Here is a 72089-nt window from a genome sequence, read left to right as displayed (position 1 = left end):
TTCTGTGAAGACATTTCTGGCAGGTTGAAGGACGACAGAAAGGTTAGCATTACTACATAGTCAGCCATGAAGTGGTTTTGGATGAACAGACAGATACACTGTGCAGTGTCTACGTGACATAAAAGGTAGTGCAACAGACACTCCAGCTCTACAATATTGTCATATGCAATGTCTGAATACTGCTGAAGTACTCATATGCTTAGTTATTCATAGATATTAAACTACGTCCTGACAGAATTCTTTAGATTTCACAGACTGATCGAGGGCGCATAGTGATTGGTTGTGATGTCATTTACTACATAGGTAATGATGTAACACTCTACTATTTCAGGCATCATGGCATTGAGTCTATTTATCAATTTATTTTCCATTCCTTGTAAAGTATCTAAATGTATTTCTTCTAAAGCATTCTCCAGTGTGTGTGAGTGTGTAAGAACTGGCAAGAATCTGGATGGATTGTGACAATATATACTGGTCTGTAACGTATTAACATTATTGTACTATTAATATTTTCCCTTTTCAAAAAGCTTAGCTACCCTTCCAAAATCATATTTAATAACAATACAATTGCACTAGTTCTGTACTTGGGGGCAATGGTAGCACATGGGTAGCTATAATGGTATGAAATGGTGTAAAGACATTTATCTGTACAACAGGCCACTAGATGGCGCTTTACCAGCAGTTCCCTTTCAAGTAAGAAATGTAACCATTACCTTATGGGGTATTCACCTCCTAAAGACCCGAAACTGAATAGGATATGCCAAATCTGCTTAGCGAGCCTGTGGCTGACTTTGTACTCTCCCCCCAGAGGGCAATAGCTCTGGCTGGAGTTATTTGTTTCTCCCTTTGGCAAGACGTTTTTATTTTATTTATGAAATTGTTTAAATTACCGTATTTGTTGAGAATGTTTTTTCTCTTGTCTGTCTGTCCATCCATTATCTGTAACTGCTTAATCCTATACAGGGTCACTTTGAGCTGGAGCCTAACCTGGCAGACACAGGATGCAAGGCAGGACTACACCCTGGACGGGATGCCAATCCATCTCAGGCCAATCCACCTAGCCAGCATGTCTTTGGATGGTGGGAGGAAACTGGAGTACAAGGAGAAAACCCATGCGAACACGGGGAGAACATGCAAATTCCACACAGACAGACCTGAGGCTGGAATCGAACGCAGGACCCTGGAGCTGTGAGGCAGCAGCACTAACAACCACGCCAACGTACCGCCCTTTTCTCGTGTGGGTTTTTTTTTTTTGGAGATACTTGCTTCGGTTGTGTGGAACCCCCCTTGGCAAGTTCTCCACATCAATGTTTTAGAGCTGCAGGCAGTTTATCTGGCTTTGCAGATTGTTTTGCAGGAGGTTCAAGGGAGACATGTGCTTGTCCGTCCGGACAACACAACAGTGGTGGCTTACATCAAGCACCAGGGTGGCCTCCAGTTGACCAGTCTCTATCGTGTGGCCTGTAAGCTTTTTCTCTAGGCTCATGAGAACCTCCTCTCACTACGGGTAGTACATCTACCCATGGGGACAAACTGGGCGGCGTACCTCCTTTCAAGAAGAATCCCTAGTGCCTCAGAGTGGAAGCTTCACCCCAAGGTGGTGAGCCTCATTTGGGAGAGATTGGGAGCGCAGAGATAGATTTCTGCCTTGCAGGAATCAACCCAGTGTCCTCTCTGGCTCTCCATAATAGGAGACATGGACCCACTGGCGATAGATGCCTTGGCACAGCTGTGGCCAAGGAAACTGTTATATGCCTTCCCACCGCTCGCCCTGCTCCTGCAGTGTTTGGAGAAAATCAGTCAGGATCGGGCCAGTTTTCAACCCTGATGCAGCTCTTGAGCGGCCAGCCGTGAAGACTTCTCAAGCACTGTGACCTGCTCAGTCAGGAGCGGGGGAACTTATGGCACCCCAATCCATCGAGCCTTCAGCTCTGGGTCTGACCCCTGAACGGCTGCATTTGAGCCATCTGGGGCTTTCTAACAGGGTCATTGACACCCTGCAGAATGCCAGAGCACCGTCCACACGTTCCCAGTATGGGTACAAGTGGGGTGTTTTTCAGAAGTGGCATCTGCCTCATGGGTTGAACCCCACAACGTGTCCATGGCAGTTATACTGCAGTTTTTGCAGAACCTTCTTGATGAGGGGAAACCCCCTCCAAGTTAAAGGTCTATCTGGCAGCCATTTTGGCTTGCCCTGTCAAAACTGACTCGGTCTCCCCAGGAGCTCACTTCCTGGCGGGACAATTTTTGAAAGCAGCTTATTGGCTTCGGCCACCTATGAAGGACAATGTTCTTCATTGGGGGCTAAATGTGGGGCTTAATGCACTCATGAAGCCTCCATTTGAGCCCATGCATTCAGCTCAGTTGACATTTTTATCGCTCAAAGCGGCTTTCTTGCTTGTGATCACCTCCGCAAAGTGGGTGAGTAAATGCAGACATTCTCCATAGCTAAGCCTGTTCTATTTTTACAGAGGCCAAGACAAAGGTTACACTCCATACCAATCCTGCCTTTTTCTTGAAGAAAATCTCGGTATTCCATGTGTGGCAAAGTGCCCCGCCCCTGTGCTATTTATGTGTGTTTTATGTTGTATGTAGTGTGTTAATGTTGGTATATGTATAGTCATTGGTACACAGGATATAAACAGGTAACACCAGTGATTTAAAATATATTTGTATTTAGGCACGAGGATTGCACATTACTCCATGTGCAGATTAAAAAGTATATAGTGTGTGGACACAGGAGTGCACTAATTTAATTCACGTGCAGTTGTACCAAGATTCCAATTGAATGATTGATTAGCAATCGAGTCTCGGTGCAGCTGCATAAAAGCATGCATGTTTCACTCACTCGGGGTTGTGTGTTTGTTGAGTGGAGAACGGGTGTGGAGAGAATTAAACACTACATAACTGTTTTGACTCACCGTGATTGTCTGTCTGTTAGTCCACTGTTTGTTTAGTATTAGTCCATTTTGTTTCATCTCTTTGTTTTGGCTACCAGTGCCGTGTCCTGTGTTTTGTTTGTTTTGTTCACCATTTTTATTTTACAATAAATCGGCACAAGCAAGCGCATCTACCAGATCACTTGCAGTCCTGTGTGTTTTCTTCTGGTCTGAAGTCACCACTGAAGCCAACCTGTCACACATGTCAACCAGTTTGTGGAACTGGAGGCTTTCCACCCACCTCCTTTCCAGGCTGACAGAGTGACAGCTCCATACACTCTGCCCAATGTGGCCCCTGGTGTACTATGCTGACAGGACAAAAAGCTGGAGGCAGTCTAAACTATTATTTGTCTGCTATGGTCAAGCCCTGTTTAAGCAGTGGCTGTCCAAGTGGATATCAGACACAATCAGGACTGCCTATGGGCGAGCCAACTACCATAGAAGCTCACTGCCTATTCCACCAGGGGCATGGCTGCTTCGTGGGCTTTGTTCCAGGGTGCATCTGTCAAGGAGATATGCAATGCATTGGTGTGGATTACTTCCCAATAGGTTCTACAGACGGAATGTCATAGATCTTCAAAGCCCTGGCTTCGGAACTCGTGTTAAGGGTGGCTTCCCAGTCAACCCTTACAGCACAGGCATAGAGGTGAGTTTCTCACTCATTTTGTTTTTGCCCTGGCTACTGTTACTGGGGTTCCATATGGTACCTTAGGCTTGGCTTAGCCTTGTAGCGTTCCAGTCGTTCGGCAATATTACACTTGCGAAGGTAATGGTTACATTCGTACTTGAAAAGTAACGTTAGGTTATTATCATAACCCTGCTTCCCTGAAATAACAATGTGACATGATTGCAGCGGTCTTGAGGAAAGATGTGTGACTGCAGTCCTCTTGCACCCTCGGGGGCAGGCATGACTGCAACACAGGCTCGCCCAGCAGCTTTCTTATTCAGGGTCCGGTACCTGCACGGTAATGGTCACATTTCTATTTCAGGGAACCAGGGTTATGATAATAACCCAATGTTTTAGACAATAGAAACATTCTGCCAAAGCGCTGTCTCCTCTTCAATTTAGTAAATCAGTGGGTGTAACCAAAGATTCAATCCTAGCTTTCACAAAACCACACTTGTGTGGGTTGCCATGATTTGCCCCACACCAATTCGACTCATAATAAATAATATACTATGTCACATTTTAATGTAGTTTAATCAATCCACAGACAAATGTCAATCACACAATACAATTCAATGTTTTATATGGGGCAAATTAGAAATAAATAAAACAGACACATCTATTATATACATTTTAAAGTATTATACAGAATCTCTCATTTTCAATTATAATCTATTCTCTTTAACACATATATTACTTTATTAACAGCCATAATAAAAAGTGCTACAACTGAAAATGAAGCAGAATTTATTAAACATCTTCGAAGTATTGTTTTTATATTAGATTAAAAAAAAAACTATTCAAATCAGATGTCAGCGACTTTTCTATGGAGCTATTCATTCAACACTTCTATAGATAAAAGACAAGTTCTGAACCTAGAGGATACTGCATGATCATTCTTTGAGTAGTGCAGGTTTTGCAACGGTAAGGATAGCCAAAGAATTCTGAGGGTTACTGTGTAGACCAAGCTCCCCATCTGCTTAGCAACACGCCTTCCCCTGGAACAGTGAGATCCACCCGGCTATTATGATGTTTTCACTTGAAAGAATACAGATTCCAAAAGTGACATAGGCTTAAAAATCATTATTCACTCAACAGCACAGAATATGAAACAGTTATTTGATGCTAGATCTCTCAACACTTCTTTTTTGTCATTGAAAAGGCCTTACAGTTTGTTTTTTTTCATTTTATCTTTTAGGATAACTACCAATATAGTCCGGCGCTATAAGTATGAGAATGCTATTTGTGTTCTGCCTTCTAACGAGAATACAAGTGCTAGTGGAATCATGACCTATAACTGGTTCCGTGGTAAAAGTGCCGCCTTGTACTGTTTCATACGTTAAAAAAAAAAAGGCCAATGAACAGGTAAATTAACGTTTCAATGATTCATCAATTTAAAAAAGAATTCTCTGTATATCAGCTAATTATAAAAGCATGACTGATTCTAACTAAAGTGGCACCAAACCTGTGATATCCATGTGTCTAGACAAGCGATAATGGTTCTATTTTCAGTTACAAATAACCCAGAGCGCATAACCCCTGAGTGTGTCTACGGGGGTAACGTCCTGCTTGTGAATGCGACAGGCCCTGGACAGGGGTACTGGATACAGGCACTAGACAGGGGTGCACCTCACTCGATGGCCTCCATCACTTCCATGACCAGCGTGCGAGGTCCTGTCATGATCAAATTGCTGATGGTCTTGTAGTCCAGCTGAAGCACAAGGGTGGAATTCACAGAGAACACAAACTGACGCACCTATCGAAGACACAAAACCACAAATCAAACTCTGGAATTCTTGAAGAAAACAAAGATAAAAGTTGTGGAATGGCCTTCTCAATCACCAGGGGTGCGTTCAGTAAGCAGAAGGCGTGAAGTGGCTTTCATATTGAGGGATGCGCACGGTGCGACCGCTCAAATTGATTTTTCCAAATATGGCCTTGTTTGGTCAACACATGTGTGGTAAGTAACATTTTTGTTGTCATTTTGGCTTTTTAAACTGATGATGATTTTTTCAAGTGACTATTGCATTAGAAAAGACAGAACATAGTGTCAATAACTTTACATTACAAAAATACAAGAGTAGTAATTACATTTATAAAAATGTATTTCAAAAATGTCGATAGTTGCCTGCCATTTTGAAAGTGCTCGCTCCTAACAGACCATTCTAGAGGTGCCAACATCTGCTTATTGAACGCATCCCAAAGCAACAGAAATGCTTTGGACTGATAGGGAAAAAGCTGTAGCGAAGCACTGTCTATCCAATCTGCCTGAACTGAAGGAAATATGCAAGACAGAATGGCCCCAGAGTTCACCAACAAGATGTAACACACTGGTTAAGAATTATCAAACGTGTGAAAGCGGTAGTAAAAGCAAGAGCACACACAAATTCCATAATTGAAATAAGTTTGTTTGTTTTGGATAGATTATTTGTTAAAATACTAGAAATTGTGTATTTTGCTTTTAGTTATATTAATAATTGGTTAAAGTTCACTAAATTATTGTCCTTAATTCATTACCTTCAATTATAGTATAAGAAGTCTAGAGTCCCAGTACTTTTGTCTGCAGCTGTAGCTAGTAAGCAAATAATGATCTAAGCAAGAAGAATCATACCCACTTCAAGGCTATGAAACAGATTAAACATCAAGAAAACGTACTTGATATTCCTATTGTTTCCAATGTTAGGCCACTCAAGAAAAGTTCTTATTTTCCCAAGACGTTTCCACAAGGACACTGTGATGCCCAGGCAGAACCACAAAACCACAGCATTACCAGCACTGGCAACTGAATGGATTTAAAGCAAATGGAATTTGTGTGGGGGCGGCTAGCCTCACCCCTGCAACCGTGGCAAATCGCCAATAAAAATAAAAAAAATCTCTCAATAATACACTGGCTGTTAAATTAAACATTCTCAGGAAACACAATTAAAAGATTAAAAATGTAATTCCACAAAAACAGACCCAGAGGCAGGGCAGCATGTAGTGACGGCACACCTCAATTCAACCACTGCAGTGTTACAGAATTACCACCTTATTCCCTGGAAATGCTTTATATTCAAGGACTGATTTTTAGTTCAACCTCTTCAAAGCCCTTTTCTCCTAATGGGCAGATAGAAGTTTTAAAAATTGACACTCGTTAGAAGTTAGAAGATAAGAAATCAGCCACACACACGGTCCCAACCAGAACACCTGGTTTGCTGCAGTCTCAACTCATAGCCACTCTCCACTACAATGTTATCTACTTCAATACTGGAAGAAAACAATAAGACATGCATTAAATTCGTGATTAAAAAACAATAACATTATTAAATCCCAATCTAGAGGAAGCAGAGGTTGAATCTGAGACCTGCACAAGCACTGCAGAGTTACCTTGATCTGAGACCTGCACAAGCACTGCAGAGTTACCTTGATCTGAGACCTGCACAAGCACTGCAGAGTTACCTTGATCTGAGACCTGCACAAGCACTGCAGAGTTACCTTGATCTGAGACCTGCACAAGCACTGCAGAGTTACCTTGATCTGAGACCTGCACAAGCACTGCAGAGTTACCTTGATCTGAGACCTGCACAAGCACTGCAGAGTTACCTTGATCTGAGACCTGCACAAGCACTGCAGAGTTACCTTGATCTGAGACCTGCACAAGCACTGCAGAGTTACCTTGATCTGAGACCTGCACAAGCACTGCAGAGTTACCTTGATCTGAGACCTGCACAAGCACTGCAGAGTTACCTTGATCTGAGACCTGCACAAGCACTGCAGAGTTACCTTGATCTGAGACCTGCACAAGCACTGCAGAGTTACAGGGATCTCCTCCCTGCACAAGCACTGCAGAGTTACCTGCGTCTCCCACCTGCACAAGCACTGCAGAGTTACCTTGATTCCAGCTGCAGCAGTCGGGCCTGAACACACTCCACGCACCACGATACCCCAGCCCACTGCGTCTCCCACAATCTCAAGAGACAGAGTGCACTGTTAATGCGTCGGGCCTGAACACACACATTTCCTGGTTCTGTATTATTACACGCTGCAAGGGGTGAGAGCCTGCTAATGGGGATATAGTGGAGGCAGTCGCATTTACTTACTGTACTCTTACATAAGGCAGCATGCACATTTATTACAACACCCCATTGCTTCTGTTTTGATTTGTAGTGTATATGAAATTAAATGTCACTGAAAATCTGGGAAAAAGATCAGAATAGGCAAATCAGTGATTGTCTAATTTAATTGCTGACTTAAAAGGCCACACATGCAATTCATTTAAAATAGTAAAAGAAAAGGAAAACATAGCCACACATGATAAAATGCATCTGACTTTAAAGCACAAAGTGGTCTAACATTTTCACACATGAGTGCCTACTCTTTCTATATCATCAATTAACCCAAAATTGAAATTTTCACACCCACAGGCAGGTATATAAAAGGATATAAATTACAAATCTTGAGGTGTTCTAATAAATTTGCACACTACTATAAATCTGAAATACAGCTTTTTAAATTTTGATGAAACTTGTTATGAACTTTATTCAGCATAAGTTATTGAGAATATAACAGTCTGGTGTTGTATGAGGATGTATCTAGCTGTACATGTGTCCATCTGTACGTCATTTACATTTTTGCAAATATCTTAAAACAGTTTTTAAATTGTGCTGAGTATTAACATTATGTAGCATAACTCATTGGGAGTTTCAGATTGGGGTGTATGGAGGCGTCTCTCGGTCTGTACATCCATGTCTTACATTGCATGCATCTGGAGAATCTCTCCACTGGCATTTCTTATTCTATACTACTCTGATATACATCATGGTCAACAACTATCACATTGCTGGTAGCATTTTTTGGGGGGGGGGGGGGGGGGGTACAGTATGTTAAATTAAATACAGTACCTGATTTCAAGTTGTTTTTTCTCTTAAATTAATTTGCATTCAAAAAACACTCTTTATGAGGTTTGCCTCTTTTACATTAAATGTTGATGTGCATATTTCAGTTCATTGACACATGCTTTGAATATTAAAGAATCCAATTTAAATCCAGTTCCAACCCAATTTTATTTTATTTTATTTTGTACTTGTACGTGCAAGATATGTTACACGTACACCATGTTATTTTTTAAACCTTTCTGTGATTTACGATGCCCTACAGGCACAACGTGGAGGGAGGTGTTTTCACAAACCCTCTCTAGTTAAGCAACCCAGCCCTCAGAATATTCCAGCAGGTACTGGTTTTCTGTGGGTTTTTTTTTGTTTTTTTTTAATTGTCTGCAGTGGTCTGTGGAATGTTGAACTGTGTCACCTTGAAACTCATTCAAGCTGGAAATAAACGTGGAATATATATATATATATATATATATATATATATATATATATAGAGAGAGAGAGAGAGAGAGAGAGAGAGAGAGAGAGAGAGAGAGAGAGAGAGAGAGAGAGAGAGAGAGAGCTCACACTGCATAACTTCAATCTTAGTATTTAGATACTGTAGCTAATTTTATGGGCACTTTTTTAGCTGCGTGTTGCGTTTCTTTTATTATTAATGTTTAGGAGTGTTCATTTATTTGGATTTCTCTGCTCAACTCTCTACTCACTGTGATTGTCTTCTTGATGTATGGTGCGCCTGGGCACAGGAGCTCGTCATTAGTTACCACTCTCTTCAATACTGAACAGAAAGAGAAGCTCGTTACATTGCATTGCAGTCCTCGAGAGTGGGGGTGCATTCTGGAGCCTCTTCAGAACATGCTTACTGCTTGGCCCAAGATATAGCGGACAGTAAAACTGCTATTAAAAGATAAAGTAGTGGGGTTCCGAAAAATATAGCGTGACGCGTCTCTACGTGGTTCCACAATTCTGTTTAAATATAGCGTGACATGTCCCTATGTGGTGCTACAACTGTTTAAATAACGCACCTGTAATTAGGCTTCCAAGCTGCGTCAGTTGACAAACGATTTACTTGACCAACTCCAAACTTCACAGGCATCATCCCTGATACTGTATCAATACAACTGACTATTAAAATTGTGTTGACTGGAAATGAAAATGGCCATTTGACGCATTTTGTTAGAAACCTTTCGAAATCTTCTTCTTGGGTACCAGAGAAGCGATTGATCTGACAATTGGAATATATCATCAGCATCCAAACCCGCATCAAGTTTGCGATGCAGAAGTTTCTGCGATAAATTTTAATGTTAAAATGGCTGCCACAAACTTCAACAAAATGCACCCTTACAGCAAACTGCTACTATTTGAAAACCGTTTTACCGACAAACTCCAAACATGGTTGTTATTGTCCCAGTAACAATGGAATACAAATATGTCAAAATGGTTATGTTTTATAAAACAAGATGGCCGCCAGGTGTATGTTTGCGTCTGAAATTTCAAACTGCCTCAGTTGACAAACGGTTTACTTGACTAACTCCAAACTTCACAAGCATCATCCTTGACACTGTAGCAATTCAACTGAATTAAAAAAAAAATGGTGTTGGTCTGAAACCAAAATGGCTGTTTGATGTATTTTTTTTTAACTAAACCGGCTTCTTCCAGTAATTGCTTGAGTGTTTGATACTGGTACTGGGGCTTGGAAGCCGTAAAACTGCCTGGCAGTTCTAGTTTTCTTGTCATTGTTAACATCCTGACAACTTTTAACCGTTATGACTTTAAAGTCTGTTCCAAAGCGCTTTTCAAAGTGTCTGCTCTAGTGCACTGATAGCATAAGGATTATAGACCACATTGTCAAACATATAACACAGCAAAAACATCCATGATGTTGTACAGAACAGAAAAGCCAGAGCATTTGTTCTGATTTTTTATTTTTTTTTCCCATCAGGTACGTTATTTATATAGTTGTAGCAACAAGTGGGTACGTGTACCGTTAATCAAGTCTGCTTTGTCAGGCCCTCAAGCAAAGCAAGTTCGGTCAGTCATACAAAAAGTGCAAGAGAAATTACACTCAACTTGATTAGGTAGCCACTGAACACTTCTAAACATATTATAAATCAATCTAAACAAAAGAAAGCCTCATATTAACACACTAATAGGTTTGTATAGAAAACTGTGTTGTTGACATTCTGCGTGCAAGATCTACACTCAGTGAAATCCGAAGTATAGTTGCTGCTAATGAGTTCCAATGGGGGCGTGACTTACAGATGTAGTTCAGAACGCTCATTTATGTTCCTTCACTGCAGCACCTCCCCACAGGAGCTCAGGAGAGCTGAAGGTCAGTGGGTGTCCTCTGATCCCGACGAGCTACCAGCCCCTGAGAACAGGGCATTCAAGGCTGCTGTAGCACGGCGACTCAGACCCTACCGATGTAGCCTCCATAACCAGCAGGAGCACCAGAGCCAATGCAACACTCCCCGCGGAGGACTGCATGACTCACTTTACTAAGAGAGCAACTTGGGAACCCCCAAAATCCTTTGTCTTAATACTGCACCTAAATGTGAATATAAACCACCTATCTGAACAACAAGGAGAAAAATATTATAGGCAAGCAAGTAGTAGTACCCCCCCCCCCCCCCCCCCCCTCCACCTCCACCACACAGGTGTGTCCACGAAAACAAAAGGCTAAGACCGCAATTCAATCCTGAGGTAACACTCACTTCAGTCCTTGGACTCTCAAGCAGAGGCTGACAGTTGTGTTGAAGTGTTTGGTGGCAGAAAAGTGTATGTAATAAAGCATAGTGACAGCATGGTACGCATTGTAAAGCACAGATAGGTGTAGTAAAGCTTGTTTAAAACAAACAAACAAACAAACAAATGAAAAAGGCAAACTATGGTAAATGCGTAACGAAAAGCACAATTACCATGTAAACTTAATGTGGTAAGCTTTAATAGGGGCATATACTTTCAAACACAGGTTTACTAACTACAGTACATTCCACTAGTGAGGATAAAAAGCCATGCGTTAACAACATGTCCCAAATTCCCAATCATAATGTGTTCCTAGTGCGTAGCACAGTTCTGTATTTGGAACCCTCTAAGCACTGAACACCCTGCGAGGGTTATCGTTCCGGATGATAAATCCTCTCCGGTCACATGTGGTGCAAACATGCAGGAAACACAATTGAAAATGCAAACCAGACTCAACCTGATTTGGGATTGCATTCCACCAGGCCAGGGGGGCTGTTGAAATAGCCGCTTGGCCCCCCACTGGAGAGCGAGGTGGCACTACTCCTGCGCATTGCCGACAGAGGGGCTTTGATCTCCTTGTTGGGCTGGACTGAGAGAAGAGGCAACAGCAAGCAATACCATTACTACTGCAAAACGAGAACTGGTAGAATATGAAGCAATAGCATATGAAACCTACATCATTCTGTGACCATCGTTCTGACCAGAAAGACATCTAGTCGAAACAGTTCCTTGTTTTTCTTTTAATGCAGCAGACACTCAGACCCTGTTCAGAATAATGATCCTCCCTTATGAAAGGTTACCATGGTAGATTTCCTGTGGCTATTGTATTCATTCACTACGTTTTATAATACGCTTTGCCATGAGTCTCCAGGCTTTAGATACCCATGCTTCACTATGCTTCACCTTGAACTTTGCTCTGCTTTTACTAAGCATCTTCTGTGTTTTTTATACTTGTAGTTTATATTTATCAAAAATCAGTACCAACTCTTTCAAATATACAGACACAGCTTTTAAACAATTATCCTAGAATTGTGATACTAAAGTTTCCACAGTGGCCAGGAGCCTCTATAGGTTAAATGCACATTCCACAATCTACTGGAATATATCTGACGGTGTTCACATCCACAAAATAATAAACGGTCCTGCAGTTTATCTTAAAGGTGCTTGATCTCAATAGAGAAAACGAACATCAAATTGTGGAATACACGCTCAATGTCACAAAGCGTAGCATGGGAGTATTTTGAGTAATTCATTTCTGCGCCTTATTTGATTCACATATGCAGGTCAAAATGTATTTCTCTTTTACTGCTGTTTGTAAAACACATGAAATATGTCACATTTGTGTCTTCAACACCATATAAGTCATACAAGTAGGTACATGGGCTTATACTTGAGTACACACGGTTTCCTGAGAAAATTCATTTATTCCATTGGATTCGTAGAGGTGTTTATGAACAAGCTTTACTATACATCACTATGATAAATTGTGAAACTAAAGCTTAGGGAACACAAAGCCACTTTGTGGCTTGGAACTTGGTTTCAGGCCACTGTATGGCATACCAGGGGAAACTTCAAATTTTCCTCACACTTGGTTGCAACCAGTTTTCAAGCCACTGTTTTGTGCTTTGTGTTCCCTCAGCTTAACACTGATAAAAGACCACATGAATCCGATTGAAATGAGAAGACCCCAATATTCAAAGGCATTTCTCTGTCACAGATGAACAGGATATTTCCCTATGGGTGCTAACTGTAATCACAGAATAGCCAATGGCAGCGACACACAGTCTCACCTGAGAGGAAGCTGGTGCTGCCTGTCTCTGGGTTGAGTTTGCGCAGACAAAAGGGGCTGTCTGGACCCTCCTGGACGGGCCGGAGGATCTCACCCAGCAGCTCTGTCAGCCTCCGACGCCTGCGGAAGTTTATTCGGAAATGGTAGAGCAGGCTACTGTCGAAGAAATGGTGCCTGAGAGTGACTGCAGAGCAGAGAGAGGGAGAGAGTCACACACAGGAACCACTTGATGTGTGTGTGTTTATGCTGCACAGGGTTATCAAGGAAAGCACTGCAGAATTCTATGAGCAATGCCGAGACCCAAGAGAGAGGGGGCCGCAGTGGTTTCAGACCAAGCATAAAACAAATGTACTCAAAATAGGCATCCAGTTCCCAGCATACCGTGTTGAATGATTCCGTGTTCCAGCAGGGCCCTGCATAGCTCCACTGCCTCCTTCCTGGAGCTGGTCTCCCCATTCTGACCAAGCCAGTCAATGAGCTCACAGCCAGGGAAGGTGCGCTGGTACTGGATGCTGCTCTCCTCTCGGACCTTCATGATGGAGTCCTCAGCGCTGATCAGGCTGCAGGAGACACATGCAAATCAAGGAAGAGGGCAGCCCGACTCAACCCCTTCAGGAGTCTGAAGACACAATAGTTACCAAGGAGTTCCTACAGAGCACTGCAAACACAGATATCACTGGTTTACTGAAAAGCTGACTGTAGAAGCAACTACACTCGGACACCTTCAGTAGCTTTCTACTGCTTACAGTACACCGAGCCAACAAAAAATTCCAGTAAATCTTATCTAATATGCATATACCTTCACTATAGAGCTCACATTTTCCTGAATGAAAAGATGCACATTAAATGAAATTGCATTTTTTTTGAAGTTTTCAGTTTTAGTTCCTTCATTCAGCCTCTTCGAGTTGAGCACTGAAGTTTAGGCAAGGAATGATTCTCAGACAGCTTCCAATTAATTATTCAGACACTCAGTGTTTGCAGAGCAATTACCTTTAAGAAAATATCAGTATTGGCACACCCCTATACATTACCATTGAAAAATCTAACTCACTTTTACTGTAATGGTCCTCTTTGAAAGGCGCTATATAAAAAAACAAATAAAAATAAAGACAATGTGTGCATTTCTGAAAATGAGAGGTCTAGCAGATGATACCCATTATGCAGGATTTCCTAGAATTACTTTGTTAGCACTGTGTCCTGGGGGAGAAGCTTACATTTTAAAACTATAAACTAAGCATCACATTTTCAGAACCCTTCCGATCTCAATTGGTTATAATTCGATAAGCGTTAGATTTGTAACCTTTCAAGTATTGCGCGGTTACTATGTGATTACCAGGGCCCTCCTCATCATGTCTGCTGTTGAGAGTTGGAATGGAGAACCAGAAAGCTTACCTCTCATACAAACTTTGACCTCTCATGAAGACTTTGACGTTCTTATCAAGCGGAAACGTGCCATCATCTTTCCGGAACCTGTACAGCAGTTTGGCGTCTTTGTATTCCAAGTGCTTGTCACAAACTAAAGCAAGACAAAGATGAATCACTCCGTTACCAAGGAAGGCATGTGGCATCCACAAGGGCTCTGTTTCATTTCCTACACTCTAGAGCTAAACTTCAACATATTGGAATTTTTATTTTCAAACCATTCAAGAAAGCCAGAGAAGCCCTGCCTTAGAGGTACTTTTTTATGACAAAACATTAATGTGTATGAAACTAAATGTGTATAACATCTACATGTACAAGACACTACAGCTGACCTCTGTATTTCACATGCATATCTTTGTCAAGGTGTGACAGAAATACAATGAATCGTGGTTGTAAATATCCCTCTTGACCTGTGAGGACGCTAAGCAGCGAGGACAGAGTTCTTTGGACGGGCTAGCCTGACAGTTCCTTCCCTAGGTTGGGAAGTCGGTCAGTCTGGAAGAAGGCGAGACCCTGTTGCAAGCACGTATTGACCCGGAAGGGAAACAATGTATCAGCCGCAGATTGTAAAGGCAGCTGCATTCGTTTACAAAGGGGTCATGTGTGACAGCATATAAGGGGGACATAGAATCGTAATCTGTTCTTTCTCTTTGGTTACAAAATATAACCTGGAAGGACCCGTGCAGTAACTGTGAGAATATCATGAGTGTTTGTTTGTCTTGTTTAACTGTTAACTTCTAACACGTTCCGGAGCTGTTGCTAGGGGCCAGCATAAAAACCTGGAAAAGCACTACACTGTTGTCACTCATTGAACTGCATCACCCACCATGAGCACTACAGCACACACCCAGGACTGGTGACCGTGTTTGTATATTGTGGGAGAGATACCTGTGTTTATTGTTTGGGACTGCAAACCCGTTATTATTTATCCCGTGCGTTACACATTGCTGAATCATTGTTTTGGTCACCAGACCTGGATTAAAAAATAAAGAAACACTTTTCCAAACCGGATTACAATCTCTGTCTGTTTTATTCCTGCACTGCATCACCTCTGCACCTGTACACTGTAAACCACTTTGCCACACAAGGGTTCAGGAACATTCTAAACATTTAATACTTGGGAGATGTTTCAACTCTACACTCTTGAAGCAACTGTAGCTAATAAAATACTCCTATAGCTGACAGTTTGTGAACTTCCATTTTGTCTCAAATTTCCAGCTTTAAAAGAAATGCATGTTACAGTAAACTTGCATTTTTATTTTAAAACATGATATCTGGTACTACACTTGATGAATGAAATCTCTGTTTGCAAGCCATGCTTTCAGTTGGTGTTGCACAGACTAATTTCATCTGGAGGGTGAAACTGTCCCCACCTCCTGTCATTAACCAATCAGCTGCTTCCCCTATTGACTGAACCAGATATGTTTTTAAAATGAAAATACATGCTTTACAGTGCTTTACCATGTGGTTCTTTCAAAACTGCACATTGGATGCCCATCTAGCCAATGAAAGTGCAAAAGAGGTCAGATTTAGGTGACTATTGTGTTAGCTACAACTACTTTAATATCCCTTCTAGGATGCAGCGCCAGAGCTCTCTCCTAGCAAGTGAAAATGTAAATAAAGCAATTCAGCCGTGCCTCTAGATCGAGCTGTTGGCTCAGGGTTCTTTGTTTACCTGGGCCCCCTTTTGTCGTCATATACTGTGCAGGAGAGATGTTTGCTGTAACTAGATAAAAAGAAGCAGCAACAAAGAACATCACTATCTTAAATCTGAACTAAACAATGCATTATTATTTCAAAAAACACAGAGCAGTCTCCAGGATGCTGAATCCTAACCAACCCCCCCCCCCCCCCCCCCCCCCCCATCCCCCCAAAAAAAACAACACTCTTCAAAGACATCCCGGGAGTAAAGCTTTTTTTTATGTATCAAAAATGTATTTTAGTACATTTTGAGGAGGGAGGGAACTTACAAAACCTGGTCAGCCAACAAGGAAGTGGACAGTTATATAACTGAACAGGACACTGCAGCTTGAAGCAGTTTATATGCCAGTATACACCTGGTTAATTATTAACTGTAAATGTTTTAGCGTGACGTCCATTAGGTAGCATGCACTTCCTTTCTTTGTTGATTCAGAGTCATTAAAGCAATGCCAATTATTGTTCATCAGCTTAATTTATCACAAAAGCTTTTAGGCGATGCTGTTCTGTTTGGGTTGCTATAATGTTGTATATAATGAAGGCTTTCATGTCAGAGAAATGGCCCCCTACCGTGGTGTATGATGTTGTGAGCCATTAACTCCTGCATGAGTCGTATTGCGGTTTCCCTTTCTGGGGCCTCCTTGTGTTCCATTAGCCAATCAGTGAGCTCCTTAGCCACAAAGCAGTTTGGATAAGTGCGGAGATGATAGCGGCGGTCTTTGATAAGCTTACTATCATGCAACCGAAGCCTGTGAAATGAAAATCAATATTTTATTAATGTATGGTACTGCTGTATATAATAAATGAAATCGAGATTTGTTATTAGAATACAGGCAGTTGTGTTCTGCAATAGGGCCATCACCATCCTGCTGTCCCAAAGGCACCATGTCTCTGTGAAGTTAGTTACTGTACTTCAGACCAACATGGGTGTTTTGTGCCATTGAGGGCATAGCAGCTCCAGCAATGGGAAGGCACTGGTTCTTGCTTCTATGAAAAAGCTTTGACTGATCCAGTCTAGGTTACATACACAGTAGTGTGCACATACAGTGCCAAGAAAAAGTTTGTGAACCCCAGTGATAATTATGGAAATTGTATAGTTTTACCATGATAGCCTTCTTGAATCAAAACCTTTTAAGTCTTTTCTTAATAATAATTTGCTTAATTAGACCTTTTTACTTGTTTTCAGCTCTTAGCCAGTTGCAGTTCAAGTTACTTGTCAAATGTTACAGCTAACTTGAAATATGCAACTGTTTAAGCGCTGAAAACAAGTAAAAAGGTTTAATTAAGCAAATGATCAGTGGATTGAAAACCAGCAGACACAGGGGGTCTCCAGTACTGAGTCTGAGAAGCGCTGAATTAGACAAACAATGAGTAATTAAGATTCAGGGTATGTGAAAAAATAAGTGAAACCCTGGATTTATCAGCTCAATTAAGGGGATAATGAGAATCAGGTGTTTAAATAATTAGGTGGATCTTCAGGGGTGAGTTTGTGAGGCCCCAACCTACATAAAGTTCATAAACTTTGTGAGTTCGGTCTTCACCATACAGGTGTGTGGAAACACGTCATGCCACGATCAAAAGAAATCTCTGAGGACCTCAGAAAAACAGTTATTGATGCTCGTCAGTCTAGAAAGGGTTACAAAACCATTTCTAAGGATTTGGGGCTCCACCAATCCACTGTCAGACAGATAGTCTACAAATGGAGAACGTTCAAGACCAAAGTCAATGTATCCAGGAGCGGTTGTCCTACCAAAATCTCTCCAAGAACAAACCAGAAAATCATCAAGGAAATCACAAAGAACCCCAGAGTAACATCCAAGGATCTGCAGACCACTCTCACCTTGGCTAATGTGAGTATTCATGAGTGACTCAACTATCAGAAAAAGACTGATCAAGAATGGTGTTCATCGAAGGATAGCCAGGAGGAAACCACTGCTGTCTAAAAAGAACATTGCTGTCCATCTGAGGTTCACCAAAGAGCACATAGATGATCCACAAGATTTCTGGAACAATGTTCTTTGGACAGATGAGTCAAAGGTTTAACTTTTTGGCTCCAATGAGAAATGTTATGTTTGGCGAAAAACAAACACTGCGTTAACACAGAAGACCCCCATCCCAACTGTCAAGCATGGTGGTAGGAGTGTGATGGTTTGGGGCTGCTTTGCTGCCTCAGGACCTGGATGGCTTGCTGTCACTGACACAAATTCTGCATTGTATCAGAAGATTCTAGAGGAGAATGTCAGGCCATCCGTCCGTGAGCTGAAGCTGAACCGAAAGTGGGTCATGCAGCAAGACAATGATCCTAAACATACAAGCAGATCTACAAAAGAATGGCTGCAGAAGTAATTCTGCGTTTTAGAATGGCCTAGTCAAAGTCCAGAAATGTCTAAACCCCATCGAAATGTTGTGGCAGGACCTGAAACAAGCTGTCCATGCAAGGAAGCCCTTAAATATCACAGAGTTAAAACAGTTCTGTAAGGAGGAATGGACCAAAATTCCTCAAAACCAATGCGAGAGACTGACCAGCAGTTACAGGAAACTCTTAGTTGAAGTCATTGCTGCTCAAGGGGGTGCCACCAGTTACTGAATCTAAAGGTTCACATACTTTTTCACACATGGATATTGAATGTTTAATCATTTGTGGATAAATAAATGTTGAACAAGTATCATGTTTTGTGTCATTTGTTTAATCAGGTTAGCTTTATCTCTTATTAGGACTTAAATTAAGATATAATAACATTTTAGGTTTGTAATGTGTGAAAATCCTAAGGGGTTCACAAACTTTTTCTCGGCACTGTTTATTAAAACACTGCAAGATTTGTTATTTACATACTTACCGGCATGAAAGAGAATTTCAATTTTCAGTCAGTAATCAGTGATATGGAAACAACAGGCATTCATGTGAAAATGTTAGACCACTTTATGCTTTAATTAGGCATCTTAAACAATTTCTAAAAAGTCTCATGCATTTTATAGTTTGTGGCTATGTATTCCTTTTCTCTGACTATTTTAAATGGACTGCAAGTGTGCCTATTAAAGTAATCAGTTAAATTAGACAATCACTAATTGCCTATTTTGACAATTTTCCAAGGTTTTCAGTTCCAGTGGTTTGACTTCATACTCACAACAAATCAAAACTACACAAGCAATGATGTATTTGAATAAATGTGCAGACTACTGTAGCCTCTCTTTAGTCTCACATTGATGATGAAAAAACTAGCTAGAAGCATCTTGTAATAGGGTTTGGTGGAGAAAATAATGCTATGAACCAGGCTGAGCTCAAACTTTATAAGCAGGAAAAGGTTTCAAGGATGCAATAAAAAACACACAGAATATTTAAGGAATTGCAATAAGAATCACTCAGAATGATTGCAAACACCATAATAAGGGAAAGGGACAGTAAAAGAAAATCTAACACAATATAATTGGAAGCCAGTTAATAGAAGATTTCCTAGTTAGCCATCCCAGGGTATTCATTGAAGACTGTAGTCAAAGCCGTAGTCACTAGTTTTAAACAAGGCTCACCTCAGCTGCTCTCCAGCAATCAAAACCTCCGCTTTGTGATGCCTTTCAGTTGCTTTCTTCTTCACACTGCTTCCAAGACTTTCCATCTTCCTGGATCACATAGACCTCTGTAGAAAGAACCCCAGTCTGCTCTCCACGATTCCTCCACCCTGCTTTATTTACTGCCAGGCTGCATGTTTGATTGACGTTCAACGTACAGGTTCCTGTTTACAGTTGTCTTTAGTTACTCCGCTCACTGCCTTTAGAAAACCTGGAAGTACTCGGCTTGTCTGGACTATTCTGTGTCACAGACTTGAAAGGAACTTCTTTGGTTGAAGATCTCCAAACACTTTTAAAGTCAGTTTGTGGCTAGCGACTGCTGTGTGGTGATTTTGAGAGGCAGGTAGAAGTGGAGGGCTCCTGTCATGAGAGGAGTGCTGTCTTGTAACCTGATCCAATGCACTGCATTGTCACTCAAGCACGCTGTAGTTTAAAGGTCCTGTGTTTGCATGATTAGTGTTGCAGAGAGTGAGAGAGAGAGAGCGCGAGAGAGAGAAAGCAAGCAAGCGAGCACAGATTTTACAAACACAGAACCTGGAAGGGGTGAAACTGCTATGCAATGGATGGATTCCATCCATGGAATCTCCATCCCTGACTCTACCCCTAATTCCTGATGTATTTCTTACATTCACTTGGGGCATAGTATTGTGGACAGGTTAATGGCAACACACTGGGTTTATGACTGTACTGAAGTAAAGAAAATAAAGCAGAAACTGAAAAGTGGTATGATGTAAATTGTGAAAGAGTGCATTTTCTCAAAACAATGTAATGCGTGATATAATGAGAACGAATGTTTCAAAGACAAATTCTGAAGAACACTCAGTAGGCATTTGTTCCCAGTTCACAGCTGTAGCAGAGCAAAGTAAAGCGCATTCTCATTAATATTAAATAAGGGACCTGTCTGAACCTATTAGCACCTTATTATAAAACACAACTTGTAAAACAAATTATCGTTATCTTTGATACCCCAAGAAGGTACAAATCGCCAGCAATGTATTTAATGGGAGATGTCTTCTGTTTCCAGTTGAAGTACGATCCATGTGCACTGGAAGACAGATGACGCCCGGCTGCTTCCACTGTTTCCCAAATCAATTCTTACTGGTTTGTTTTAACAGATCCCAAGTCAATGCGAGTATCTTTTTAATATTATATATAGTAGCCTGCAAATGTATTTGTCATTTTTACCCTTTATATACCTACCTGCATGAAACCTCTGGGTGTGAGAATTTCAATTTAGTCAGTAAATCGATGATATAGAAACAATAGGCACTTGTGTGAAAATGTTAGACCACTTTGTGCTTTATTTAGGCATCTAAAACAACTTCTAAAAAGTCTCCTGCGTGTTACCTTTTGTTGCTGTGTTCCTTTTCTCTTACTATTATAAATGAACTGCATGTGTGGCCTATTAAAGTCATCGATCAAATTAGACAATCACTAATTTGCCTATTTGGACAACATTCCATGATTTTCTGTTACAGTGGTTTGATTTCATAAGCACAACAAACAGAAGCAATGAGGTGTACACTAACTATGTCTAAAGGAGAATCGGCAGATTGAAAGCGAGTGAGATTTTGCATACTGCACTCTGAAAATGACAGTGTATTCCGGCTCTCTTTGTTTTTAAACGCACTTTACTATTTAAAAAGTGAATTTAAATACCTTTATTTTTTGCAACTGGTTTTACTTTGAAATATAATACTGGAATTGTGCATGTAATATAATCTTATTTTACATGCCTGTGTGCTGTATGTGCTATAATAGTAATGGATGGGTGTAATAGGCAGGGCAGGCACCTCACTACGCTACACCGGCCCCTACTGGACAGGTCAGCTCAACCGGCCACCTTGCCTTTGTCCTCCAGGGTCCTCAGGCATCCACTCTCGAGTTCCTGGGTGTAAAGTGACGACTTGGGGATCGGAGGACACCCATTCACATGCAGTTCAACCGTTTTTAAAAGAGCTTTGAAACAGATTTTAAAATCAGAATTGTAAAATGTTGCCAGGATGTTAACAATGAAAAGACAAATGAGAAGCATGTTATTTAAACTGTTGTAGTAGCAGGTGGGGATGTGGAACACTAGATTTTTCAGAACCCTCGCTTACTCTTTTAAGAGGTTTATACCTACCTTCAGCTGCTTGAATCTGTAAGCAGTTGTGGCAAAGTGGTAAGGGGAACAGGTGTAGCAGTGATGCGATGCAGGAGTGAGGAACAGACAACAGTGATTCAGTGAACAAGTGTTTATTTGTGCTGTTTCAAGGTCTGGCGACCGTCAAATAATAAATCCCCGGCCGTACACAACAATGTGTAAAGCGCAGGGATGGCGAACACAGTACAGTCTCACACACAAACAAAGGCACGGTCACCAGTCCTGGGTGATATTCAAACGTGCAGGTGCTCCGTGCGGTGGTGCTCCGGATAGTGCTTTACGTGGCGACAGCTCCGGAGGTGTGCGCTAACTGTCTAGTGGTGTGAAAAAGATAGACAATTATAAACAAACAAAGACAACACACAACACTCAATACACTCTGAGAGCTCCTCTCTCAGTCCTTCTCTCCTCACGTTACCCAAATGAAGAAAAAGATCAGCGTTACCCTGGCCCCTATATGTAATCCTGCATGATATCTAGGTAAACGGTTGCAGCTGCCTTATTACTTGCAGCTGCCTCTCGTTTACCTTTCAAATCAATACGGTCTTACAACAGAGTCGCGCTTCTTTCCAGGCTGACCCACTTCCCTGACCCGGAAACGAGGCCAGCCCTTCCAGATACTTCTCCTCTCGTTCTTTAGTGCCCTCACAGGTCGGGAGGAAGATTCATCACCAGAACTCATGTTTCCGTCACATATCCCACCGCTCAGAGTGGAGCCGAAGGAACACTCGGCTAAATCTACCTTCCCCATTACTCCCCCCTCCCGGGAAAAATAATCCGCATTTTGGTGGTCTTTCCCCACACGGTGTACCATGTGGTACATGAAGGGCTGCAATGCCAGATACCACAGAGTTATCCGAGCACTGCTGTCCTTCATTGTGCTTAACCACTTAAGTGGGGCGTGGTCTGTGACCAGATCAAATGAGTGTCTCAGCAGGTAGTATCGTAAAGAGTGAGTAGCCCATTTAATGGCCAAACACTCTTTTTCGACTACGGAGTAGTTACGTTCCCGAGGTAACATTTTTTTACTTAGGTACAATATCGGGTGCTCTACTCCAGCTACTTTTTGGGACAAGACTGCACCCAAACCTACATTCGATGCGTCGGTGTGGAGGATGACTCTCTTGGTGAAATCTGGAGTAATAAGAGTGGGGGCCTGGCAAAGTGTACGCTTAGTATCAAACGCTCCCTGACACTCAGCTGACCATTTAATTAAATTTGGAGCACTCTTTTTGGTGAGGTCGACTAACGGGTTAACCACTGTGGCGTACTCGGGGATGAAGCGGCGGTAATAACCGGCTAAGCCCAGTAGTGACCTCACCTGAGTCTTGGTTTTGGGGATCGCTGCATCAACCAAAGCCTGGATTTTGGTGACTACAGGTCTCACCCTTCCATCCCCCATTAAAAATCCCAAATATTGAGTCTCTGTTTTTGCAAACACACAATTTCTCAAGTTAGCTGTCAGCCGGGCTGCCCTTAGAGACTGAAGAACGGCTGCAACCCTAGCCAAATCCTCTCGCCAGGTGGAGCTGTATATCACCACGTCATCAATATACGCTGCTGCATATTCATGATGTAGGCGTAAAACCTGGTCCATCAGTCTCTGAAAGGCAGCGGGCGCACCATGTAGCATGGTTTTAAAGTGGAACAGTCCTTCTGGTGTTGAAAATGCGTTTTTCTCTCTGGAGCTGCGGGTTAAAGGGATTTGTCAGTATCCCTTCGTCAGGTCCAGAGTGGAAATAAACCTCGCTTTTCCCAGTCTGTCTAAAAGTTCGTCGACCCGAGGCGTGGGATATGCATCGAACTTAGCAATAGCGTTCACCTTTCCGAAATCCACACAGAAGCAGTTGGTGCTGTCTTTCTTAGCCACTATGACGATCGGACTGCACCACTCGCTCCTGGAAGGTTCAATCACCCCAAGCTCGAGCATATCCCATACCTCTTTGCGAACGCCACTTCGTCGACTTTCCGGTATCCGGTACGGTCTCTCTTGCACTGTGACACCTAGTGGAGAGATGATGTCATATTCAACTAAGTTTGTCCTGCCGGGCACATCAGAAAAAACATCGCTGAACTCCTCAATAAGCTTACGCAGCTCTCTTTGCTGATCCGGAACCAATTGTTCCCCCATAGAAATCGCTCTTGTGCTCGGGGTCTCTGGACAGGGACCTAAATCATCCTCCATATTGCCTGGGGCTATAAATAAGACCTCCCTTGCCTGCCAGGGCTTTAACAAATTAACATGGTAAATTTCACGTTCATTCCGGTGATCGGGCTGTCTAATTTCATAATTTACTTTCCCTATAGCCCGAATCACCTCATACAGCTCCTGCCATTTAGCACACAGTTTCGATTCAGATGAGGGAAGTAGCAGCATTACCTTGTCCCCTGGTCGAAAGGTTCGAATCCGTGCATTTTTGTTGTAATGCTGCTGTTGCGGTGCTGAGCCGATCTGAGGTTGTCTTGGGCCAAACGACCGACCAAATCCAGCCGATCTCGTAGTAGGAGCACATACTTCACTACATTTTTAGACAAGCCTTTGTGCTCCTCCCACCCCTCCCTCAGCAGGTCGAGAATGCCGCGAGGCTGCCGGCTGTACAGGAGCTCAAAGGGGGAGAACCCCGTTGAACTCTGTGGCACTTCTCTTACTGAAAAAAGTAGGTAGGGAAGAAGCGATGCCCAATGTTTCTGCTCCTGTGTTACGAATCGCCTCAGCATCGACTTTAAAGTCTGATTAAAGCGTTCAACCAAACCGTCCGATTGTGGATGATAAACGGACTTCCTGATGGGACGTATTTTCAATATTTTGTACACCTGCTGTAACTTATTGGACAAAAAATTGGTTCCGTGATCAGTCAAAATCTCCTTGGGGATCCCTACTCTAGCCATAATCTGCACTAACTCGGTGCTATTGCAGCTGCACTAGTGGACCTCAATGGAACTGCCTCCGGGTATCGTGTTGCGTAATCCACCACTACTAATATATGCGTGTACCCGGAGTCAGAAGGTAGCAAAGGGCCCATTATGTCCATTGCAATGCGCTCAAAAGGAGTGGAAATAATGGGCAGTGGGACCAAAGGGGCGGGGCGCACTCGACCCGGCAGTCTGGGCATGTGGCTACATATCTCGACACATCAGTATGAAGACCGAGCCAATAGAATCGAGCCAATATCCGTTCCCTCGTCTTCTCGGCTCTGAGGTGCCCCGCAAAAGGGATATCATGTGCCAGCCTCATGACCTCGGTCCGACAAGACGGGGGAACCAATAATTGTGTTACAGGCTGTCCTGTGCCCGCGGCTAGGTTTACCCTATACATTAATCACCCCTTGATACTGAAATGTGGATATACTAGTGCCCCAGCACCATCAACATCCTTACCGTCAATAGACCGGACCTGCCCCCAAGCGTGCACTAGTGACGGGTCGTTACGTTGGCCCCACACTATGTCCGCGCTTGAGTACCACAGGTCCGGTACATCGAGAGGGGCTGGACTAGCCTCTGCCCTAGTCGGTCCAGTAACCTCGCTCTCTCGGTCACACTGCGTTTCCACTCCCTTTGACTGGTGTTTGTTACCATTACAGCACTCTCCCACCAGACCCCAGCCGTGTCTGAAAGACGATCCCTCCCATTTCGCGATCCGTCTCTCCTTATTTGTTTTTCTAGGACGGAAAAGAGGGGAAAACATTTCAGGATGAAAAGGGAACACATCACCAATTCATTCTCTTTTTTTTCTGCCACGTTTACTGACTGCCATTATTTGCATTAATTGTTTAAAGTTTGGCCAGTCTCAGCCCAGAATAACTGGGTGTGGCAACCTTTCCGCCACCCCGACTACGAGGTGACGTTTTATCGGTCCTACCGATAAGTATACTTTTAGTGTGGGGTATGTCGCCGTGTCTCCATGGATACAGGAGATGGCCACCTGACCTTGTGGCCGCCACGACACACTGCCCAAGAGAGCTGTCCTAATCAAGGTTTGCTCACACCCTGTGTCCACTAACGCGTGGGTTTTCACATTTCCCAAAACAACGTCAATCAGACAGGGCCCCTCCCGACCTTTTTCCCCGTGCTTACCCGTTTCAGATGCCCAATTGCATGCTGCCACGTCACACTCCATGGCAGCGGGGCAGGACCTGGCACGGTGTCCCGGCTGGTTGCATCTGAAACAGAGAGAGGGGACAGAGTGCGCATAGGTTACATATCTGTCCCGCTGCTGGTAGGGCAATGGGGCAGGGGCAACACCTCTACCCCAGCTGGGGGCAAACCTCGGTCTCCATGGGGGGGAGGCAAGGGGGCCCAACAGGGTCGGCGGTCTGGGAGGTCTGGGTGCCGGGAACGAGGGTGGTGGTGGTGGTGTTGGAGGAGAGGGAGGGAGAGGTTGGTGACTGTGAAAGGCAGGGTCTGACAATATCCCAATCCGGGCCGACGTCAGGGAGTCCTCAAAGTTTTCAGCCAGTTCGACAGCCTCCTCCAGGGTGTCGGGGTTGTGGCGCCGGATCCACGCCTGCGTTTCGGCGCCGACCACATGGCAGAATTGTTCTACCACAATGGCTTCCCCCATCTGCTGCGCGGTCTTTTTGTTGGGGGTCAGCCAATGGACCATGTGGTCGCACATCCGCTCTGCTACCACTCTGGGGCGTGTCTCCGGGGCTCGCCGGAATTCCCGGAACCGCGTCCGATGAGTCTCCGCTGTAATGTTGAGGTGGCGGAGAATAGCCTGCTTGACAAGGTCATAATCGGTGGCGTACTGGTCGCTCAGGGCTTGGTAAGCTGCCTGACCCTCCCCAATCAGGCAGGGTCCCACCTGGCTCGCCCAGAACTCCCGCGGCCATCCTGCCGTGGTGGCCAGTCACTCAAACGCCACCAAGAATGCCTCCGGGTCATCCTCCTCTGTCATTTTCATCGCCCTAGCCATGGCCAGCCCTACCCGTTCAATGAGCGCCGTGTAGCGCTCCTCCCTCCTTCTCTCCTCTGCATCCCGTCTGCTCTCCAGTGCCTGCAGCAGCTCCGCCAGTGCGTTGCGATCCATAATCCCACTTCTAACACCACATGTGGCAAAGTGGTTGGTAAGGGGAACAGGTATAGCGGTGATGCGATGCAGGAGTGATGAACAGACAACAGTGATTCAGTGAACAAGTGTTTATTTGTGCTGTTTCCAGGTCTGGCGACCGTCAAATAATAAATCCCCGGCCGTACACAACAATGTGTAAAGCGGGGGAATGGCGAACACAGTACAGTCTCACACACAAACAAAGGCACGGTCACCAGTCCTGGGTGATACTCAAACGTGCAGGTGCTCTGTGCAGTGGTGCTCCGGATAGTGCTTTACGTGGCAACAGCTCCGGAGGTGTGCGTTAACTGTCTAGTGGTGCGAAAAAGACAGACAATTATAAACAAACAAAGACAACACACAACACTCAATACACTCTGAGAGCTCCTCTCTCAGTCCTTCCCTCCTCACGTTACCCAAACGAAGGAAAAGATCAGCGTTACCCTGGCCCCTATATGTAATCCAGCATGATATCTAGGTAAATGGTTGCAGCTGCCTTATTACTTGCAGCTGCCTCTCGTTTACCTTTCAAATCAATACGGTCTTACAACAGAGTCGCGCTTCTTTCCAGGCTGACCCACTTCCCTGACCCGGAAACGAACTGTCAGGCCAGCCCTTCCAGATACTTCTCCTCTCGTTCTTTAGCGCCCTCACAGGTCGGGAGGAAGATTCATCACCAGAACTCATGTTTCCGTCACAGGAGTTTACACTGAATCGACAGCACAGTTATTTCCAGTCTTCAGTGTTGTCTCTGCTTGTGGTTGGAAAGATATTAGCAATTATAATACGCAAGGAAACTTTAGCGAAGCAAACCCCGCATATTTTTTTTCTCTTTTTTAAAAAAAAAAATCTTGGTTTTTCCTTTATAAAATTCAACATGTTTGGTTTGATCCTATGTTTTTTTTTTTTTTTTTACGAGAAATGTTTCAAAGAATACAGATAAAGCATCATTTCAAATAACCTTTAAAAAGCTATAATAAAAACACTTATCCCTAAAAAAATATTGATAAATCTAGAAGTAGCCATATATTATACACTGGGTGCTACATACTGTAAATGCTCCCTCATGAAAACGAAAGCATACTTTTATAGCTCTGGCATATGGCATATGGTAAGCCCTGCCAGTACTTTACATAGGAGCACCAAATACACATTCAGACTTTCACTGTAATTGTACAGTTTCCCCATGCCTTCCCCATGGTTACACTGTGCATTATGCTACAGTTTGCCAATTTAATGTACATATATGCTTTCCCATAGATCTTTACCATGCTTTCATTATGCATTTGCAAAGGGAAACTTTTTAATAATTCCTGTCCACCATGACTATAAAACATTTTCTACAACAGTTTTGTTTCCTATGGCGAGTTCTTTGGAAATGTCTAATTCCATAGCAGGGTTAAACAAAATCATTTTTCAGGTTTAACTAAAATGAGTTTTCCATTTCAGAAGGATAAAGGGGGTGTTGTATTTCAGTTTTAGATATGCACCTAAAACTGCAGAGATGCCTGATTTTAATCCCCACGTCAATTTGAAAAAGTCAAAGCTTAAAAACACACTTTTACTTCTATTTATTAGGTTTTTTTTCCCCAAACAAGATTACACAGCAAGAGATCTAACACCATTCTCTGGTACACGTGTAGCATATTCATTACAGAATAAGCTGTGGTAGAGATGAGGGGGGCACAGCTCCATTTACTCACGCTGATGAATATTGCACAGAAATACTGAGAACAAGTTTCCCTGACAACTATGGAATGTATGATGGTCAAGCAGGGAGGAATGAAAGGCAGGGAGGAAACTCAATTTCAAACAATATCACAACATTTTACAGGAACAGCTTTTTCGAAATCTAACAAGTGGTTTTTTTTTAAGTGCTGGGACAAATATTTGAATATTCAATACTGCTTGGCATGTATTTAAACAATTTTTGCATTTCTGATATTGTAAAAGAATACGAAAACTGCTTCAAAAGGGTATTGTGCAAACCAGTGCATGAAAGACCCATTCTACTGTGTGCTGCTCTTTGTTTGATCAGAATCATTGTTCATCTGGAGGATTCTTTAATATATCGTACAAATATATATATATATATATATATATATATATATATATATATATATATATATATATAGTGCCTTGCAAAAAAATGAATGAATAGTTGTTTTCTAATTCACTGATTTGATTAACTCATTGTTAGGTTATGTTGTAATTAAAAGTGCTTCATTATATACATGCAAGTGTCTTTCAGTAATTGTTTTCAGCAATTCATTGCTGTTGGATTTGAACTCAAATAGCAACATAAAAAGAGGTAGCGCTGTATTCAAAGAGGGAAAATATTTGTCCCAGCAATACTTTCAAACATGAAAAAACTCTTTCTGAGCGCAATTAAAAATAAAACATGAACTAAGAATATATTAAAAAAGTAGCCTACAATGCAAAAACAATAACATAATCACTCCTTTTTAAACACATTAAAAAGTGAACTGATCATATATCTGCTATTTGGACCACAGCACAGAGTCAAGCGGTTCATGACCTGGTAAAGTCCTGCACAGACACACAAAACCATTGCAAACAATGACAAGGAAAAGAGGCCAACTTAAAACACTAAAACAATCGACTTAATGAATTTATCTACTTTGAAAATATAGGAAAATGGAGCATACAAATACCACATAGTATATAACTTTTGCCAAGAGGATTTTCAAAATAAAAGCAGCCTATAATATAAAGTCCACAAAGGGGGTGGGGGCTGTATTAAAACCTGTATTAAGGTCACCTGTATAAAAGGCCATCTGTCTTTACAGAGCACATGCATATCTATAAAACATAATAATCTTTATTATAACTAAACAAAATTCACTTGCTGCAACATTCCCATTTTTTGGGAATATACTTTTCGGAAGTCAAGTCTTTGACATATGAAATCCTGGTCTAAGCAAATCCTGGTTCTGTGCTTTTGCACAATCGCTCCAGTGTGGAGGGTATTATTGCTTTTGAAAATATTCAATATGCTGTTTTGTATAATCAGTGTCTTTTGTTCTGCTTGTACAGTAGAGCTGGGATATCACTACCAGCTTCTAGTATCAGACTGTTTACCCAACCTTTAATGAACGATTCACTTGTAAGCCATTGACATGTACTGCTCCTCCTGATGAAACACAGTCGGTTTACATCCAATACAAGAGCTTAACCCATAATCTATTCTACTCAATCTGCTAAGGATCTTTTTTTTTTTTCTCAGAGTCTGTAATTTGCGGCCGACAACCATGCTTTCAAACAGAGCAATGTGCATGCATGTAAGCAATCTTTGAACTTGGCACATCGGAGACAACATTTAACCCCTGAGGAGATGCAGGGTTGCCGTAGGGGATTGCTACAGGTGAGTGTGTGCCAAAGGCAAGGTGTAGCGGAGCTGAGCCCTGTGATCCTTAGCTTATATTCTGAGTACTATGTAATTTAGTAATATTCTGAGGACAATAAACACACATAGATCAATATTTTATAACTGTAGACATCTATTTCGTGTAACTTTTTCCCTAATCCACAAAAGCAAAACTGTTGTTATAAAAGATTTTTCCTATAATTTTTTTTTTTTTTTTTTTTGAGAAATTTCTAGAAATTATACATTATCATTGGGGTATGTAAACTTTTGGCTACAACTGTATTTTAAAACCAATACACCTTTCAGAAATATCAAGTACTACACAGGCACACAAGAATTGATTTACACATAATTAAATTAAATCTAGTTGTCCTGTAACACTCAGATAATCTTTAACTACACTGAGATGAAACTAAAGCATACGCATTCACTGCTATTGAACGAAAAAACCTGAGACATGTTACGAATGTGCTTCACTGTTTATGACTTACTTGATTCTGCAATGAATAAAAAAGGAGGAATCCTATGTGCTGAAAATTGATTATACGACTCCAGAAAAACTACAATAAACTAATACACAACAGCTTTTCGGCATACTGACAATAACTCCTGCTTTCTTTTATATTAACATACCCATTGCTAAACCAAAGCTTTGATTTCAGTTTTAAAAATATCTAATTTTCTGTAGCCTACCACATTCACTTAAAAACAACCTTTTAAAAGCTTGTTTTCACGTTTGAATTACAGAACGTCCCTGGTCTGCACTGTTTCTATTGAATAACTTCACGGGTTAACTGAGGGCTTAAAATCAACTCTCCCTACACTGGACGAGCCTCAACACCTGTTCCACTGAAATCAGTTCAACATCTTCACTTTGAACCCTCTCTGAAGACACAACTCTAAAGTGTGCCATCCTCTAATGCTGGTCCCCAGGTATTAGATTCCCCAGTGCAAACAGGGGACTACAGACATGCAGACACACACACAGAGAAGAGGACTGCTTCGTTTTGTAACTTCAGAAGTGTTCAACTGCAGCTAACCAAAAGTAGGAAAATTAGATTTCAAAATACTGTGCTCCCCCTTTATCAAGCAGCATGATCGTGGCTCCCATTTGCCCCCCTTTATCAAGCAGCATGATCGTGGCTCCCATTTGCCCCCCTTTATCAAGCAGCATGATCGTGGCTCCCATTTGCCCCCCTTTATCAAGCAGCATGATCGTGGCTCCCCATATTTCTATTCCACTTGCCCTTCCATTCTCTTTATAAGGAAGAACACAAATAGCATGGTCCTTGCTATGGCTCCTGTCTATAGCACTGTGAAGGGGAAACACTATGAACAAAAGAATGGAATGGGTTCCTCTAAACAGGAAGTTAAAAAAAAAAAAAAAAAAAGCTACAAGTTTCCATTGCAGACAGCTGTAATGGAAATAACATACAAGTGTGCATATTCACAATTTGGCTTATGTTACAGAACTAGCCAATAAACACTAAGGTGCATTAAGAACCTATGGAGTTGTTTATTTGTAATATTAGTCTGGTGTTTCCCTTTTTTTTTTCATTATCACTAAAGTATTATTCATGTCTGACCAGAGGATGCGTATAGTTTATCCATACCTTCAAACACGCCATCGTAGATTCTTAGCTAATACTAAGATGGCAACATTTCAGCCACTGCCTTCATCAGTGAAAGAATTAGTTTGTCTACTAGCTTAGTTTCACCTAAGAATGCACTGACACTATTTGATTTTGTATCCTACTATAGAATAAAGTAAAACATACAAAAGTCACTGAACTTGATAGGAAGAATGGAAACGTAAAAAGATCATTTTTAAATAATTAAGGGAGGGGGGAACGGAAGACAAATGACTGATAACCATTATTAAAGCTAAAAAAAAAAATAAAATAACTCCTCACAATTTATAAATAAATGCACTTGCCAAAACACAGTACAGAAGCGAGGTTATGCAACTGTCCTCTTTGATAACACCACGTAATATCTGGATGATGAGATGGGGAGAGCAAGCTACCAGGTGGGGTTGTCCCAGCCGTCGCCTGCAGCGGGTTTGCTGCTCTTCTTGGGGGATTTGTTGCTCTTGCCATTCCCGGCACTCTCCCAGTTGTTATCCCAGACCTCCCAGCTCTCTCCGGTGCTGTGCTTGTTGTTAGACACGGTCTCCGAGCCCCCGTTGTCCCCGCTGTCAGAGCTCTTCTTCTCCGCTGCAGAGCTGATGTCTGCGCAGGTCTTGGAGGCGAAGCCGTCCCAGAAATCCGGGTCCGCAGCTGCGGTGTTGTTCTGGTAAATATCACCGGAGTTCTGATAGTTGTCTCCCAAACCATGCCTGGCAATGAGAAAAAAATAAATAAATACAAAGCGGCAGTCTGGAAATCACGTATCACTTTGTGTTCCTCTGAATGGCCATATTGAACCTGTAGCACGTTTGAATAAAGCCTAAGACTGACTCACAACCTGATTGGCTAATGGAGTCACAAAAACAGCCCCAGGCCAAGATCAACTGCCCTCTGATGTCACTCAGCAGTCAATAGTGAAAAAACACTATGCCTGCTGACATCATAAGCTTATTACATCATATATTTACTGTTTTTGGCTTGTAGTGGAAAACTATTGCCCTTGGGTTGAAAAAGCAACCTCCGGTGAGCAATAGAGCCCACTGTCTGCCACGCTTTCAACAATCAGGACACCTTTCCACTGTAAGCCTTAACTGCAGTCACTATTTATTAATTTGTTATTAATAACAAAGACTTCTCCAAAACAATATTAACACAAAACAATCATGGCAGTGATATACATCCCCCGACACGGCTGTTAATACAAAATTAGAATCATCTCATAAATCACAAATAATGACCCATTCCCACTGCCTAGCGCTCCGGCTACTGAGACACAAAACCTTCAAGTTTTGTATCTCGTACTCGATGTAGTCAAACTGGCTACAGAGGAAATGCGTCATCATGCAGCGAGGAGGTGCATGTAGAGAAGAAGCCGTCCAGAAATCACGTGGCTGTGGCTGACTTTCTTTCATACAGGTAAAGAAGGCATATGACATTTTCTTTATTTTTTTTCTTTAGGCGGAGCACTTTATTAAATTGAACAACGTTCATCTTGCTTCGGCACACAGGAAAAAAATCTGGTCACATTGCTTTTTTAAAAAAAATTTTATTCATGATAAAACACAATGACAAAAGCTGGTTATTTGTTTGGCAGTGCTCTCCTTCTTAACCAGATTGCTTTTTATTTTTAATAAGCCTATGTTTACGTGTATTTGTTAGCACTGGTTTCTTTAAAACACAATCCCACAATCCTCCAGTGACTTGGACCTACGTCAAGAATCCCTGAGGTTGGACAGGTTTGGAAAAAAAAGCACTGAAATGCTCTTCTGATTTCGGTGTGTAGCCATGGGCAGCTGAAGTCTGTAGCTCCAGACAGTGTAAACAAGGATACTGTCAATAGCTGACAAATGTCCTGTGCAAGTTTCATCACAATTGGGTAAGAGGTTCTTTAAAAAAAAAAAGTCACAAACAGAGATGCCTCACTTTTGTCTTTAGTTTTTAAATGTAATCATGGTATGGACTGAGATAATCAGCCCGCTTAGGAATCTCTGTTGGAGGAAGGTGCTCCATGCTAATTACTCTAGAGGCAACTTAAACATTGAAGGAAGGCAAATTCATTTATAAATGGCAATCACACAAGGAGCTGCCGATAGGCATCACTTTTATTGTATAAAATCATGTTGCAAATTGGACTGCTGAAGGCAGCCCCAGTGTGTTACTGGACTGAGATGCTTAGTTTAAACATTCAGTGAATAGCTAAACAGTAAGTGTTAGTTAGTTGTGGTAGTTGACTAATTCAAAGCACATATAGATTTGAATGTGAAGCTGGAGCTATGCTAAAAAATCAAAGCAGACTATTGAAAGTAAAGCAATTACCCATCATAGGAGTCCTCTGGTTTGCCTGAGAAGAAATTGGTCATATCCTTCCAGCCTTTAGTGCCAACGTCCTGGACCTTAAACAACACGAAGAGAGAAATCTCAACAGCATCACAGGGGCTCACACGTCTAATCAATGCTGTACATTTCAGTTGACAAACTGCAGGATGTTCACAAGTTCCCTAAGCATACGTACACCGAATCAGTCAAAGTGGATCTCTACCTTCCCCATTTTGTTTCATTTGAAATGGAATTTCATAGAAAAGTTATCATGGATGTTGTGCAGGATCTAAAGTGAAGTCTGATTGTCCATGCTGACTGTGATAAGCAATACCAGCAGACAAAACGTTGCAGCTAATGTCTGCAAGTATCATTTTCTTCACATGTGCAGGGGAACTTGAGATGCTCTAGGCAGATCATCCATAAAACTTTAAAAATCATGAAGATAAAACTATAAGAAGTTTACGCCATGTAGACCAAACGACTTCGTGAACATGCTACATAAGGACTTTAATGAACATGTATGTCAGTACCACACAAAGCCACATGTGTAAACTCAGAGTTGTCACAGTTAGATCTACTGGACATACAAGATGAAAGCAACCATTCAAAGTCCTTCTAACATCTGTACATATAAACTAGAGGTCAACTACTAATAATTACATTACTGTATAGCAGTATATTTGCCTACAATAGTAATAGATACTTACCACAATTTCAACATCCAGGGCAGAAAAATAATCAAGAAATACAACAATTAACACTTTTCAAAAGAAAAACATACACCATGTACCCTAGCCAGCCTCCACATCAAAGGTGGTAAACCTTTCAACTGGGCTTTTGGTGGGGTTTGGAGTACAGTAAGTGATGATACACTGCAACCTTTACTATTGCTCATATTTGCAATAAGACATCACATAAAAATATTCCTAAACGGCACTAAATCTTTAAGAGACCCACTCCTCTTCCCGGCTGGGTTTCTTTGAATACGGAGGCTGGCTCGGGGTGTGGAAATGGCTTGGTGTGGAAATGCCTCGTACCTTGTTAGCCAGCTGGCTGACACCACTCGTAACATCATCTAATATCTTGCCCTCTCTTACCTGGTCAAGTGAAACAGTTACTATTAGGTGAGCAAAAAAAGAATTATACAGGCACACAAATGTAATCGTTTCACACCATTACCAAAAAGACTAAAAGTGTAAGTGTGGCAGAGCACAGCTCTGCTCTTTAGAAATTGGCAGGGATGGGGTTAAATTCCCCTACCTGCCTGGGTTCATTGTGTTCAGGTGGCTGGGGTTGATTAGATGATTAGTTTAATTAACGATCAATCAGCGCCCAGCCACCTGACATAAAAGGAGGCCTCTGCTTCTCATTTAGGAGGAGGGAGCTGAGGAAGCAGGTTGGTGTTTGTGATTTTTGAATGTTTTGAATCCAGTGAAGGCATTGCCCAGCCTGGAAACCTTTATTTTTGTGAGTGTATTTTTGCTTTATTTGTGTTTAAATTGCTTTGTTTTGGCCCTTGTGCCCTTTCAGTTTTGTGTTTATTTATAATAAAATAGTTATTTTTTTGAACTACAAACTGTCTCTGGGCCTCAATACACTCACAAAAAATTCCAGGCTGGGCAAATTAATTAAACTAATCATCTAATCAACCCCAGCCACCTGAACACAATGAACCCAGGCAGGTAGGGGAATTTAACCCCATCCCTGCCAATTTCTAAAGAGCAGAGCTGTGCTCTGCCACAGTAAGTTACATTTCAGGTGCTTTTAAACTGCTCTTTAATAAAAGCAGTGCTTGCTTTTATTTTAATAAGTGTACCGCAGTCAATGTTTAATGGAAAACAGACATTTGTGGTGAGTTATTATTCTAGTACTTCAGAAAATATTCATACTGGGGGAAAAAAACATCTTTGGGACATTACTTAGCAGCAATCCAGTCAATCTGTAGATTTGTAAAGCAATTGGCTGAATGTGCTAGAATCAGCAAAGACATATGAGTATCAGCAAGTGAATCTGTCCCTGCTTGCTACTGTACTGCACTGACTGCAGCAGTGAGAATGCAGAAGTCTCACTTTGCCAGTCATTGCACAAGCAGTACAGTGCATCTCATCCCTAATGTACATTTAATTATCATGTAATAAAATATCCCCCAAAATCTGATTTATTACCACCCGACTAACTGCACAATTAGAAATGATTGGTAATTCAAAAGAAGCAATTGCCCGAGACAGTTAGCAGTTAGTTAGTGTTTTTTTTACAAACTGTAGTGGATGTGCATAATGAAATAAATTTAAAAAAAAAAAAAAAAACACTACAAAAATGACTACAAAAGATTTAGAAGTGCGTAGTTTTTCGAGATTTACGATTATACTGTAAATTTACAGTATAATCGTAAATCTCGAAAAACTACGCACTTCTAAATCTTTTGTAGTCATTTTTGTATTACTTTAGTATAAATACATGTTAATTTGGATTCATATGTTGTTTTTTTCTGACTTTATGTGAACGAAAAGACACACATTTGCCCGTTTTCTCATTGGAAATAGTGATATTTTGAAATATCACTGTCCTGGTCACAAAAGCAAAGTTTGTGGGGAATAATAGCCATTTTCTATATTTTTGAGGCATAAGCAATTAGGAAATAACACTTACTACCCAGGAAAAAAAAAAAAAAAAAATGTTACACTGTGTAATACCAGTACCCCAACCTTACCAGGTGATTAGTTACCATTGTATTTTCTAAACTTAGATCCACCTTTACCTTTTCATGTGTAGGTTTGATAACATTTTCATTAATTGTCTGACCTAACTCTGTCGCCTGGTCAGAATTAGAAAAAAAAAATAAGTCAGAATTGTATTCAAAATCGCAAGCAACATTTTTTATGTCAAGGCATTGCTCTGCAACAAAGCATCTAAGACAGAGGATTTATAGCAATTCAAAGCTTGACTTCCTAGCAAAGACAGCAACTGGGGAGTCTGCGTACATACACATCCATAGAACAGACAGGCACATAGATTCAGCTGTGCAAGACTTCAAAGCTCTATACACCGGCCACAGCTAAACTACTAAACGATGACTGGAAGCAGTTCTTTGACAGAAAAAGCAGTAGACTCTGGGAAAGCCGCATAACATTGTTCTTCGCAGGCCTGATTAAAAAAAAAAAAAGACATTGAGAAAGACTTTTCTTTCTTTTAGCATTTATATAATCTAGTACTATTGCAGGTTGAATAGTTATGGAAAGCCATCAATGCAGGTATTTTTAAGTCCCAGTTTTTTAAACATGATTGAAGATCCTGACACACTGCTAGTATAATACTGAACAGGTTCTTGATACAGTGCAAATCGATTCCTGGTACCACACCTATTCCTGTGCTGTAGGTCACATGACCATTTTCTTTAAGAAAGTTGATCAAATGTAAAATGTACCTACATGTAAAAGTGTGACAAACTGGCAGTCCCCAGTGCTAACGAAGGTCTTAAGGTTTCATCACAATCGGATAAGTGGATCTCTAGGCTGGGTGTGAAAGTGTGGGGCGCGCCTCCCTAGGGTCAGTAAGAGGGGCACAACTATGACTAAAGGGGCAGTTCTGTAAAAAAAAAAAAAAAAAAATTAAAAATTTATAAATAAAAAATAAAATAATATATATATATATATATATATATATATATATATATATATATATATATATATATATACAGAACTGCTTTTTTAATAACATACATAAATGACCTCTAATTAATCCAAGTTCTTCTTACCTTTCAAATGTGTTTCAAACTGAAGTGGCGCGTGTCTGTGAAACTGCAGTGAACAGAGCCGAAATGGGGGCTTCCATGTATGGACGACAAGCATAAAAATAAATAAATAAAAACAGCAGTACTATCTTAACAGGTGTTTTTTTTTTCCCTCCATTTAACCAAAAAAAGTACAGATTTAGCCAAAGACATACATTTTAAGCTAATTCTTAAGTTTTGAGATTTGTCCGTTTTCTTTTGGCACTGTCTGCAGAGGAGGCAGGGAAGGGGAGGGGCTGGATCTCGGAGTGTAAGGGCAGCTCTGCGGCATCAATGACAAATCAAACGCTTCAATGGGAAGGGGCCCGTTTGCATGGCAGCTTCAGAGTTAGCTGACAAAATGTTGTTGTTTTTTCTGGTAAAAAAACAGATTTATTTTTCCAGATTGAATTGCTGAATGATAATGTTTTTATAAACTGATTTTAAAATGTATACTAAGAAAAGAAGATTGATTTTACAAGACAAAATAACCTGCACTGATGGCCTCTAATCATATTCATTAGCAGGGAGTGCACCTTCATTCCTCCACCTTTTCTGTCTCCCAAGGTAAATGGTGTGAAGTTACAGGGTTCTATTTAGATATTGGCTTCCATTCAATATACTGGATTTTCAAACTACTGCAGTGACACAGAATGCCATCTAGAATGCAAAGTCAACCAGAACACAGTTACCTACAGGCAAGTCACATGTACTGGTGTTACAATGCAGCAGGGAGAGGGGAGGCAGTGTGCAGCACAGACTGTTAGTTAATAAGTAAAGTATTTAATATTCCCCCCCAGGATAAAGGGACATGACATTCAGTTTGAAGTGTTGTACTGCATTTAAGACATCCCAACAGACACTATGCTAGTTTTTCGATCCCAGAGCCAGGCTGCAAATAGACACATCAAAATTAATTTAACACCAAATCTTTTCAAGTACAAGTAAGTTGCATACAGGAAGAGAGAAGAAAAATTGTTTATTTGGTTTAGCTTTGTAACTGTAAATCTGGCTCTGGGAGTGTGACATATCGATAAAACAGAACAATGAGAAAATCTTCACTATAGCAACTTTAATCCTTATATATATATAGCCCTATGAAACAGCTCAAGAAAGCAGCAGTACTGTACAGCTACACTGCTGCTTGAAAGTATGTGAACCCTACATGGGGTGGTCTTTCTTTTCATATATTTTAGACAAAGAACCTTATAAATCCTTCATCTAAATCTAAATTTTTGATGAGGACAGCCTGAATAACACATACACACACACACACACACACACAAAAGAAGATCTATTCTCATTATTCATTTAACAAAACATGTTTATGTAACAGAAACTCAAAAATCCTTGTGCGCAGAAGCAAGTGAACCTTTTGATTCAATCACTTGTGGCACCTCCTGTAGCAGCGATGACTTCAACCAAGCATTTCCTATAGTTACTAATCAGTCTCTCACATCTTCCATGAGGAATTTTTGCCCATTCCTCCTTACAAAACTGCTGCAACTGCTTCACATTTGAGGGCTGTCTTGCATGATTAGCCCGCTTCAGGTCTTGCCACAACATTTCTATTCGGTTGTGGTCTGGACTTCGACTTGGCCAATCCAAAACACAAAATTTCTTCCTCTTAAGCCATTCTTTGGTAGATTTGCTAGAATGCTTAGGATCGTTGTCTTGCTGCAATACCCATTTACCTGACGTTCTCCTCCAGAATTTGGTATAGCTGTGAATTCATGGTTCCCTCAATGATGGCGAGTCGTTCAGGGCCAGAGGCAGAAAAGCAGCCCTAAACCATGACACACCCACCACCATGCTTGACAGTTGGGATAAGGTTATTTTGGTGGTGGGCATTGTTAGGTTTTCACCAAATGTGGCGTTTGTGGTTGTGCCCAAAAAGATCAATTTTAAAGAACATTCTTCCAGAAGTCTACAGGATCATCCAGGTGGTCTTTTAAGACGAGCAGCAATGTTCTTTTTGTAGAGCAAAGGTTTCCTCCTGGCTACCCTCCCATGAATACCACTGCCATTCCGTTTGCATCTTATTGTTGAGGTATGAACATTGACATCTGCTTCAGCAAGGGAGGCCTGCAGATCATTTGATGTGGTTCTGGGGTTCTTTTTGACCTCCTCTACCATTTCTTGTGTTGCTCTATGGGATAATTTTGAAGGACGTCCACATCTAGGTAGCCACCTGTTTTGCAATGGTTTTATAACCCTCTCCAGACTGATGAGCACTTACAACTCTCTTCCTGAGGTCCTCAGGAGGTCTCTTTACATCGTAGCATGGTGTGTATTACAGTGACCTGTACGGGTAAGACCAAACTGAAAAGGTTTCTTACCTTTATATAGGAAAGCGCCGCCCAAACTTTCTCCTGGAGATCTGCTCTTTGATTGGTTAACTTGGTACCCAATTATTTACCCACCTGATTATAGTTACCTTCTTGATTGAGCTAATGCAACTTGAGGTTCACTTATTTTTGCACATGCACTGATTCTTATTTACCTGTCTTTATTCTACTACATACATCATTACCTCTAAAAAACACATGGAATTTGTAAATATAAACCCTTTCTTTTAGTAAAGACTGGTTTTGATTAAACAAGGATTTCATAGTAAAAACTTTCTAGAATTACACTAGGGGTTCACAAACTTTCAAGCGCAAGTGTAACTGATTATCGGTAAAGTAAAACTACTCCTCTGTTGAGTTTGGACTCATGGGACACGACCTGGAGGTCTGCTTCACCTCTTCAAAGAGCACAGGCCTGAACTCAACCCCTCTCATTCATTCAGATCAGCTAACAGCAGATACAACAGAGCATGAAAAGAGAGACAGAGGGGGGTCTGTCAACAATTTTCAATGCATTATTGAAAAAATCTTTTGAAAACAAAACACTTCGACAAATAAGCTTTGGGACATGGCTTGACGTTAAAAAAACAAACAGGAGAACAAACGAGGCATGCACAGTGAGACACAGCTTCTTTACCGTCTCCAGAGGTGGCCTATAGCCCCCAAACTTAATCCACAAGAAAGGTTGCAGAAAGAGACAAAAGGAGCACATCAGCAGAAGAGCTACATGTAGAGGAAGCTGACTTGGGGTAAAACGGATTAGAACAAGAGATGCTGGCATTCCAGTGAGAAACATATCATGCCAAAACATCACTGCACAAGGACTTCATATGACATATTGTGAGGCGAGAGTGTATTAAATGGAATGTCCAGACAGTAATTTATGTGTACAGAAATAAAATAATTTATTTTTATTTTCTATACACAACAAAAAGGATTAAATAACAAACGAAAAACAAAATGGTGTGAGGGAAGGAGTGCAGGGGTGAAATCCAAAACAAACTGATGACTCGTCTTTAATTTGTCTTCGTGGTGACCATACATACAAAAAAAAGACAAAAGAAATGTTAGTATTTCAAAAAAAACCCGCTGCACAAAACCAGTATCTCCCTTCACCCGTGACTCCTCCTACTTTTACTTTCGGACCAACACCGAACACAGTAGTACGTTCCCTTTAGTATGTAATGTCCCGCCTCTGTAGTCAGTGGAACACCAATCCCCAACCGACACGTGTCCTTATCCTTCACTTGACTCCAGTGGCTGGAATTTACATACTCGTACTTCCGCCCCTCACCAAGGTGCCGCCCCTCAAAAAGATGACTTTTGCCATGGTCACGAGATCTTGGTAAGGGAAGTCCCGAGTTGGTTTGATGCCACCTACTGTCGGGAGGCTGAATCACAGACCGAAACCCCTTTGACTCATCACATATCCCACCCCTCAGAGTGGAGCCGAAGGAACACTCGGAAACCTCTAACCCTTCCCTTTTACCTCCCTCCCGGGAAAAAAAATCAGCATTTTGATGTAACTTACCCGCACGATACCTTATTTGAAAGGCGAAGGGTTGGAGCGCCAGGTACCACCGCGTAATCCTAGCGTTTGAATCCTTCATCGTGTCTAACCACTTTAAAGAAGCGTGATCTGTGATGAGTACAAAGGGTCGTCCCAGAAGATAGTATTTTAAAGATTCCACTGCCCATTTCACTGCCAGGCATTCTTTCTCCACTACCGAATACCTCTGTTCTCTGGGCAGTAACTTCCGACTGATGTATAGTATCGGGTGTTCTATACCATCTCTCTCCTGGGACAGAACCGCCCCCAGACCAGTCTGCGATGCATCTGTCTGCAGGACGAACTCTCGGCTGAAATCCGGGCTTATTAATGCTGGGGCCTGACTCAAATTAGTTTTAATAGATTCAAAGGCTGTCTGACACTCTGCACTCCACTTAATTTTATTTGGAGCGTTCTTTTTAGTGAGATCAGTGAGAGGGGCGGCTATAGTGGAAAAGTGTGGAATAAAGCGGCGGTAATAACCAGCCAACCCTAACAGTGATCTCACCTGGGTTTTCGTGGTAGGTACCGGTGAATCCAACAAAGCCTGGACTTTTGAAACCAACGGTTTCACTCTACCCTTACCCATTATGAAACCTAAATATTTAGTTTCTTCTTTTCCAATAGCGCACTTTGCCATGTTCGCTGTGAGCCCCGCCCTCCTCAGAGACTGTAAGACGGCTTCTAATCTAGTCAAATGTTCTCTCCAGGAAGAACTATAAATGACTACATCATCGATATACGCAGCTGCATACTCTCGATGAGGTTGTAAAACCCTGTCCATTAGTCTCTGAAAAGTAGCAGGCGCTCCATGAAGTCCGAACGGCATAGTACAAAATTGAAAAAGACCCTCTGGGGTTGAAAATGCCGTTTTCTCACGAGAGGCTTTCGTTAATGGAATTTGCCAATATCCTTTCGTCAGATCCAGAGTTGAAATAAACCGAGCTTGCCCCAGTTTGTCTAAGAGTTCATCTACTCGAGGCATGGGATATGCATCAAACTTGGAGATAGCATTCACCCTCCTAAAATCGATACATAATCGTAGTGACCCATCTGGCTTGTCTATTGGTACTATTGGGCTACACCACTCACTTCGGGAAGGTTCAATTACCCCAAGTTTCAACATACACTCCACCTCCCTTCGAACAGAATCTCTCCGACTCTCTGGAATGCGATACGGTCTCTGTCTAACTCTTAGACCTGGCGGAGTGATAATAGCATGTTCGATCAAATGCGTTCTTCCAGGCACGTTAGAAAACACATCACTGAACATTTTAATTAGATTGCTTACCTCTTCACGCTGATCAGGAGTTAATTGTTCCCCCATCGGGACCTCAATTGCTGACTCTGACTCAATTGAGGGTCCAAAATCCTCTCCCTCCTGTACAGGAGATATAAAATGGACTTCCCGTTCTTTCCACGGTTTCAGGAGATTAACATGATAAATTTGACTTTCTTTCCGACGCCCAGGCTGTCGGATCTCATAATTGACTTTACCAATTGCTCGAATAACCTGAAAGGGACCCTGCCATTTAGCAAACAACTTAGATTCCGATGAGGGCAACAATAACAACACTTTATCTCCAGGTCGAAAGTTCCGAATTCTTGCATTTTTATTGTAGCTTTGTTGCTGCTTCTGCTGTGCCGCTTTGAGATTGTCATGTGCCAATCGACCGACTAATTCTAAGCGATCGCGTAACTGCAACACGTATTTTACTACATTTTTAGACTCCTTTGACTGTTCTTCCCAGCCTTCTCTTATGAGATCCAAGATACCCCGCGGCTGCCGACCGTACAAGAGCTCAAACGGGGAAAACCCCGTTGAGGATTGTGGTACCTCGCGAACTGCAAAGAGCAAGTAGGGAAGCAGTTTAGCCCAATTGCGTTTTTCTTGATCTACAAAGCGGCGCAACATATTTTTCAAAGTCTGATTAAATCGTTCAACAAGCCCATCCGTTTGTGGATGAAAAACTGAGGTTCTAATTGAACGAATTTTCAATAATTTATATAGTTGCTGAATACAGTCTGACATAAAATTAGTGCCCTGATCAGTGAGAATTTCTTTCGGGATTCCCACCCTAGAGAATATTTTTACCAATTCATTCGCTACAGCTATTGCATTCATAGAGCGTAAGGGAACAGCTTCTGGATATCTCGTTGCGTAGTCCACTACTACTAAAATATACCGATATCCTGACTCTGTTCCCTCCAGAGGGCCTACTAAATCTACACCAATCCTTTCAAACGGTACCCCAATAATTGGAAGTGGAACCAGAGGTGCGGGGCGAACTGACTTAGGGGCAGCTAATTGACATTCAGGACACTCCGATACATACTTCCGCACAAGACCATAAACCCCAGGCCAAAAAAACCGGGCCAGAATTCGTTCCTGAGTCTTTTCAGTTCCCAAATGACCTGAAAATGGAATGTCATGCGCCAATCTCATGATTTCTGACTGAAAAGGCCTAGGAACCAATAACTGTTTTACGAGCTGTCCCGTCCCGGGAGCCCGGGTTATTCTATATAATAAGTGCCCAGATACAGAAAAATGCGGAAATACCACCGGTTGTCCTTCCTGCATATCCTTCCCCTCGATATATCTAACCCGTTTCCAAGCATACTGTAACGTGGGATCATTTTGTTGTTCATATCCCAAGTCAATATCTCGGTCCCAATGGTTAGGTACACAGAGAGGAGTGTCTTTTATTACATGACCTTCCACCTCAGTAACCTCGCAGCCCCGGTTACACTGAATACCTACTCCCTTTCCTTGCCGTTTCAACGATTGGTTTACTTTTGTGTCAGACCCCTCCCCTTGTCGTCTCAGAGTTCCCTCATATTTTTCCACCCGACGCTCTCTTTTTGTTTTTCTTGGGCGGATTTTAGGGTTAAACAGGTCGGATTGCAACGGAAAAATCTCGCCAATTGTTTTCTCCTGTTGCTTTAATTGTCCCCTGGTAGAAACTAAGACCATTTCCCGACCTAAAATACGATCAAAAAACGGCCAGTCTCTTCCCAGGAGAACAGGGTATGGTAAACATTGCGCTACAGCCACTTTAACGCAAGCTGAATAATCACCTACAATAAGTCTAACTTTAGTGGTGGGATAAACCCGAGTTTCTCCATGAATACAGGAGATAGCCACTTTACCCTGTGGCTCCCAGGCTACCCCATCCAAGAGAGCTTGCCGAATCAATGTTTGTGCACACCCAGAGTCCGCAAATGCGTAAGTACTCTTTCCCCCGACCTGTACTCTTAACTGATAAGGGCCCTCCCGACATTCCCCAGTGTTCCTACCTGTTACTGCTGACCAGGATCTTGTCGCCAGGTCCACCTTTATTACTGGACAATTCCTGGCAATGTGTCCAGGCTCATTACATTGGTAGCACACTTGGTTAGGAGGCATCAACGGAGTTAATCTGTCCTGCGAGTCCGCGACCGGCAGGTTAGGGGGATTCTCTCTCGCCCAGGATGGGGCTAACCTCGACCTCCATGGTCTGAAGGTCCGGTTACCCCCTCTGGGCTTCATTGGTTGGTTGGTCCGAGTTAGTTTAGGGGCAGGAGTGGGGTCTGACCCGGCACCTTCGTTTGCGTCTTCGTAGGCCTCCGCCAGGAGGAGGGCATCCTCGAGAGTGGTAGGTCTATTCCTCTTAATCCACTCTCGATTCCCTGGCGGTAGTATAGACGCAAACTGTTCTATAACTATTTTCTGCACCAGTTCTTGGGGTGTATGTTCTTCTGGCCGCAGCCACCGGGTGCACTGATCTAAAAGATATTGTCCCGCAACCCGGGGCCGCATCCCCTTGGACAGCTGGTATTCCCGAAAACGGCGCCGGTATGTTTCCTCCGTGATCCCGAGGCGTGAGAGAATGGCTTCTTTAACTTTAACATAGTCCCCTGCATTCGTGGCCGTCAGGGCTCGATACGCTGCCTGAGCTTCCCCTGTCAGGCAGGGTGCCAATTTCATGGCCCAGTGTTCCCTAGGCCACTCTGCAGCCTCTGCCACTCTCTCAAACGTAATCAAGAAAGCCTCGGGATCATCTTCCGAGGTCATCTTCTGAAGATTAGGCTGAGCTGCAAACATCCGGGCAACCGCTCTCTCTGATGTTGATATTGATAGTTTTTCTACCAGCTGTCCCAAGAACTGGGCGAGCTGTTCCAGGTGCCGTGTCTCTCTCTCCTCTCGCTTCTCCTCCTGCTCCCTAAACATTGTCAAAACTGTAGCTGGATCCATTTTCACTTCTGACACCACGTGTGAGGCGAGAGTGTATTAAATGGAATGTCCAGACAGTAATTTATGTGTACAGAAATAAAATAATTTATTTTTATTTTCTATACACAACAAAAAGGATTAAATAACAAACGAAAAACAAAATGGTGTGAGGGAAGGAGTGCAGGGGTGAAATCCAAAACAAACTGATGACTCGTCTTTAATTTGTCTTCGTGGTGATCATAAACAAAAAAAAGACAAAAGAAATGTTAGTATTTCAAAAAAACCCGCTGCACAAAACCAGTATCTCCCTTCACCCGTGACTCCTCCTACTTTTACTTTCGGACCAACACCGAACACAGTAGTACGTTCCCTTTAGTATGTAATGTCCCGCCTCTGTAGTCAGTGGAACACCAATCCCCAACCGACACGTGTCCTTATCCTTCACTTGACTCCAGTGGCTGGAAGTTACATACTCGTACTTCCGCCCCTCACCAAGGTGCCGCCCCTCAAAAGATGACTTTTGCCATGGTCACGAGATCTTGGTAAGGGAAGTCCCGAGTTGGTTTGATGCCACCTACTGTCGGGAGGCTGAATCACAGACCGAAACCCCTTTGACTCATCACACATATCTTCATCAATAAACTTTAAATACACAACTCAGGCACACATTAAATCACAAAGCGTCAACTGACCATTTAGAATGAACATGTTTTTTAGTTTAGATTAATAAAATAAAAGTTTGATATGCATAAAAATGGTTCTTGTCTCCTGCTGGCTATTTAAAAGTCTCACTTTTGTGAATATAAACCTGTATTTTATTGACCAAAAAATAATCTTTACATAACTCCTGAGTTAAAGCTTTGTGAATATGTTTCCTATGAAAGCACCAACAAGAAACTTATCAATCAAAAAACACAAACTATTGATTGATTTGATTACCCTATTGTAAACTGGGGGTGCAATACATCAACCACTTATTTTAAGGGGTAATCCGGGGCTATAAAATGCTCTTTGTGGGGGTGTATAAGTTAATCAAATCAACCCCTAAGTCAAGTAGATAGACATCTGGGCGAGTGCCTTCATCAGTCGACACATCTGTCTACTTGACTAAGGGCAATGAAAATCTAACACAGGGGGAAAAGAAAGTAAGTTACATTACCTTTTGAGTCGCCTGACTTGCAAGTTTTGTGGTCTGTGGGATAGATTTAAAAAAAAAAAAAATGTTCATGGAATCATTTAGGGTAAAACAAGTAAAAATACATGCGCCTCCCACCTTAAAATTAGATGCTAGTGTGACAACCTGACATATGCATTACCACCCAGGTACAATACAAAATGCACATTGTACAGAACAGTGTTTATAGAGGTGTTAATCACTCAGAGGGTTAAACATAAAAACCTTGTTGCTTGTAATACAGATACACTTTAATCTTTTGTAACCTTAAGGTAGTAATCTTTTTTTTTTTTCTATTTAAACCATCTAACTATGGGTTACAATATACTTTCTTAAGTTACACTATACTAAAATGCAAATATATGATCCTGTTATTGCCAAGAACTGCCCGCAGTGTTCCGCTAGCTGGACATCAATCTCTAAAGAATCCCACTGCCTCAAGCACTTCCCAGCACAGCGGAATGGACTTTGTCTCTAGCCTACAGTCAGTCGCTGAATTACAGTTCCACTGACACTAACATTTTTTTAAATAGACCAAGAGCATGCTCCAAGGCAGTGATACTCCATTTGGTTTCTTTTTAGCCATGAAAATACCTAGACATTTATAGGAGATAGGGAAACCTTACCCACATATCTCTGAACATCTAAAATCAAGAAACCTTTGCAAAACCAAATGACTTAACAGGTGTTCAGAAAACCATTTTGTTTTTCTTACTTGATCGTGTTTCAAAAGGTAGTCATTCAGGCTGACCTGTATTCTAGCTGATCGTGTTTTATAAATAGATACACAATATAACAACAAATACAGCTATGCCCTATAGAATGAAAACTGCAAAATAATGTTATGTTAACACATTGAATTACACACTGCTTCGTAGTTTTCCACAAACTTAACTTTTCAAAATCTAACATGAAACACTATTACTACTTTACAACTTTTGCGATATCATTTTGTAGCTTCTAGGATTACATGATGCAAAGCTTTTGGCAATAGCTGTACATATTTATTTATACAGTACATAAAAATAATGATAATTGTTAACTGCTTCTATGCAGCCAACATACTGTTATCTTACTTACATTTTCTTTTGCAGCTGTTGCAAATTTGCTTGCACCGACTGCAAAACTGCTCCAACCCTGTTGATAAATCGACATAGGATTTTGTTTTTTTGGCTTTGTTTTTTTTGTTTAAATGTAAAAAGGAATATTTTGGTAATAATGCTTTGAACAACATGTGGTAAAGAACATCCAAAGCTGGTTTCATCGCAGCGAGAGAAGAGCTTCTCTAGATAGTGTTACTCCTTCTTTAAAACGCAGGATTTTATAGTGTCAAAACTAGTCAGTACGGTTGGAGCTCCCATTTGCCTCAGAATGCATTTCCACAAGCCCATGTATTCCCAGAAGGAGGAACACAAAAAGCACAGCCTCTTAACTGCGGTTCCTGACCAGTGTTACAAAAGGGGTAGCTCTCTAAAACTGTAAAGTGTGACACATACTGATGCATATGTGCAGCAATACATCATTTAATGGAAACAGCATGTCAATAACATCCATTCCCCACCGCTGCTGTAAATTCAAAATCAGAGGTCTCAGGATGAAGAGAACGTTGATGAGCATGACATACATCAACAGTATGTACAGAACTGTGCAGAATAAATACAACATTTCATGACTTAGCCAGATATACGCAAAGATTACTCAGACACATGGACGAAAAGACAAGAGCACCCCCTTGTTAATGCCAAGTTTCATGACAACTGGATAAATGGTTCTCCAGATATATGCAATACATACGTATGATCGCCGCAGCAGACATTATTCATGACTTGTGTAACAATTTAAAAAAAAAGATGTATAGCATAATAATGAAAAGGAATGTATTACAGTGGCTCTCAAAAGTATTCAACCCCCCTTGGACTTGTCCACATTTTATTGTGTTACAACATGGAATCAAAATGGATTTAATTAGGAGTTTTTGCCACTGATCAACACAAAAAAGTCCATAATGTCAAAGTGAAAAATAAAATCTACAAATTGTTCTAAATTAATTACAAATACAAAACAGAAAATAATTGATTGCATAAGTATTCACCCCCTTGAGTTAATATTTGGTAGAGGCCCATTCTTCTTTGCAAAATTGCTCAAGCTCAGTCAAGTTAGATGGGGACCTTTGGTGAACAGCAATTTTCAACTCTTTCCACATATTCTCAATTGGATTGAGGTCCGGGCTTTGACTGGGCCACTCCAGGACATTGATCTTTTTGTTTTTAAGCCACTCCAGTGTGGCTTTGGCTGTATGTTTGAGCTCACTGTCCTGCTGGAAGATGAATCTTCTCCCCAGGTCTCTTGCAGACTTCAGCAGGTTTTCCTCCAGGATTTCTCTGTACTTTACTGCATCCATTTTGCCCTCTATCTTCACGAGATTTCCAGGCCCTGACGCAGAGAAGCATCCCCATAGCATAATGCTGCCACCACCATGCTTGTCAGGATAATGTGCAGTGTTAGGCTTGCGCCAAACTTTGCGCTTAGTGTTGAGGCCAAAAAGCTCTATTTTGGTCTCATCAGACCATAGAATCTTCTTCCACTTGGTCTCAGAGTCTCCCACATACCTTCTGGCAAACTCAGTCGAGATCTGATGTGTTTTTTTTTTTTCAACAATGGCTTTCTTTTTGCCACTCTCCCATAAAGGCCAGTTTTGTGAAGCACCCAGGCTATTGTTGCCATATGCAGTGTCTCCCAGCTCAGCCGTGGAAGACTGTAACTCCTTTAGAGTTGCCATAGGCCTCTTGGTGGCCTCCCTGACTAGTGCCCTTCTCACCCGGATACTCAGTTTCTGAGGACGGCCTGTTCTAGACAGATTCACAGTTGTGCCATATTCTCTCAATTTCTTAATAATGGACATTACTGTGCTCCGGGGGATATTCTGTGCCTTGGAAATGTTCTTATATCCTACCCCTGATTGGTGCATTTGAAGAACCTTATTCCAGATTTGCTTTGAATGTTCTTTCATCTTCATGATGTAGTTTTTGAGGAAATGTACCAACCAACTGTGGGACCTCCCAGAGACAGGTGTATTTAACTTGAAATCATGTGAAACACCTTAACTGCACACAAGTGGACTCCATTCAACTAATTATGTGACTTCTAAAGACAATTAGTTGCACCAGAGCTTATTTAGGTGTGTCATAGCAAAGGCAGTGAATACTTATGCAATTAATTATTTTCTATTTTCTATTTGTAATTAATTTAAACAATTTGTAGATTTTATTCACTTTGACATTATGGACTTTTTTTGATTCATTTTGATTCCATGTTGTAACACAATAAAATGTGGAAAAGTCCAAGGGGGTTAATACATTTGAGAGCTACTGCACATGTGTTGCTTTGCTTTGACAAGTTTAAAGTCAGACGACCATGTGCACAAACTGACAATCTGACATTACTTCAAATCAAATGTAAGTGGAAAAGGGGACTCTTGTTGATCAGGTTTGAATCACTCCAGGTTTTTATGGTAAGCTTAGTCACACACAAGCTTTTTCCCTCTATAATCCAGGTCATAGTAAGAGCTTGCATTGCACAAACTCATATGGATTCACCTCATCGTCTTTGTATTTTGGCAAGTTTTTTTTCTACTTTCCCTTACTTTTTGTAATATTTGCAATCATTCCAACAGCCATAACTCATTGATTTGAATTGATTTTAGTACAGCCTAAGAACTACCGTGGATTGTTTTGAAGTGCAGATATCCAGGTTGAAGAAACTATTCATTACAAATCACACTGCCTCATCCCGGTAATGTTATGTCCAGGACTTCAAATGGCATCCACTTAGTTTGAAACCCTCAGGTTTTCAGAAACCGAGCCTTTTCCATGTTTACAGCAGGTGTACTTGAGTAATAGACAAGTCACTCTATAGTGTTACAATAACACGACTGTTATACAATCTAATATAGTCTCAAGTCAGCGTTGTAATTGTTGGATAAGATGCACGGATTACTGACAGAATCTGCTTGCTTTGGCTTTTTATTTTAGGATCAAGGGTCATGGACGCCACTTGTAGCCATGGAAACATAATTACTGGACTGAGGAAAGACACTGGAATTTGAAGGAACAGTTCAAAGCACTTTCCCAGGTCATTAAACCAAATCAATCAATAAATAAAATCAATAAAACTCCTCCTGTCAAAATGTAATAGAACATAAGGAACGGTTTGTAAACAAGAAAAAAATTGATATATATATTATATATATATATATATATATATATATATATATATATATATATATATATATATATAATATAGTATGCAACATCGAGTGTCTGAAGGGTAAAGCATACCACACCAGAGATAGAAGACTATGTATGCATTAGAGATTGTCAACCATATGATCCATCATAAATATATCGTACCAGATGCACTTCTATATAACTGTGTGCATACTACCCCCAGAACACCATCAGAGAATCTGTGAGCACCTCTTCATTTGCTTACCGAGTATATAGATGACATGGCATTATTAAAAAAGTCATCTTCCTTCTTCTGTGGAGTGACAGTGTTTCCAAAACCAACATAGCGATTCTCCTCACCACCGCTGTGTCCCCTGCCACTGCGGAGAGATTCACAACCGATCAGTTCTGTGCTGCTTTAAACACCAGCTCCCAGACATACTGTACCGTAGAACACAGCGACCTGCAAAGTTTAGATTTCACAGAGATGGTGCCTACATTGAACAGATAATGTGTACTGGTACTATGTACAGATGGCGATACAAAAGGGGGACCACAGGTATATTGTGTGCAATGTAGAGTTTATTTTAAACTAAATAGTTTTCAAACATATAGAATCTAAAAATCCCCCAAGTGCCCCTTAGCGTGTTTCACATACTGCATGTTGCTATGTGAAGTAAATGTAGTGTTAAAAACAGTGCTCATGATCGTTCCCTCTAAGGCTACAATGCACGCATTTTTCGCAGTAAATGATAACAACCTTAGCATTCAGTTTACTAACTTTCGCAATTTATTATCATAAATATCAAACTCAAATCAAGATTCCAGTCTCTCGAGGTAAACCTATTATTTTCATTAACATAAGCATATTTGTGTCTGTCTTGCAGCTGATTCTTCGATTTCCTTCTGTAAAAATGCACGTCACATTAGTGCGGACACCTGCGAATCGTTAGGTTATTATCATAACCCTGGTTCCCTGAAAAGAGAATGACAACCATTACCGAATGGGAAGAGCCTCTCTGACCGTCAATCTCTGAGCAAATATACAAAAGCTGCCCTATCAGGGCCCTGTTGGGAGGGGAAGTCCCGCCCATCTCCCGCTGAAGAAGGACGCCCTCACAGTAGCACATCGCCATTTTCTTTCGAAACAGAGGTCAGCTGGGGACACGACCTCAAACGGAAAAGGTTGTCATTCTCTTTCAGGGAACCAGGGTTATGGTAATAACCTAACATTCCCTTTCAATTTGAATGACAACCATAACCTAATGGGAAAGCTGTGCCAAAGCTGTCGTGGCTCCAGATTACCGACAGTACAGCCCCACGACAATAACAACAGAGCCCACATGACGCCTAAGGTTATGCCGCCTGCAAAACTCTAGAGCCCAGAGAGGGTCTCGTTCGGTTGGTCACATCAAGGCGGTAAAAACGCGCAAATGTCTGAGTACCTGTCCATGTAGCAGCATTGCATAACTCATCTAAGGAGGTGTCATTAAGGAAAGCCCACGAAGTTGCCTGGCCCCTAGTAGAATGGGCCGTAATGTCCCCCGGTAACAGGGAGTCCTTCATGAGGACAGCGCATGAAGCTCACTTACTCGTCTAGCAGACATAATAGCTATTAAAAATGCCACTTTTAATGAAACAGGCCGCAGTTCTGCTGACGCCATGGGCTCAAATGGGGGACCCATAAGGGCCTGCAGTACCAGTTCTAGATCCCACTTGGGGACCATAATTTTCATGGGAGGACGAAGCCTTCGAACCCCTTTAAGAAATTGCACTGCCAGGAAATGTGCCCAGGGGACACCGAGTCACACTGATATTGTTGCCAGGTATACCTTCAAAGTGCACGCTGATTTTCCTGCGTCAAACAGGTGTTGTAAGAAGGTTAATATCGCCTCAATTGGGCAAGTCACCAGTCTTGGATAACTTTCCATTATATGAGTACTGGGATCTAGTGCTCAGTGCCCTAAAAGACTGTAGTGTGTCTACTACTGCATCTGGCAAACCTCGTCTGAATAGACGGTTCTGTTCAAAGGCCAGACCCAGAGTTGGAGCTGGGCTGGGTTCGGGTGCCGTAATAGCCCCGCCGCTTGGTTCAGGAGATCCTTGTGCAGCGGGAGCTGCCACGTCTGATCCGACATGTCGGAGAGGAGAGCAAACCAGGGGCATCTCAGCCATCTGGGTGCAACCAGCAAAACCTGTGCTCTCTCTACCCTGATCCTTTCTAGTGTCAGGGGTATTAATGGTAGCGGAGGGAACGCATACAAGAGCCCCTGTGGCCAGGGGTGAGCTAGCGCATCTACTCCCAGGGGGGCCCCTTCACTCTCCATGGAGAACAATGGGGGGGGGGGGGGGGGGCAATGAGTTGACTCGGCTGAGGCAAAGAGGTCAACTGGTACAGTACGAAACCTCTCCCAAATTTGTTTCACCACTTGAGGATGCAGCCTGCACTCCGAGCTGTCTGGAGCTCCTCTGGACAGGAGGTCTGCTGCCTTGTTGTCCACACCGGGGAGGTGAACTGCCCTGATGGAACGCAAGTTTCTGTGCGTCCAGGACAGGATTCTGTGCATGCAGGACAGGATTCTGTGCGCTGCATGGTGAAGGCCTGGTGAGCACAGGCTATCACTGTAGAATTGTCCATCCAGACCAGTACATGTTTGTGCACTAACTGCTGACGAAAATGAGATAACACCAGGTTCACTGCTTGCAGCTCTTTGGCATTTATGTGCGCTCGCTGCCAATGTCCCTTCCACTGACCTCTTATTCCTCTCCAATTCCAGACCTCTCCCCAACCCAGGCTGGAGGCGTCTGTAGTGATCACTTCCCTTCTGTGGGAGGATCCGAGGGGAGAAATCGAGGACACAGATTGCCGGGACAGAGCCACCACTCCAGTGTCTTCTGGCATTGTCTCGCACCAGCCGATACCTACCTCAGACCGGGTGCATTCTCAGCAGCCCTAGTGGAAGGATTCTCGAAGCGGCTGCCATCAGCCCCAACAATCTTTGATATAGTTTGACCTGTAGGAGAGCGTCCTCTCTGAATAGGGAGAGTGTGGTCTCCAACAACCGAATCCTGTCTTAAGACAGTGAGGCAAGCACGCTCACACAGTTCAGTTTGATCCCCAGGAACACTGTGGACTGAGACAGTACGAAGTTGCTCTTCTGTTGATGTATTGAGAGCCCTAACTTCGCCACATGATCTACGACCTGTTTTGTATGCGCTTCTGCGCATGCTTTTGACTGCGCGCAAACCAACCAAGGATTTAGGATCCGAATACCCTGCAGCCTGAGTGGAGCCAGTGCTGCATCCATGCACTTTGAAAATGTGCAGGGCACCAGCGAGAGGCCAAATGGCAGCACGCAGACCTTAGCTTGTATCAGCCACAAATGCCAGTGAGCGGCCAAAATCGCTGCCAGCAACCTCCCTGATGCCTGACCTAACTCCCCTATTAGGTCAGTCATCACCTTAGCCGCTGCCTGTTTTAAAACTGGTAAAAAAGCAATCAGTAATCACTGTATAGTAACTGAAGACATACCATGTACGTTTTTTTGCGAGTTTATTCATCATGTGACTTCACTCCACGTCTCTGCTGAAACTCAACATGGCGGCTGCACCAACGAAGAAAAGAAAAAGGAATGTTTCAGTAAGACAGCGCTAAAAGAAATCCGATCATCTATGTGGATGGTGTGATAATATTCTTAAAGTTTTGCTGTAATTCGCGTGATCATGTACGAGTCAATACCATTAAATATCATAATGCCAGTCGTAAATACGTAGAAAATAAGAAAGCAAATATCAATCAACCTTTATTTTATATAGGCAACAATGGCAAAGCAGTGCATTCTTCTATGCTGACAAACTAAGACCTACGATATTGCGCTCAAAGCAGAGCTTCCCCAAAGTAAGCTAAATTAATTGCATATTCATTATTGTTTAGTTTATTTCTTTCCACGCTACCTCCTTTAATGAAGCTCTAATTAGCCATTTTAAACCAGGGCCATTTCTTAATTGAATTATATTTTCTGACAATGAAGAAATGAGCTCAAAACTATTTTTCTAGCAATATAATCCTTAAAGGAAATTGATCACTTTACTGTAGTCACTACACTAAACACTGTTGGTTTCATAAAGGCATTCATCTGTCTGGAGACATGCCTCTTTTTAAATCTTGCAAATAACACTGCAGAGTTAGGAAAGAAACAATTGAGAGGATTAATTATGCGTTTACATTAAAAGGGGCGCTGTTTAAATTACTGTCGGATAATAAATAGCAGTGAACCTGTTTTAGATCAATGAGTCAGTCAACACGCCTTTATCAGTGTTTCATATTTTTTCCTGGTTATTATTATCCTAAAAGATGGTTACATAAAATTGTTTTATAGCATAATAGTATAAAGCAAATTTATGCAGGTCAGCTATATCTATGATAACAGACAGGGCTGCATAGGATCAGAGGATGATTCTAAATCAGAGGCAGAGCCACAATAAATGTCATATTTAAATTGTAAAATTGTTGCGGTACTTGTGTTGGAATATTGTTTCTAAATTGTATAATGCAACAAAAATATATTAAAAGGGTTAATGCGTGGCCGAAGGTTTCTCACTGACAGTTGACCCTTTCCCAGTCAAAACGGCAAGTTTCTCAGTATCTAAAAAGCTTAGAGGGAACGCTGGTGCTCATTATCCATAGGAGAGTGTAATACAACAAACCCATGTCAGGAATGACAAAAGCTGCGTGGAATTCATCGCAGCGCGGCTATATATTAATGACAGTAATCCTTATTCAAGTCAAAGACGGAAAGTATAGGCTTAAATGACCTAACACCCCATTTTCTATTTGCCTTAATAATATTAGTGCAATTATCAAATTCCCATGTAACTTACATGTTCGGAGCTGCACCAAAAAATAGAAAAATAAAGAGGTATTTAGCAAGGCTAATTCAATATTTGACCAAGAAATTGGGGGTTGTTTTGGGAAACACAGCAGCCAGGAAAACAACGTCATCTGCCCAAACAGCAACAAAAGCAAAGAAGGACAATGAGCCGATGCACTCTGCCACTAACTGTCTGAAACGCCTTTCTTAAACACATAGAACACATCAGAGCAGCCAGTTCAATAAGGGATGTGATTGATCTAGCCATGGTATTTACAGGGCAGGTAGTATGACCTGTAAGCTGTTGTCGGTGTAATACAACAGGTAATCCGATACAGTAGCATGATCGGCATTAAATAGAAATGCGACAGCTACTGTATTTTGTGTTGTATGTTGTGTGTTAATGTTGGTGTGTAGTCATTGGTACACAGGATATAAATGAGTCTGTGTAACACGAGTGTTTAAAATGTACATTTGTATTTAAGCACGAGGCTTGCACAGCACTTCACGTGCAAGTAAAATGTAATAATATGTGAGCATGGGGAATTGCACCTCCACTGCCAGGAGCAGAGCAGCAGGAGCTGCCTCTGCCTCTGCCACCTCCACTGCCAGGAGCAGAGCAGCAGGAGCTGCCTCTTCCTTCCTCCACCAGCAGAGGGCGATTGCCTGCTGGGTCCCCATCCACCAGCAGAGGGTGAATGCCTGCTGGGTCCCTTTCCACCAGCAGAGGATGAATGCCTGCTGGTATCACTTCCCCCACCAGCAGAGGATGAATGCCTACTGGTAACACTTCCCCCACCATAACGAGGAGAGGAGCTGGAGCTGTCTCTGCCTCCATCACCATCAGGGGGAGAGGAGCAGGAGCTGCCTTTCCCTTCTCCAGAAGGGCCAGGATTAAATGCTGGCGGTCCTCAGCAGCCCTTGCATAGGCTGCTGAGGGAAGCACTCGGAAGAACCGCCCGGCCGCAGTGGCCGAGAAGTGGGCTAAAACCCGCACCCCAGCTTGTCCTGACTCCCCACACATCTTCACCCAAGGATGCCTGCCTCGCTTTGCTCAAGGATGCCTGCCTTGCTTCACCCAAGGATGCCTGCCTCGCTTCGCTCAAGGATGCCTGCCTTGCTTCGCCCAAGGATGCCTGCCTGGCATCGCCTGGGGTTGCCAGTTGCTCCGTATTGCCTGGGGTTGCCAGTTGCTCCGCATCGCTTGGGGTCGCTGGAGCTGCTTCGCCAGGGGTCACCGTCGGCTCTGCTTGGCCGCAGGGGTCATTGTGGCTGGAGCCCCACCAGAGGGAGCTGCCAGCTATGACAAAGGGGGGAGAGGTCAGGAGACCACCTTTCCCCGCAGCAATTTCGTTGCAGGAGTTCTGGGGGCTGGAGTCCCCCCAGAGGGAGCTGCCGACTATGAAGGGGGGAGAGGTCAGGAGACCACCTTTCCCTGCAGAAATTTCGCTGCAGGAGTTCCGGGGGGAGGTCTGGACACCACCAACCCCAGCAGCTTTTCCGCTGCTGGACTTGCCCCGGCTGAAGGAGTCAGTCTGGGAGCTGTCAGCATGTCTGCCAGTGGTACAGCGGGAGGAGAGATTCGCCCCAATGTCAGCACGTCTGCTGACAGCATGGCCAGTAGCAGCCTGGCTACTGGCAACATTGCCACTCATCAACCCCTTAAAGTCCCTGTTCTTGGCCCAGGACTTTGAGCGAGACTTTTGGGATTTTAAGGGGGGAGGTGGCCATTGAGGCCATGTGTGCTTTGCACAAGGGGGGGTACATGTGGCAAAGTGCCCCACCCCTGTGTGTATTTTGTGTTGTATGTTGTGTGTTAATGTTGGTGTGTAGTCATTGGCACACAGGATATGAATGGGTATGTGTAACACAAGTGTTTAAAATGTATATTTGTATTTAGGCACGTCACGCGCAAGTAAAATTTAATAATATGTGAGCACAGGGAATTGCACTTTATTAATTCACGTGCTGTTGTACCGCGACTCCAGCTGAATGACTGATTAGCAATCGAGTCTCAGTACAGCTGCATAAAAGCAGCATGTTTTCACTCACTCAGGGTTGTGTGTTCGGTAAGTGGAGAACAGGTCGGGAGAGAAGAGAATTAAAAACAAGAAAACTAAACAAAGTAAAATATATAACCGTTGTTGACTCATCGTGTTTGTCTGTTAGTGCACTGTTTGTTTAAGTGTTAGTCCGTTTTGTTTGTCTGTTTATTTTGGCCTCACGTGCCGTGTGTTGTTTTTGTTACAACCTTTTTATTTACTATCTGTTCATTTATTAAATGCTGAGTGCAAGAAAGTGCTCAGTTTCCCCAAAACTCCACCTCTTTGTTTATTTCCTGGTTCCTGTTTCTGGTCTGACGTCACCCACTACAGCCGTCTTTGTGACATACCCTCAGAGACTAGGCAAGTTTTTTTTTAAAGGATTTGAAAATCTTAGGTAGTGATCTTTCTGTCTCTGCGCAACTTGACAGATAGGAGTGCAACACATTTCAGGTCTTACCTCTGGTAGGAGTTGATGTCGTCGCTCAACCAGTCTTCGAAGGCTTTATCCGAGGAAGAGGCAGAGTTCTGGGGTGGACCTGCGGAACTGCTGCAGTGGGAAACAAACAATCAGCCTTTACATTTGGAGCAGGTGGGCGATATCTGTTGGTTTATTTTCAGGAAGATGTGTGGGTAACCTTTTAAACAGTAGAATGCTTCACTTTGAAGGATTGAGTACCAAAGACGAAAGTGATGATCCACACGAACAAGGCTGAACAATGCAGATTTATTTTATACTGAAACAAGCCCAGCTCTCTTATTCCTTACCGGTGAGCTGACGGCAGGGCTGGCCTGGCTTGAAGTGGCACCCAGGTGTTAGCCGAGGAAGTCTCTGCAGACCACTCTTTCCCCTCAGCTAAAGTAACAACCTGCAGGAAGAAAGTAGAGGAAATTATGTTTTACAAGAATAAATGCTGAGCACTTTAGAGGGAACAATGAAGAAATACCTGAGGTATGTTATGCAATGGGGAAAGGCTGAAGTGTGCAAGGCTTCCAACACTTAGCTGGTTTTAAAATGTGTCTTTTACTGTTTTTAAAGATTATACAGGTCCAGGAAAGAAACTTGCCCTCAAAACTGCTATATATAAGTTAGTGCTGAAAGATTTAAGGATGGGCAAACACACGTATTCATACCAAGTATAAATTAAATGTATTCATCCTTTGGTGGACTACAAACAGTAATGCACACAACCTCTGGGGAAAGTTATGTATTGTGCACAGAAATGATTGAAACAGGTAGTTTAGCAGCTTCGACCAGAACGGTGTTCAGGGTTTGGGTCGATTTTTACCAAGCGTCAAGGATGTGGCCACTAACAAAAGCACTGAACGTTGCAGTAGCAACACACGGCTATAGATGAAAAAGATGATGAGCAGGATAAACTACGATGTACAGAAGGGCACAGAATAAGAATGACGAGTTTCATGACAATTTGATCAGCATATGGAAAAATGTAACAGTGACATGCAGACGTGTGAATGAAGGAACATATACCCCCGCTATACCCCCAAACCCTGATATCAATAATGTATTCTAAATAATGCGACTATCAAGACTGACACTGGGAATAAAACAGATAACCATTCTACTTGTCAGTCAGTTTGAAAAGGTACATCTTTATTTTATTTAATACCTCTGAAAGGCAAAACAAGACAAGCCAGCCCCCTCACCTGAGATGCACGCCCAGACCCCTGTGCTTCCCCGAGCACTCCAGACAAATCCAGATTCCGTACGTAACACTCACCCACTGGGGGTTAAACCCGCCACACTCGAAACACAGCTGCAGTGAAACCAAAGAGATACTAGTGTATACAGGACTGAAAACTGAACCAAGACCACACATACAGGGATCAATCCCCTTCTCTTCTCTTCAAAGGCCTGGAGGATTGAAAGACTTCCACATTCTGAATTAACATTTATAAAAGAAGCAAAGAACATGTATTTTAAAGCATTAGTTAGCACTGCTTAAATGCCCTATCCGAGATGGAAGTAAGAATCCTGTCGCACAGCACTGTGAACCACTCCAAATAATCAGTCAGTTTTATAGGTCAACTGAAATGTCCCAGAAGTGTCAGCCGTTGACAGGTTCAAGATTCTAAACTTACACTGTTCTCATCTTGCATCCGAACCTCCTTAAAAAATTGCCTTGTCCTTGGACTTGCCATTTTACCTGGAGGAAAGAAAAGATACATATATAAAAGTATTACACTAACACCAGGGGTGTGCAATTCATGATTGCCAGACCCCCGGAACAAGACTTGTGTGAGGGACTCTGGCAGGGTGAAAACCCTGCCAGTGCACGGGTGTGGGTGTGGGGGGAATGTTGGGTTGGCAAGGAGTGGATTAAATTCTTCCCTGCAGAAACACGTAGGAATGTGATTGGAGCTGTACACTGAATAAGCGATGATTAATTAGGCTCCAGTCACAGGGTATACGAAGGGTGTGAATGATGTTGGAGTTGAAGGTGAATTGTGTGTTGGTGTAAGCTTTATTTTTGTGTGAACTTTTCCAGAGGTTTCTAAATTCAAGATCGTAGTAGAAATGTTTTTTTGGTCAGCAGATATTATCAGCCGATAATTGGGTTTTTATAAATATCAGTGTCGGCCAAAACTTGATATAATGATAAAAAACAGATATTGTTTACTTGTTGCATTTACTTAAAAAAAATAAATACAAAGAATAACTTAGTATTATATTATGTGCTTGACAGCAATTTACACATTTGTCTTACAATATAGTCACAGAAAAATAATTTTTTACATTTGTACTAGTAAAAACACTTCTGTACTCTGCCGAGGCTCTGGTGATGCCCTGTGCTACAGGCAGTTTGTGATTTTGGGAATCAGCTGTTTTACATCAAAATTACTAAATGTTCCTTTTTAGATACCCCTGGCAAACTATATATTGCTTTTTTTTAATTTTTTTTTTTTGCCAGACACTGAAGTTTTTATTGGTGCCAAATTTTGTGGTTTGCTTGGTCATGTGACCACAAAATACAGCGATTATTGTAAACAAATTGCTACTTTTTCATAAAATGCATTATACCTGCATCATATTTAGTCCCTAACATGCTAATGTTTGGTGTAAGAATGTAGAAACTTTAAAGTTGCTGGATGTGCTCAGTACGCTATTAAAGAATGAAATACCCTGGCATAAGTATAAATTTTTTAAAACTGCACAAAATAAAGATTTTAGAAATGGGTAACATGATCTTGCATGTCAATGGTGTATTACCCATAATACTTCTGCAATTTGAGGTAATGCCACTGTATATAGCAAGCAGAAGTCGCTTATTTCTTCTTATATTTGAACCTGTGAATCTGACAGCTTTTGTTCCACTGTTAAAAGAACAGCGGTTTTGAATTGCGCTGAGTGTCCCAAATTCACAAATACCAAATATGTGCACCTTTATATATCTTTTCAGGCATTTACAGGCCCTAGACTGAGATAGGACTCAGTGAAGACAACTACAACTACTTTCGAAAAATGCAGCCCATGGTTCTTAGTACCCACCCTAATTTCAAATGGATAATCCTTCTGGAGACCAAGGTAATGCTGTTGCATGACATAAAAACAAGTGACTGGAGTTTATGTAGTCTTTCCAGTACTCATGTACTGTGTGGTATTTTTCAAAACACTCCTCCAAACAGTGGCCTGGCATTTGCTGTGCATCAAACAGGAGGCTTGAGATCACAGAGGTCTGAAAGTCCAGTAAAGGGAGCTGATTCTCTGGAGCCGTACTGTACACTACATCATGGCTGCTGTACAAAGAAATCTGGACCATGCCAAGCTTCTTGTACCATGCCATGGTCTTCAGATGAAATATACTATGATGAATACAGGTTTTTCTTTTTTTTTTTTTTGGGGGGGGGGGGGGGGGGGGGGGCAGTAGGAAAAATAAAATTAGATCTAATGTAACATTATAAAGTAAGAAAGACGACTACAGGGATTACAAAAATAAGAAAAAATAAAAGTAAAATAGATCAATCTTATGCTCAAACTCACTAACCTAACAGTTTCTCTCCAACCAACTAAACCATACACAGCAAGTCTGAGATACAAGGTTTCACACACATTAACTCTATACAAAAAACACATGTCTCCTAATGTTTATTTTTACCATCTGACCGCTGACTAAGCCACTGGACAAATTAAAAAGTACCTCCCGCACCCTCGATACGGTGCAATGGAGTCATGTGACATTCAGGCGTAGAAGGTATATCTTCCATCACCGTCACATCAACAAAACGAGATGCACACTCAAATGTCACTTTGATTTCATGACGCACAGCCCGATAAAACACTTACTAATCAAAGGTAAACCTTTTCTATTATCAATCCTCATTGAAAAGAAAACGAGTTACATACAGATTGTTTTAAATTCACTCGTGATGTTTCACAGTACAAGCCAGAGACAGCCACTGCTTGTGTTCAAACAGGCTGTAAATTACACTGAACAACTGCATCACATCAAATATATTTTATCAGTGTAATATAATGAAATTAAAGCCACCGACCTAATGTGTTATGTATAAACTCCTCGGTGAGCGTCCTCGAGTGAAAAAAACAGCAATCCAGATTTTATTTGTTTTTAAATCATGTTTTTAATCCTGACGTGCCAGGTACGTTCGTAGCACAGAAGAGGTTAAAATATCGGGATCGGCATTGAAAAGGCAATAACGGACGACCACTAAAAGTATATTAATGTTTTTTTTTTGTTTTGTTTTTTTTCAATTATTATTTTTATTATCTATTGTTAAAAGTGAGCATTAGCGCTTTAAACTGCAGCTTCTGTGTCTGAGTCTCCCTTCCTTGCCAGTGACACTGTCCTATTCACATGGTCGGCACGTTTTGCCGTTATACTTTGTCTGTTGGACTAATGGTTTTCATTCATTTAGTTTTCCTGTGTTTGTTGTGTTGCTAGAAAGTATATGGGCATTTTCTGGCATGGCACGGACTAATCTTATAAAATTACGGCACGGTAAAATTACGTTTTTTGTAAATTAGCAAATAAGTGACACTGCTTCCTTAATACATAAACCTGACTCTTAAATACAGCAAGCTGGTAAAATAAAAAAAAAAAAAAAAAAGGCGTGACGGTATAGAGGATAATAAAAAGCGTGTACTGGTTGGGATGTTTAAATTTTTTTTTTTTTTTACTGTTTCATGACAAACTTTCCCTGGCAAAATTTCACTGAAAAATAAAGTGACCCTTTCTTTTTTGTCAAATTTTGCTAAATATATATATATATATATATATATATATATATATATATATATATATATATATATATATATATATATATGTGATAGTATTTTTCATGTACTTTATTTACATGTAAAGTGCACTGAAAGGAACACTTTGTTAAAATATGTTATAAACTTGTTGATGTGAGATCACGGAACCTTGTGTGTATCTTGAAGAATTCAGTGAACCAGTCAAGCTACAAGGCTAGCGCCTAACACTGCAGCGTATATAGTCATGAATTATAAATCTAAGCTCCGTCTCCAGTCTAGAAGCAGAATAAAAAAAAGTGTAACTAACACAAATATAATTGATTCAGACTCAAATCTGCTGTATGAGTTTACAACAAAAACAAAAATCTTAAACCGAAAACCCGCACAACTGCCACCTGTACACTCTGCACTAGGGAAACACTATGGATAAAACCGGTACGCAGCATTTACTGCGCTCATTTCAATTTCTTATGCTCGCAGTCAGGGTAGTAATATTGCACAAGAACAAACTGACACGCTATTTAAAATAAGGCTTTTAATGCGAGACGTGCCACAATTCTAAATGCAACGAGGTGGAAACTTGTAGTGTTACATAAAGTTACATCGCTACATAAAGACAACGTCAAACCAGTGCTGTCTTCATTTCATTTCGTATTATAAAATGGGGTGCATTACATGCCCACTGTCCTTCTAATTTAATCTGTAAGAGTTATTACAGTTTATCTCAAATGCGTGTCTATGCAGCTATACGTATTTGGCTACAGGAATATAAATATATATATATATATATATATATATATATATATATATATATATATATATATATATATATATATGACCTGCAAAATTAAGCTGCTTCCAATATTCAATGATAGCACAGACTATACCGGTAACACAATACGTAATGGAAAATGTATTACCTTACGCCCAGTAAACACTCGGAATAAAAACGCGAAATAGTTACCTTTTCTGCTATAAGCTGTCCCAAACGGTGTTATCAATATATTCAAAATCCCTATCGATATCTTATTCCACAGACGGCTGCTATACTGTTGATCTGTGTCTGCCTACGTTGCAATGTACAATGAATTGTGGGTAACTGGCAGTCATAATAACTCTTTCACAGCGGTATGAAAACTACTCGTGAAATCTGATCCGATTAATGGTATGCAGTTTATGAAAAATGAGATGCCACGGGAATTAAGGAGAACATGGCTGAGTGTTAAATATTGGATTAAGACTAACTCGCTGCATATAGAAATCCTCGGAAAATCATGGAAGATAGGTGGATAAAACACTATAAAAGGAGAGGTGGGAGACAAATTGGGCACGTTGGGTTATTGGATGCAAAAAATGGGTAAAGGAAATGTGAAATTGAAAACCTGAATTTAGGGAAAAATGTCATGTCAGAGTGCTGAGACTTAGAACCAGAGGGGGGTAAGTGACATGTTCGTAATTTTACAGGAGAGCAAAAATAAGATTTTGATTGTTTGTGCTTGTTGCCATTTATCAGTACATGCACAGTATCAATATCATTTTGAAGACAATTTGAACATATTTGATACTTCAAAAGGTAAGAATAGCACCAGAAATTTTGCTTAAAAGTTAGATTTTCTATAATAACACACTGAAATGAATACTCATTGCAGATAAGTGTGGTTTTCTTCACTAGTTCTATCCCAGACTTGTTTTTCTTCAATTTAATAACAATGAATACGTCAATGTGTATCTTTAAAATAGAAATGTTCACCTATACTGTCATATTTCATAAATTATACTTAAAAATACTACTGTAAAATATAATTTACAAGATATTATACAATTGACATGACATTCTGTAGTGAAGTCATTGCTTGAATCCTCAATTAACTGAGTAAAATATCCACCAATGTTAGATAGTGTTTTACACAAAGCTTTATTTTACAGCGTTTTTCAACTATTTTGACTCGTCTGCTGTCACTAAGCTGTCCCACAATGCAACACTCAGTGCCAGGAGGGTGTAAGTGTGCTAGATACACTCTCCTGGCACTAAGTTTACCTCGATTTTGCAGTTGTGTCTCTATTACTTTCTCACTTTATTCAGTGCAGTTTGTGATTTCAGTTAGGTTGTTTCGGCACTAGATAGAGCTCATCATGAGCTTTCATTTGATATATAATATGCCATTTTGACGTCACTTACACCCCTCTGGTTCTGAGCCCTCGTGGAAAACCCTGATTTCTGTACAGAACTGAGTGAAAAAGTAAAGAAAGGAGGGGAAATGGAATTGAAAAGAAAGTCAATATTTTGTAGATGAGAAGAGTAAGGAGGCGCTATGTATACAGATGGATCTGAGGATCCAAAAACAGGAAGAATGGCAATGGCGTACATTATTTCAGAATTGGATATCTGAAATGGCAAGGATATCGGACCATTTATTACTGTATGTAGCAAAAATGGTAGCTATTCTATTTACAATAGCTAAAATAGCTGAAATAAAGCCTAAGAAAGCAGTCATATTCACAGATTCTTGAAGTGTACTTGCTGCGTTGAAAGGAGATTTTACTAATAGAAAAGATGTCATGTTCAAGATAATACATTATGTACAATAATGGGGATTGAAGTAAGTTTAGTTTGGATTCCTGGTCACTGGCATTCTGGGTAATGAGATGGTAGATCTTGCAGCGAAAAATAGAGGAGGTTACAAAGAGAGGAGATAGATGTGGTGATTCCATTGGGATCGCAGGAAATGGGAAGCTCTGTAATAAGAGTGATGGTAAAAGAATGGCAGGAGAGAAGGGATGGAAGTTTAAAAGGAAGGTTTCATCATAGTATCCAGAAAGAGGTGAATTAGTATGTGGGAGAATAAGGAGTTGGGAAGGAAAGAGGAAGTAAAGTTAGATAGGTTAATGAGCATTTATTTAGACTAGACTAGAATAAACATGACAATGGATTATGTGTTTCAAATGTGAAGTATCAGAAACAGTGGAACGTTATCTGTTAAAATGCAAGAAATATAAGGAGCAGAGAATTAATTTGGAGAGGAGGTTGTGGGAATTGGGGGTTTGTAAATTAAATATAAAGAACTTGCTGGGAAAAGGGAAAGAAGAAAAGGGACGGAAAAGACGAAAGATATTGACAAAATGTATGCAGGATACAGGAAAAGAAGGGATATTATGAGTAATAAAGACAAAATAAAAAAAATAAATCAAAGGGAGAAAAATGACTACAGATAGAGGGCACTAATCATCAAAAATTATAGATGGAATGTGCTCGTTATACTAACCTTAAGAAGCAGAAGAAAACGTTAGTTTACCTACCGTAAACCAGGTTCCCTGAAAGAGAAGATAGCCACCAAACATCATTATGGGATACAGTCCTTCCTATTGGTAAGTGTCACTGAGTTCTTTCTATCAAAGCTGCCGATAGGCCCTCTCCCCTCAGTGACCCCCTCGGTCCCGCCTCCCGAGGGTACTTAACCATCACACAGGGGAGATTTGCTCTCTTTCGCGAAGAAACCGTGATGTCGACCGAAGCGACCTCGCAGTCGGTGGCCATTTTTTCTTTCAGGGAACCATGTTTACGGTAGGTAAACTAACAACCTTTCAATTCGAAGATGGCCACCAAACATCGTTATGGGAAACGTGTACCAGAACTGTCGCAGAGAGGAAACAGCATATGAGAGACACTAAGTCCTGCCTGACTAAGGTCAGCGGCGTGAGCGTGCAACCTCGAGACCCTAGTGCCCACAGAGGGCAAGGAGGGACCACATTCAGGCGATAGAACCTGGAAAAAGTATGCGGGGCAGCCCAGCTAGCCGCATCACAAATCTCAGCCATGGAAGCACCTCTCGTGGAATGTGTGGCTATCCGCCCAGGTGGGGAGCACCATCATACGCAGTCGAGACTGTGTCCGCAATCCAATGCGACAGCCACAGCCACCGTCCCTCTTCGGTACAAGAAAGTATCTCAAGTAGAACCCCTCTCCGAGAGAGGTGGGATCTATGAGACAAATGCCGCGCTTGTCCAGCAAGGCTGCCACTTCAGTCTGGAGCACCGAGGCCTGAAGCAAATATGTCACTTACGTAGTCGTGACGCCGCAAAAAGGGGGATCCCAAGTGAAACTGAAGCACGTAACCGTATTGTACGGTTGCGAGCACCCACACATCCGAGGTGCCTCCCACCGGCGGAGCTTTAACCAAGGCTGCGATGGTGGAGTCCATAGGGGGAAACCCGGCCTGGCCCAGCTTCTCTGCACTCTTCAGCAAGGCTAGAGGAGAACCATGTCTCAATTGCACCAGTGCTGTGGCTGGGTGGTTCCAAGAGGAACACACCTCCTCCATAAAATTGGCGAGAGCTGGGAAGGGTTGAGCTCGGGGAGTCACGTCATGCGGACGAAAGAGGAAACGGCGTGGCTCTGTCTGTGCTGCCCAGGGGACCTGTAGGTACGATGCTGCGCGCCCCATAAGCGCGGGCACGGACCCTGCCAGTGGCGACGCGCTAATAACCGTGGCAACCTCGGAACTAGGGGCCGTATCAGCCGGGAATTCGGGCTCCTCTTCAACCTCCATAACTGGAGGGAAAGCGGAATCCCCCCACGAGGTGGCAATAGAGAGCGCGTCCTCGTCCGAACAGAGTGCCCAGTCGCTCCGCTCACCCTGCTCTCCCACAGAGGGGTCAGGGGGCGGTACAGAAACTGCGACTGATCTGGGCTTTCATATCCATGATGTCCCGCGCCTGCCGGGACTTCTTCACCTGTCTAGCCAGAGGCAACGGGGAGCGGCTACGGGTGGATACAGACGCCTGAGCACAGGGGATCTCCACGAAGGGGCTTTGTGACAGAGTGGCTGGGAGCGGCCCGCTGCAGGGGATGAAGAATGCCCCCATGTGACTCTCTCCAGGCGGCTCGCAAGCATGAGGGGCTGAAAATCTGTGCAGATGTCGCAGGCGCCTTTCAGGGCTGAGACGGCGGAATCGAGGCATAGGCACCGAGCGCATACGCTGTGCCTCTCCTCCTGCGGGATATTGGTCCCACAGGCCTCACAGACATCGTATCCGGCCCTACCCATCATAACGAGGGGTAGAACAACCACCATGCGCACTGAACACCGTGTGCACCACGTGCACTGAGCACCGTGGGCACGAGTGTCGTGTAGCACCGGGTCTAAGGAGCACCGAGTACCGTGCAACAATAGATACTGTGTGCACCGCTTGCACCGGGCACCGAGTACCGCGTGCACCACTTGTACCAAGCACCACGTGCACCGAGCTACCGCTTGCACTGAGTACTGCGTGCACAGATACACCGAGTACCGTGCAGCGCCAGGCACCACGCGCACCGAGCGCACCGAGTACCGTGTGCACCGAAATACCGTGCAGCACCAGCGTGCTAGCCTGTATCAGTACAGTGAGACAATGGGCACCGTGCGCACCGTGGTACCGAAATAGCACAGGCAGAGTCTTACGCACCACAGAATTAGAAAACACCGGGGCAGCTATGCACGGTGCCTGCCCTGACCGCGTGGTCACATGCCTGAGCAGCGCGTAGCGTACAACAGGGGGACAGGGCCAAAGCCGCGGTGGGCAATTGACTTACACACACAGTAATACAAAACAGTTTTTTTTTTAAAATACAAAAAACAGTTAAAATATTACAGGACAGATGGGGGAGAGCACACTTTCTGATGATTGAGCGACCTGTACCAGAGGTGAGGGTCCAACCACCCCACGTATGTCTCAACCCAACAACAAGGGAAGCCTCGGTGAGGAGTATACAGCTGACCCGGCTGAAGCAGCCGCGGTGAGGCTAGTCCTCTGGGCGAGAAAAGGGACGCGTAGCTACAATCAAAACAAGACCCAACCTGTGGCCTGCAGGCAGCTGGTGGGCAAACTCGACAACGGGGACAAGGCAAACCCAGCCCCGCGGAGTAACAGTGCTCTCTGAAGCAAGAAAGGGTGAAAAACACACACAAGTCTTAACAATAATACCTACCGTTACTAAGACGGACAGACAGAAAGAAGCAGCCTGACACGCGGAGCGAGCAGGTGCTGATAGTATATAAATAGAATAAAAAAGGCTACGAATTTTTAAACCACTGATTCCGGGAAAATTGGTGAAGGCCAGCTTTCAGCATGAAGTGCACGGTAACTAGCAGTAGCTTATGCAGTGCTTTTTAGAAGAAAAAGGGCTCAATGCAACACAGAGAGGTCTTACCGTACCAATCGTGAGAAGTGAAAGAGAGAGAATCTCCCCTGCGAGATGGTTAAGTACCCTCGGTAGGCAGGACCAAGGGGAGAGGGCCTATCGGCAGCTTTGGTAGAAAGATCTCAGTGACACCTACCAATAGGCAGGAGTATATCCCACAACGATGTTTGGTGGCCATCTTTGAATTGAAAGGTAACCTCATGGCTCCACCTAGGGAATATAAACAAGCAACATGTTTCTAGTAAAGTATAATGCAGAGACAGCTATGGATAGAATTGGCAATAGACACACCTGCAGTAAAAGAAAAACGTCCACAGATATAACGATAGCTTTTACAAAAATGCATTTAGCTTAGAAGCAGCTTTTTTTTTTTGTTGTTGTTCTGCAGACAGACGCATTAAACAGGTGCCGGTAGCAGTAGTTACATTATTTTCACTGTTCACCCTATCATCGTGGAGACAAACTTTTAATTTACATTTTCTTTACTGTGAACGGTCTCTGATCGGTCAGTACTTGCCTACATGTCGGTCCGCCCTGGTGGTGTTCCCTTGCTTTCTTTAAACAGAGTTAGATCCAGTTAGATCTCTACTCAGTACCACCAGCTTTGTGCTGCCTTGCGTAACTGAAACTGTGGGACAGGTGAATTGCACATAGTTCAATAGATTCTCTAAATCTGTGTTCTTAAAGATTTCAAAGTTAATAAAATGTATTACAATCGACAGGATTAGGAGGGTGCAGTGAGATAACAGTGACCATTACAATCTAGTGATGTCTTGCACATTATAACATGAAACCTGTTGATAAAATATTCTTGTCAAAAGTGTAATACTATGTTTTTTTTTTATTACTACAGTAATAATTCAATAATTATTAATAATAGCCTGTCATTTTTCATTGGCATCATTTGTCCTTTTCCTGCGTGTTAATTTGTAACCACTAGAGGGCTCCAGACTAAAGACTTGACACCACTACGGTACAATCCAATATACCGTGTTTCAGATTAATTTACATGACCCTCGTCTTGACTCTCACACTATTGGCTCTGCAAACATTTGCTCTCCAAACACAATATATATTCTAAAACGCTCAATACGACATGTTTAAAAAGCTGAAGACACACATTCCTCATTTTTATAATGCTGCAAAAAGTTCTTTTTTTTGAGCACAAATTGTCCACGCCACTTCGGTGGCCTACATTAACCAACCAGTTACTTCCCCTACTGACTGACAGTGCGGTCAGCCAGTAACATGACCCGGAACACGTTGCTGAAATGAGCCATGTAGTGCAGGTGAAACAGGTGTCCTGAGAATAAGGGATAGAAACTGTGAGCTTCCTTTATCCTTTAAAGGTATCCTGTTTTACAATGAAAATGTTTGGTATAACATGTATTTCTTTCAAAACTGCACATTTGAGTCTAATGTGCTGTAGCTAATGGAAATGCAAAAGCTACAATTACTAAACACTTATAGTGTAACACTTACTAAAAACTAATAGTGTAATCTGAACAATTGTAAAAAGAACGTCTTAGAATGATCCCAAGCATAATAAAATAGAAGGGAAACGAAACAGTTCCCTAATGTAAAGGTAATGAGTCTTTAGAGAGGTTTGGCTCACGTGTGGATATTCCTGGAGAGCTGGAAGTTTCCACAGTCTTTTTCAGGGGATGAATCAATCAGCTACAGCTTTACAGCCTGTGGATGTGTTTAAAGGTCATTTCCCTGCCTGTAATTTACAGCTCCCTGTCTTTTTTTGCTGAATGAGAGGAGAGATGTTGTTCCAGAGGAATGTGTTGCTAAGCAGATTTCAATTGTCATTATCTTTGGTTGATTTGCTGTAGTTAATTGTGTAATACCACACAGCTGTTCTTATGAGAAATAAGAAGAAACACAGCAGTGTGCACATGAATTAGAACACCCCATTGCTTCTGTATATAATACAGCAGTGTGCACTTGTATTAGATCACCCCATTGCTTGTGTATATAATACAGCAGCGTGCACATGTATTAGAACACCCCATTGCTTCTGTTGTTTTGTTGTGCTATGAAATCAAAGCACTGTAACTGACAATCTTGGCAAACTGTCAAAATAGACAAATTAGTGTTTGTCTAATTTAATTGATGACTTTACAGGCCACACCTGCAATTCATTTATAATAGTAAGTGAAGAAGAACAGCTACAAATTATCAAAAAATGCAATATGCAATCTGTAGCCTGAGTGGAATCTAATCTGAAGGTTGTCATGTCTGTCTTGCAGAT

The 72089-nt window shown here is 42.0% G+C and overlaps 2 protein-coding genes across 2 annotated transcripts; both read right to left on the bottom strand.

The window, feature by feature from the left end:
* Positions 1-4431: 4431 nt before the first annotated feature.
* On the bottom strand, positions 4432-20011 carry LOC121320162 (DEP domain-containing mTOR-interacting protein-like). Its single transcript, XM_041258420.1, has 9 exons — positions 19654-20011; positions 16699-16877; positions 14401-14524; positions 13390-13568; positions 13010-13192; positions 11677-11832; positions 9182-9252; positions 7477-7554; positions 4432-5362 (listed from the first exon to the last, which is right to left on the bottom strand). Exons 1-9 carry the CDS (start codon positions 19737-19739, stop codon positions 5237-5239), a joined length of 1182 nt encoding a protein of 393 aa, XP_041114354.1. The 5' UTR covers positions 19740-20011; the 3' UTR covers positions 4432-5236.
* A 10485-nt stretch (positions 20012-30496) lies between these two features.
* LOC121320161 (ADP-ribosylation factor GTPase-activating protein 1-like) lies at positions 30497-64717 on the bottom strand. Its single transcript, XM_041258419.1, has 14 exons — positions 64616-64717; positions 60519-60583; positions 60084-60193; positions 59744-59795; positions 59184-59284; positions 58876-58965; positions 51768-51882; positions 48357-48413; positions 47262-47294; positions 40978-41007; positions 36982-37038; positions 35261-35320; positions 34221-34297; positions 30497-32614 (listed from the first exon to the last, which is right to left on the bottom strand). The coding sequence occupies exons 2-14, from the start codon at positions 60576-60578 to the stop codon at positions 32299-32301; spliced, it is 1158 nt and encodes a 385-aa protein (XP_041114353.1). The 5' UTR covers positions 60579-60583; positions 64616-64717; the 3' UTR covers positions 30497-32298.
* Positions 64718-72089: the final 7372 nt, after the last annotated feature.

This window comes from Polyodon spathula, chromosome 8, assembly GCF_017654505.1.
Source record: "Polyodon spathula isolate WHYD16114869_AA chromosome 8, ASM1765450v1, whole genome shotgun sequence".
Lineage (NCBI taxonomy): Eukaryota > Metazoa > Chordata > Actinopteri > Acipenseriformes > Polyodontidae > Polyodon > Polyodon spathula.
The sequence above is the reverse complement of the archived record's forward strand: the minus strand, read 5'-3'. Positions and strand labels throughout refer to the sequence as shown.

Bases quoted from the DNA above. Each gene is read 5' to 3' on its own strand.
- LOC121320161 (XM_041258419.1), bottom strand. From the start codon at position 60,578: ATGGCAAGTCCAAGGACAAGGCAATTTTTTAAGGAGGTTCGGATGCAA. The intron at 35,321-36,981 runs GTAAAGGTGGAT...TCACTTGACCAG, and splicing joins TCAAACCTACACATGAAAAG to GTAAGAGAGGGCAAGATATT. The intron at 34,298-35,260 runs GTACGAGGCATT...GTGTTGTTTAAG, and splicing joins TCAGCCAGCTGGCTAACAAG to GTCCAGGACGTTGGCACTAA.
- LOC121320162 (XM_041258420.1), bottom strand. From the start codon at position 19,739: ATGGAAAGTCTTGGAAGCAGTGTGAAGAAGAAAGCAACTGAAAGGCAT. The intron at 16,878-19,653 runs GTGAGCCTTGTT...TTCATTTCACAG, and splicing joins ATTGCTGGAGAGCAGCTGAG to GCTTCGGTTGCATGATAGTA. The intron at 5,363-7,476 runs GTAACTCTGCAG...TGTCTTCGATAG, and splicing joins CTGCTGCAGCTGGAATCAAG to GTGCGTCAGTTTGTGTTCTC.